The sequence below is a fragment of the Cololabis saira genome, chromosome 15, assembly GCF_033807715.1.
Source record: "Cololabis saira isolate AMF1-May2022 chromosome 15, fColSai1.1, whole genome shotgun sequence".
Classification (NCBI taxonomy): Eukaryota; Metazoa; Chordata; class Actinopteri; order Beloniformes; family Belonidae; genus Cololabis; species Cololabis saira.
Genome location: NC_084601.1, coordinates 32880394 through 32952482, shown reverse-complemented (window position 1 = coordinate 32952482; position 72089 = coordinate 32880394). Strand labels below are relative to the sequence as shown.

The following is a 72089-nucleotide window of genomic DNA, read 5'->3' as shown; positions in this document are numbered from 1 at the left end:
CAAACTCCCCACAGCTGCTGAGACCGCAGAACTCCTGGTGACCCACGTCGTACACCTCCACAGGATTTCCCAGGATATTGTCTCGGACCGTGGCCCCCAGTTCACTGCTAAGGTGTGGCGGACTTTCTGCAGTGGAATAGGGGTCACAGCCAGCCTTTCTTAGGGATATCACCCACAGACCAATGGGCAGACGGAGCGAGCTAACCAGGTTGTGGAAGCGGCCCTACGTTGCGCTACCACCAGCAACCCTGCCTCCTGGAGCAAGTATCTACCTTGGGTGGAGTATGCCATCAACACTCTGGAAAGTTCTGCTACCGGGCTGTCTCCCTTTGAATGCTCCTTAGGTTACCAACCCCCATTGTTCCCAAGCCAGGAGCTAGAGGTGGCGGTCCCTTCCACCCAAGCTCATCTCCATCGTTGCCAGCGCATCTGGAAGACTGCACGGAGGGCCATGCTACGGGCCAACGAGCGGTCTCGGCGGACTGCCGATCGACGGAGGAGGCCAGCACCAAACTACAGGCCGGGTCAACAGGTGTACTTGTTGGCCCAGGACTTGCCACTTCCTGCCACCTCCCGGAAGATGGGACCCCGCCATGTTGTCCCATATATCATTGACCGCATCATCAACCCCATGACGGTACGCCTCCACCTTCCAGCTTCACTCAAGGTTCACCCCGTGTTTCATGTGTCACGTCTTAAACCCGTAGTCTCCAGCGTTCTCTCTGCCCCGGTTCCCCCTCCCCCCCCCCCCCCCCCCACCACGGGTCCTGGAAGGGGGTGACCTGGTCTGGGATGTTAAGGAGCTCCTTGCTGTCTGTCGTCGGGGTCAGGGCTATCAATACCTGGTGGACTGGGTAGGGTACGGCCCTGAGCACCGCACTTGGGTCCCTCGCTCGTACCTGGCGGACCCCACCCTCCTGAAGGACTTCTATCGAGCCCACCCGGATGCCATCGGACGGTCGCCCGGTGTCTCCCGTAGGAGGGGGGGTCCTGTTAGGAGTCCTCCTCCTCTGGCTGGGAGAGCCAGCAGCACAGGTGCTGCTCATCTGCCATCTACTTCAGCTGCCACTAATCGCCAGCCCAGGCTTAAAAGAAGACCTGGACCTTCACTCAGTGCTTGATTGTACTGAACCCATGCGGCTTTTTGTTCCTGTGTCCACGTTGCCTCCCTGGAACCCTCCTCGACACCTCTGGCCCCCTCGCAGCCATTCTCGTGGATCTCTGTGACCCCCCCCCAGCTGCCAACTCACGACTGACCCTGGTCTCCTGGACCCCCAACCATCGCTCCCCCGTTTCCTCTGCCTTCCCCTCCAGATCAACCCCTGAGTCAGTTTTTTCCCCTTCACCTTGATAAACAGCCATCGGGCTCTTTATTTCAATCATCTGGTCTCCTGCCTGTTTGTGGTTGGCTACTCGGGTTCACCTCAGGTTTTGGGGTTGGACCCTACAGCTCCTCCTCCTCTGTCATGCTGCAACCACAGGTAAGAGCCTCATCTCTTAGAGCTCTAATATTTAGTGTGAGAGAAACAATTAATTTATGCTTTGTAATCACCTATAGGTCTTAATGACTTCACAGAGAATTGGGCTTTATAAGTTTAGAAGCGATAAGGTGTTTCAAAAGCCAGGTTTGAGTTATTTGTCATGTAATTCTGCTCCTGGCTGGGATCGGCTGTGAGACCTGTCATCTCTTAGTCTGAGAAAAAACCTGAGTCCCACATTCATAAGATGTTTCTAGTGGTTACGAGAAATTATTTGAGCTATTTGAGCCCTACCTTTATATCTATCTCTACACACACACACACACACACACACACACACACACACACACACACATATATATATATATATATATATATATATATATATATATATATATATATATATATATGAGAGAGAGAGAGAAAGAGATAAATAGTCCAAGTTTACATTACAGCTTTACAGTATTTTCGTTAGACTATCTACAGACATTAGAATTGAAGCATCACGCTGACCCACAAGTGAAACTGATGAGTGCAAATTTCAGTAATACCATCATGAGGTGTGTCGTGTAATAGAAACCTTTTATAATGTTTGGAAACTGAACACATGATGATAGACAAAAGATTCAATATAAAAGTAAATCTGCTGCACTGTAATAGATTTGTGTTGCTTTGTTTTTTGTTTGTTTTTTTACTTTAACGGTCAATTGACTGATAATGTCAAGGAGGAATGCAGACGGTATCAGCAGCTCTTCAAACACAGCACTTACAGTTTCACGCTGCCCTCAAATCAAAGTGAAGGTAATTTATGGACAAAGTATTTAACGCTTTTGTTTTCTTTAAAAGGTTACTTTCACTCTATGAATTTAAAAATAACAGCAATGAAGAAAGATGTTAATTTCTTAGTGTTAACCTACAGTTGAGCTCTCTCTCTTGTCTCTCTCTGTCAGGTGTTCACGTGATCCAGCAGATTATGGGTTGTGAAGTAGATGATGAGACCAAAAAGATTGCTGGTCTCAAACAATACGGTTACAATGGTGAAGACTTTCTTTCATTTGACGTGAAAACAGAGACGTGGATCTCAATGACTCCAGAGGCTGAAATCATCAAACAGGAGTGGGACGAAAATAAAGACGATAACCGGTTTGCAAAGAACTTTCTCCTAACAATTTGTCCTGTATGGCTGAAGATATATCTGACCTATGGTAACAGGTCTTTAAACAGAAAAGGTAACTTTGTGTTTCAAAGGTTTTTTTTACGTACTTGTGGTCAAACACCTCATCTGATCTCACTTAGCAGTCCAAAATGTAAGCTTCTGAACTTCCAGACACATTTTATAGTAGTTTACTCTCCATATTTTATTCTGTATTAGGTGCTCATGTGAAATCCTTGTACATGAGTGTATTTTTTCTTTTCATTTTAAAGATTTTCTTTATCAGTTTATTTGTTTTATTGTTTCAACTTCTTTCTGTGAGAGGTATACAGAGGTATCCATGTATGAAATATGAGACATCCGGCATTATCAGGGTTTACAGTTTTTCACAATTGTTTAAACACATTTCCTGATAGACTACCTCACTTTCTCAAAACTCTAAACACAAATTACAAAACTCACACACAAAATGCAAAATCCTACACTTCTCTTGCAAAAGCACACTCTACCTTCAAAACAGTGTTAACTCTTCACTAAATGGTATTACCTTCTCAAATGCCAAACACATACATCATTTGAGTAGACATTTCTAAGCACCCACTGAACACTGATGTGCAGAATGGAAGACACTACAGTATGAATGGAAAACACTATATGAATGAATGAATGAATGAATGAATGAATGAATGAATGAATGAATGCTCAGTAGAATCATGCATTTGTATGTTCAGTGTTACACCTTCAGCTGTTGGATGTAATATATCACCATATAGTATTCTTATGTGTAGGCTACTCAAATAGAAAACAACACACAATTCTTTACTGTAACAACAAATAATATTTTACAGTATTTGGACTCAAAATGTGCAGTCCACTGGACATCACAGCAGCTGCTCACCTGTCTCTATATTGCCACCATCCATTGATCTCCAAACAAACCAGGAGCTCACCTGTGACCCCTTTATTGCAAATTTGTGATTGCATATTGCACAACAGCCTTTGGAGTTTAGAAATGTGATTGACTGTGTGTTCTGTGTGAACAACAAGAGAGGGAATTCAGGAAGAGTGTGCAGGATATTGGGAATTGTGTGTAGTGTTGTGAGAAATGTGTGGTATGGAATGGGAATTTGAGTCTAGAGCAGTAAATGTGCTTGGAGTTCAGCAGGATTGGTTCAGCCACCTGAAACATGAGTTTCAGGTTGTGCACATTGTGTCTGATGTTCCAATAAATGTGTTTAAACATTTGTGAAAAACTGTAATAGGTTTTATAATGACACATTTAACAATGAGTGTGTGGACTCATTTTTAGATCATGCCTACTTGAGCCCCCACCCCCATAACATGGATTACTGGAATACATTTGAAAATCACTTGGCAAAAGATATTTATAATTAATTTAAGAACAATAAAAGTAAATGACTGAACTACTGAAACCATCTCTCCAGATCTCCCGTCAGTGTCTCTGCTCCAGAGGACTCCCACTGCTCCAGTCAGGTGCCACGCCACAGGTTTCTACCCAGAGAGCGCCCTCATATTCTGGAGGACAGATGGAGGAGAGATTCATGAAGGGGTGGACCACGGAGACATCCTCCCCAACCACGATGGGTCCTTTTCAAATGAGCGTTGACCTGGATGTTTTGTCGATCCCATCTGTAAAGTGGACCAAGTATGAATGTGTCTTTCAGCTGTCTGGTGCCAAACAGGACATAGTCACCAGACTGGACAAAGATGTGATCAAGACCAACTGGAAGGAAACTGAAGGTTATATACAAACTGTTCTGTTCAGTTATATGTGAGCTGGGTGGTAATCAATACTTTTGATTTGATTGAGAATCAATTATTATCCAGTCCAGTCTGAGATAGTTGAGAGATGCATACTTAGGAGATGATCATCAAAAATGAGTAATGATTGTAATTGTGGTTTAGTGTGCTTTACTACACTTGTTGTTTCCTGAACAGGGGGTCTGTCTGAGATAAGCATCGCTGTCATCGTAGTGATGGCTGTTCTTCTCGTCATCATCACTGCTGTGTTGGTGGTCATTACATACAGGAGGAAGAAGAATGGTGAGATACTCAGAGCTGATGTTGTTACATATGAAAACTGAGTCTCAACTGATGGAGACAAGAGAGGAATAAAAACATTATGGTACAGCAGCAAATCAGAAGAAACTGACATGAGGAAGCTTAAAACACAAAAAATCCACCAATAACCAAGCGTTTTTGTACTGCAGACAGTATGAACCCAAGATTATCACACTTTATTTGAAACAGATGATTGTCATAATTTTGGCACATAAGTCATTTAATTAATTTTATTGGGAATAAAAAATGTTTTTTTTTCTCAAATCTGAATTATATTCCCTATCAGCCTGAGACAGAGACAGAGATCATAATAAACCCAGGCAGAAGCAATATTCCCTCCCTACCATGCCTTTCCGCGAAACATTACAGCATCGTGCAATCTGCGGATGTTTTTACGACTACCATATTTTCTGGACTATAAGCCGCACCTGCATATAAGCAGCATCCGCTCTATTTCTAAAAGAATAATAAATAAAAGATATACAAGCCGCACCTGCATACAAGCCGCATCCGCTCTATTTAAAAAAAAAAAAGATATGCAAGCCGCAGATATTTATGTTGTTAGATTAGATATTTACTACATGTACAGAAGGATTTTGAACTGTAAATGAGGTACATGTTTGTACCTAAATAGATCCTTTCCTAACAGTGTCTTTTAACACGGCAGCAACTTTGCTGATTAAAACGGGACAGAACCAAGAGAAAATAACCGGTATTTATTTATCTATTTATCTGTTTGAAATCTGCTTCTACCTACTTCTATCTGCTAAAGAAGAAGTAGTGTATTCTTCTTTGCATTTATTTTGTCTTAGTTTTGATTCTAATTCCAGTTAGAGCGCCCCGAGCGGTGGAAGAAAAATCCACAGAATAGCCGCACCTTTGTATAAGCTGCATGCAAATGTATTAACACTATTAAAATATTTTCACTTTGTTTCCTTCACAGAAAGATCTCCTACACCATGTAAGTGTAACTTTATTTAGTTCCTTTCATTTCTGATAATGATCTAAGGAATATTCTACTAATCATATTTGTTGTGTATTCAGAGCAGGATAAGTGGATTAACGTGTTTTTTTTTCATCCTCACAGCTTCTGACACTATATCTCTTTGAGAAACCAAACAACTAATTCGGACGTGCTGGTGTCCTTCTGGGTGATTGATAATGGAGCAAAAGTCAAGATAATCTTTTTTTATCATCACCTCTTTATATGTGGGTGAGTGATGGGAACTAGTTTAATAATTTTTTTTTGGAACGCTGTTTTTTGTTCTTGCTGTTATTACAATATAATGTATTTTCTTGGTGAGAACTTTGAATAAGCCCATTTAGGGTTTCCTTTCTCACCTGCACATATTTTCATGCTTTTATGTTAATTTCAACTTTTGTACCGTTTTTATATTGTGCAAATAAACAAATCAAAAAAAGAACTAGTTTAATAAGTCACAAACACTTTAGAGGAAATTTGTTTTGATTTCAAGTGAACTTTGAACATGAACCACTAAAATGTGGAGAGGCGTGGGAATATTTACGCAACATCTCAAGACATCAGCCAGGAAACTAGAACTTGGGCGCAAATGGTTCTTCCAAATGGACAATGACCCTAAGCATACAGCTAAAATAGTTAAAAAGTGGCTTGAGGACAACAAAGTCAATGTCTTGGAGTGGCCATCACAAAGCCCTGATCTGAATACCAAAAGACGTGTGCGAGTGAGGCGACCGGTTCTGTCAGGAGGAATGGGCCAGAGTTACAGCAGCGTACCGTTAGAAGCTGGTGGAATGTTACCCAAAACGCTTGACCCATGTCATGCAGTTCAAAGACAATGCTATTAAATACTACAGGAAATGTATGTAGTCCTTTGAGCTTGAAGAAAGTAATATCCAATTCTGAATAAAGAATGAATGAATTAATGGATGGATGAATGGATGAATGAATATAAAATGTTCTCTCTCATTATTGTGGCATTTAGCAAAATAAAATAATATTGGTAATCCTGCCTGACCTGAAACAGGAGAAGTTTAGATTTAACTTCAGACAGTCAGACAAAAATTATATGTGTCTTTTTGCAAAGTGTATGTAAACTTCTGGTTTCAACTGTATACATATATACTGTATATAAAATTGTGTATTATATGAAATTATGTATAAAATTAAAGTATACAGAAAGGTAAATCCACGACTCTTCTAAAGTATTTACAAACTGTTTACTCTGTGAATCCTTAACAGAAAACTTTGTCATGTCTTGTAACAATTCAGGTAAACTCCAGCATCACCCGCCCTCATCCATCAACAGAATAAAGACAAACAGCAAATATTCAATAGGAGCAAAACAGTAAATTATAATACATATAGATAAAGACATAGATATCTAAAAGGTAAAGCCTTGATACAGTATTGCACCTTCTATTTCTTTTTCAATCATGGGAAAAGAAAACAAAAATGTCTCAGGTAACCTTTTTTTATTTATTATGGAACGAACGATGAGTGAAACCGCGGCAAGGGAAAGGAGTAGTAGGAAAACACGCAGCATTAAATATATACTTATACGTATGATGCGGAAAACAATGAAAGACCGTCAGTGGAAAGATGTAAAAACAGATTAAAGCTGCAAGCAGCGATGAACGGGCCCTCGCACTCACGTCCACCGCCCCCAATAAGCATATCAGAAATGACACCACCCACGACTCTCTATGTCAAACCATTCAAAAGTTATAGCAGAAAAAACGAACAACCAATCAGAAGAAGGGGCGGGGCTAATTCAGGCCAATGAAGGTCAAGGACTCCATACAGAGTCTGATGACACCACCCACGACTCTCTATGTCAAACCATTCAAAAGTTATGGCAGAAAACCGGGACAACCAATCAGAAGAAGGGGCGGGGCTAATTCAGGCCAATTATGGTCAAGGACTCAATACCGAGTCCCATGACATCACCCACGACTCTTTATGTCAAACCATTCAAAAGTTATGGCAGAGAAAATAATTCTAGGGGGCGCTGTTGAGCCGTTAGGCAACGCCCATTAATGCAAACCATGAAATATTAAATTTATCACCAGGCCTGGCTTGCATGCAAAATTTGGTGACTTTTGGAGAACTATCAAATATGGACCAATCAGATGAAGGGGACGCGCGCTTTTTCGCGTCTAGCGTCGCCACGGTAACACTTTTGAAAGAGAAAAGTAATGTGCGTCGTCGCAGGACAGAGACGCACATTTTGATGTAAAAAAAACACAAAAATTGCTGACAAAAAATTTCGTCATACAACCAGGCTCGAACTCTCAACTTCTGGCACCAACGACCATAATGCTGTGGCTGAGCTATGTCTCAGCTATACGTTTTGCTTCGACTTACTGGCTTAGGAGAGACCAACATAGCGATAAAATGTCTGGAACTTTTTTTTCCTAATTTTTTAAATATTTGTAAGGTATAAATATTAGTAAAACACTACTATTTTTATTACTTTTTCTGTAACCATTCTACCGAGGTTCTAACCGGGCTGAGCACGGGTCTATTTCTGACGTCACCATATTACAGGCAGCTGATTGGTCGGGGGGCGGGGTCGTCATCACCCTACTCGCCACTGATTGGTCGGGGGGCGGGGCCGTCATCACCCTACTCGCCACTGATTGGTCGGGGGGCGGGGCCGTCATCACCCTACTCGCCACTGATTGGTCGGGGGGCGGGGCCGTCATCACCCTACTCGCCACTGATTGGTGGGGGGGCGGGGCCAGCAGACGTTTGAATCAGGAAGAGGGACTCTCTATGTCAAACCATTCCAAAGTTATAGCAGAAAATCGGGACAACCAATCAGAAGAAGGGGCGGGGCTAATTAAGGCCAACGAAGCTTAAGAACTCATTACAGAGTCCCATGACACCATCCACGACTTCCTATGTCAAACCATTAAAAAGTTATAACAGAATAAAGGGACAACCAATCAGAAGAAGGGGCGGGGCTAATTCAGGCCAATGAAGGTCAAGGACTCCATAAAGAATCTGATGACACCACCCAGGATTCTATGTCAAACCATTCCAATGTTATAGCAGAAAATCGGGACAACCAATCAGAAGAAGGGGCGGGGCTAATTAAGGCCAACAAAGCTTAAGGACTCATTACAGAGTCCCATGACACCACCCACGACTTCCTATGTCAAACCATTCAAAAGTTATGGCAGAGAATAGTATTCTAGGGGGCGCTGTTGAGCCGTTAGGCCACGCCCATTAATGCAAACCATGAAATATCAAATTTATCGCCAAGTCTGGCTTGCATGCATAATTTGGTGACTTTTGGAGAACTATCAAATATGGACCAATCACATGGAGGGGGGGCGCGCCTTTTGGCGTCTAGCGTCGCCACGGTAACACTTTTGAAAGAGAAAAGTAATGCGTGGTGTCGCAGGATGTAGACGCACATTTTGATGTATAACACACCTGGGTGCACGTTACTGTTCGGGCTGAATTAACTGCCGAAGGAATGGCATAAATTTCGCCAAAATGACACAATTTATTCAAAATGGCCGACATCCTGTTCGGTTTCGGCCATGGCTCCAAGAGACTTTTCTTTAAGTTGTGCCATGATACAGGTGTGTAGCGATTTTCGTGCATGTACGTCAAACCGTATTGTGGGGCTTGAGGCACAAAGTTTTCCGGGGGGCGCTGTTGAGCCATTTTGCCACGCCCATTAATGCAAACCATGAAATATCAAATTTATCGCCAGGCCTGGCTTGCATGCCAAATTTGGTGCCTTTTGGGGAACTATCAAATATGGACCAATCAGATGAAGGGGGGGTGCGCTTGTTGGCGTCTAGCGTCGCCACGGTAACACTTTTGAAAGAGAAAAGTAATGCGTGTAGTCGCAGGATGGAGACGCACATTTTGATGTATAACACATCTGGGTTCACGATACGGTTCGGGCTGAATTAACTCTCGAAGGAATGGCATATATTGCTCCAAAATTACGCAATTAATTCAGAATGTTCAAAATGGCCGACTTCCTGTTCGGTTTCGGCCATGGCGCCAAAAGACTTTTCTTTTAGTTGCGACATGATACAGGTGTGTACCAATTTCCGTTCATGTACGTCAAACCGTATTATGGGGCTTGAGGCGCAAAGTTTACTCTGTCTGAACCAACCAGATGAAGGGTGGGCGCGCTTTTTGGCGTCTAGCATCGCCACGGTAACGCTTTTGAAAGAGAAAAGTAATGCGTGGTGTCGCAGGATGGAGACGCACATTTTTATGTATAACACACCTGGGTGCACGTTACGGTTCGGGCTGAATTAACTGCCGAAGGAATGGCATAAATTTCGCTAAAATGACACGATTAATTCAAAATGGCCGACATCCTGTTCGGTTTCGGGCATGACCCCAAGAGACTTTTGTTTAAGTTGTCCCATGATACAGGTGTGTACCGATTTTTGTGCATGTACGTCAAACCGTATCGTGGGGCTTGAGGCACAAAGTTTTCCGGGTGGCGCTGTTGAGCCATTTTGCCACGCCCATTAATGCAAACCATGAAATATCAAATTTATCGCCAGGCCTGGCTTGCATGCCAAATTTGGTGCCTTTTGGGGAACTATCAAATATGGACCAATCAGATGAAGGGGGGGTGCGCTTGTTGGCGTCTAGCGTCGCCACGGTAACACTTTTGAAAGAGAAAAGTAATGCGTGTAGTCGCAGGATGGAGACGCACATTTTGATGTATAACACATCTGGGTTCACGATACGGTTCGGGCTGAATTAACTCTCGAAGGAATGGAATATATTGCTCCAAAATTACGCGATTAATTCAGAATGTTAAAAATGGCCGACTTCCTGTTCGGTTTCGGCCATGGCGCCAAGAGACTTTTCTTTTAGTTGCGACATGATACAGGTGTGTACCAATTTCCGTTCATGTACGTCAAACCGTATTATGGGGCTTGAGGCGCAAAGTTTACTCTGTCTGAACCAACCAGATGAAGGGTGGGCGCGCTTTTTGGCGTCTAGCATCGCCACGGTAACGCTTTTGAAAGAGAAAAGTAATGCGTGGTGTCGCAGGATGGAGACGCACATTTTTATGTATAACACACCTGGGTGCACGTTACGGTTCGGGCTGAATTAACTACCGAAGGAATGGCATAAATTTCGCTAAAATGACACGATTAATTCAAAATGGCCGACATCCTGTTCGGTTTCGGGCATGACCCCAAGAGACTTTTGTTTAAGTTGTCCCATGATACAGGTGTGTACCGATTTTTGTGCATGTACGTCAAACCGTATCGTGGGGCTTGAGGCACAAAGTTTTCCGGGTGGCGCTGTTGAGCCATTTTGCCACGCCCATTAATGCAAACCATGAAATATCAAATTTATCGCCAGGCCTGGCTTGCATGCCAAATTTGGTGCCTTTTGGGGAACTATCAAATATGGACCAATCAGATGAAGGGGGGGTGCGCTTGTTGGCGTCTAGCGTCGCCACGGTAACACTTTTGAAAGAGAAAAGTAATGCGTGTAGTCGCAGGATGGAGACGCACATTTTGATGTATAACACATCTGGGTTCACGATACGGTTCGGGCTGAATTAACTCTCGAAGGAATGGAATATATTGCTCCAAAATTACGCGATTAATTCAGAATGTTAAAAATGGCCGACTTCCTGTTCGGTTTCGGCCATGGCGCCAAGAGACTTTTCTTTTAGTTGCGACATGATACAGGTGTGTACCGATTTTCGTTCATGTACGTCAAACCGTATTATGGGGCTTGAGGCTCAAAGTTTTTTCTGTCTGAACCAATCAGATGAAGGGTGGGCGCGCTTTTTGGCGTCTAGCGTCTCCACGGTAACGCTTTTGAAAGAGAAAAGTAATGCGTGGTGTTGCACCATGGAGACGCACATTTTTATGTATAACACACCTGGGTGCACGTTACGGTTCGAGCTGAATTAACTGCCAAAGGAATGGCATACATTTCGCCAAAATGACACGTTTAATTCAAAATGGCCGACATCCTGTTCGGTTTGGGGCATGACCCCAAGAGACTTTTGTTTAAGTTGCGCCATGATACAGGTGTGTACCGATTTTCGTGCATATACGACAAACCATATTGTAGGGCTTGAGGCACAAAGTTTTCTAGGGGGCGCTGTTGAGCCATTTTGCCACGCCCATTAATGCAAACCATTAAATATCAAATTTTTCGCCAGGCCTGACTTGCGTGCAAAATTTGGTGACTTTTTTGGGACGTTTAGGGGGGCAAAAAGGCCCTCCTTTTGTCAGAAGAAAAAAGAAAGAAAGAAAGAAAGAAAGAAAAAAAAAATTCCTACAGATACAATAGGGCCTTCGCACTGCAAGTGCTCGGGCCCTAATTACAGAGCTTTAGGGGCCAGATTTCGTTCACCTCTCACTTCCTGAAAACAAACACTTCATCAGGGCAGCAAAAACAAACCAAGAGGCCTGAAACCAGTAGAACCTGTTCACTTTTTATTGAGGGAAACAGTATGAAACTATATTTGATGCTTTTATTTTTACTATTATTCATAGTAGTGGTAATAACAGTAGTTGTAGTAGTAGTGGTGCACCAAGGTTGAACCATACTTGTGAAGGTCCACAATGCACCTCAAAACACATGCACGGTCTTCCCTCCAGTCAATGTTTCCTAGCTTATTTCGCCCTAAAACTTTATAATGCAGAATTTCAAAGCTGCAGTCAACTACAGTCAACGTCGACGTCTGAGTATGAAGAAGATAAAAAAAACAAAATCTAATCATTGTGCATTTATAAAAATAGAAAACTCAATATTCCTAACTGATCGAAAAAAAGGAAAAAAAACTTAACTCTAATGTACATTTCTGGTTGTACAGGATGTGTACAACTAACTGTTTTTACCTTTGTGGCCAAATCCCTTCAGCAGTGATTCAAACAAGTCCTGCTCACTTGACTCTACACAAGCAGCAGTTTTCAAAAAAATGATAAACTGTGCAGGGACAAAGAACAAAGGAGTCAGTTGTGATGCAACACTAAACCTCTGACCCGTTCTGGGAGTTACAAGGACTTTGCCCTGAACGATGAAAGGAATATCCCGATCGGATGAGACAACCCTGGGCCTATTAGATGGTCATGGGTGTAAACCTTTGTAAGAACCAACATGATGTGATTGGAAGGATTTGCAGCAAAATGGCAAGGTGTCAAGAGAGCAAAACCAGGGACCCATTTGTCATATCAGTTGTCCAGATAATTTATTCAGACCTGGTTTCAAATTCACACAAGCAGTCAGACCAGATGATTTCCTGCCATAGCTCGCCAGTAGCGACAAACAATCCAATATTATAACAGTTAAAGAAAAAGTCAGATATAAAGATCTGAGTTACTTTTGTGTTGTAAACATAGTTGCTATTATATTTATTAATTCTTCTTCTACAATGGTACATTTATTATTTAGTGATTATTATTGTTCTTTTTTATGTTATTTATTTATTTATTGTTCTGCTGTTTTGTTTTTATTTATTTGTGCTTATGTTCGAAATAAAAGATATCAAATCAAATTTAACTGAGACTCAAGGTGAATTTTACTTACTAGGAGCACTTCTGGGACCGAATGGAGACGCCTTTACAAAAATGACCACAGTTTGTCTGTAGGGTCCCTATCCAAAACTAGTATTTAAAGGGCATTATATATTTGAGTTTGGCCTATAACAGTAATTTATTTATTTTAACATAGATTAATTGGTTTAACAGTGGTGGGCGATTCCTGGTCCTGGAGGGCCGTGTCCTGCACATTTTAGATGTGTCCCTGCTTAAACACAACCCTGATACACATGGCTATGACTTTTGGGGCCCTTGATGAAATATTGATAACAATCTTTGATTGGAATCAAATGTCTTGATGTAGGGGCACAACTAAAACCTGCAGGACACGACCCTCAAGGACCAGGAATTGGCCACCCCTGCTTTAAGTGCTAACAGGTTTAACAAGGTCTTTTTAAACTTATTTTATGTAACTCAAACTTATTGGTATATTTGTCCCAAAAAATCTGCAATTCTGAAACACATTATTGTCTGTATAAAGATCTGTTCAAATATCACTCTTAGAAAATGCTCAGCATCACTGCTGAAGGCTCTCGGGCTTCTTGGAGAATAAATGTTGCTCTGACCTTTCCTGACTATGGTCTCAGTGCTTCGGTCTCATAAATAAATGTGTAGTTTTAGATATTTACAGCCTCTACAGTGTCTACAAAAACCTGCTGGATGAAGATGCTGATACCTGCACACAATCATTGATTCAGCTGCAGCAACAGAATCTCTTTGTCTCTTTTTTTATCTGTTTTTGCAGAGCAGGTTGGTTTTTCTGGTTGTTGTTATGAGTTGCTTTGAGAGTTAGATCAGACATACCAAAAAAGAATGCTTAAACATGCCATTGGTGAGAAATTAACCAGAAATGAAGCTCCGAAGCTTCACCGAAGCCTCGAGCTGCCATCACTAGTTTCAGGCAGTTTATTGGGCCTTTCTTTTCAGGGCTGCAGACACAGCTGTCCCAGTATCTCCTCCTCTCAGTCTCCAGCTGTCACTGATTTCAAATGGAGCTGGTGATTAGAGCGGATGCAGCTGCTCCACAATCACCTGAACCGCTGCTGCACAGCTCCCCCTACAGCTGACCCCAAACCGCACTCCACCACCACAACCCTCAACTCAGTCCGCACTGGTAGACAAGGAGGAGTTCCACTGACTTGACCTCAGTCCCAAGCCCCTCCAGAGCAAATCTCCCTATGACATTCATGATGTGGGGGGTCTGTCTGCCTTGTTTCTATGGAGATGCCTCATCTTTGCCACAGGAACTTTTCTACAGCACAGGGACACTAAAGACCCAAGCTCGTGCTAAAAAATGTTGAAATACTGCACTCAGGTGTGTGATGCACAAGGTTTGATGACGATATTTCTATTAGAAAGTCTTTACATGAATTCACCCAGGAAATCAACACTTAAGCCTTGAAACAGACTTGCTAAAAAAGCACTTTAAGTTACACTGTTAGGTAAGTTTCGGTGTGGTTTCAGTGTCCTGAACTTTTACAGATCGACTGGAAATGAAATAGTTTAACCTCACACTTGCGTGATTTATTTCTTTTTGAATCCAATGCTCTTGATATTTCAGAAGTGGCAGAGTTATTTCAATTAAATCTACCTATCTGTCACATGAGCTCAGTATTTACACATATAAATTTATTTCAGAAAATCAGTAACAATCTTGAGCTGTTTTTACACTTTGAGTTGGTAAATAGGAGGAAATTTACAAAATCAAGGCCCAATAAATGTCGGACTTCTCTCATTATTTTGATTCCGATTGTATTTTTATTTTGGACCACTGGAGGGCGGTATAATTCTGAAGTTTTTCAGCTGTGAACAAAATGAGATGTTAACCTACAAAATATATTATCTATTTTTGTATGTTTCCATACAAAAAAATTGTAAGACAGTTTGTTTTAAATGGAAAATTGATCAATCTCTTATTTAGTTTTATCTGAGTGGTGTATTCTTCTTGATGTACTCACAATCCTAATAAACATACTAGTATCCTATATACTAGTACAAAAAAAAGAACTTAAAAAAAATGAATTAAGTCAGTTACAAATCAGTATTAATGGACGTTAAATTTCCCAACAAATGTAGGTAAAAATGACTTTATCGGGGAATTGATTCACTACAAATTCAAAACCAGTTATAAACATGCAGAAGTGTTGGTAGGAGGGGCAGAGATGTAGCAGAAACCATCAATCACATGATCTACTGGCACCATTAACCTAAAATTGTTTTCTGCTTTGGTTAAATTTTTTTCACCTTAAAATAGTTGCAGGATTTATTTATTCATTTATTTTAGATATGACATGAAAAATTAAAGATCAATAAAAAATATATACAAAATAATCCATGTATGTAAATATTTTGCATATAGTCCTTATCCTATACAGAAATTAAGCCACATACATCTCAGCATCTCTCGTCATAAAGATTACAACATAATTTCATAAACTACCTAAATGGAACAAACAAGGATTGCAAAAAAGCTAATGTAGTTTTAAATGTGATGTGTATTAATGTAGTCATTCTCAATCTTACAGAATAAGTCAAGTTTATTTATATAGCACTTCTAAAACCAAAATGCTTCATAAAACAAAGAAACAACCCAATATATTAAACATGATCATATCAAATTGTGATGTGTCATGTCACAACATCCCTAAAATGAAACATTAAAATGACAAAACTGATAAAACAAAGTCTGTTTTTTTTAGACAGATCTCAGGCAATATTTTCTCCTTTTATATGGAAATCAAGCATGACGTCTGTACAGAACAAACTTTGTGAGGATTTGTTTTACTGATGCTGTTTTTTTTATGTATTGGTTCATCAGACTCAAAGATCATTCAGATTTTTTGTCGACATCTTTTCTTCACCCCCAAAAATACCAGCTGGTTGAATAATTTACACCTCTAGGAAGCATTTTAAACACAACTGAAGCTCTTCTTCATAACACATTTAGTATCTACCACCAATCTTTGAATGAAAACAGTCAAATTTCCTCTTGGTTGTCAGGAGTCGTATTTTATGGTTTCAGTTGATCAGGTAAACACGTTTAAGCTGGCTGATCACTTGTCAGAACCTTTTTTACGCCTCTTCCACATGTATCTGAAGCCTTGCTTCAACCTCCCAATTTGGCCACTGATTTGGTCCTAAAATCAACAGCTTTGCACTATATTGATTTAAGTATATTGAATATAGGGATTTGGCAGTTTATTTATACAAGTTGGATTATTTAGCAACAAATTATTATCGCATTACAAAATGACCTAAGTGATTTTTTTTTTTTGTCGTGGCAGAATTTTACTCTCAAGCAATGCTCTTTCCAAACAACAAAAAGCAATAAATGTTTTTTCTCTTTTATGTTTGGAGAAACGACGTCCTCACAAGAAAGACAGATGTCAGACGTGCTCCCAGACAGACAGACATTTGAATCAATCAATATCCTTGTCATTGAGTAAAGTCTACTTCAAGTTCACACGTTCTCAGGGGCGTCTGCAGCCGGCTGCTCATTTTGTCCGGGGGAACTCCACTGACCCCTGAGCCCCAGCGAGGGATTGTCCTGATGCAAATCAGGAGGGGGAACCAATTCATCGTCGCACAATTCGATTAGACATCTGCATATTGAGCATCTGCACCCCACGAAAATCTGCCAATATCAGCCCTCCATCCCCCCACTGGCCCCCAGTGGGGTAAGCACCCCATGACCCCGAGGGCAGCCCTTGTCCCTGCACCCCACCCATCTCCCTCGTCTCCCGCTCTTATCCCCTCCTGACCCTGTCAGTGCCGGCTACAATACCTGACCCCGCCCCACCGACGACACAAGTGGAGTTCAAGGTAAATGTCCCCTTTCTCCGCATCCGTCCACCCGGCCTGGCCTCCGTCCGGCCCTTGTCCGGTAATCAGATGTACCGCTCTTTTTTTTTTTTCCATACATTTCACAAAAACAGAGAGACAGATGCACTAACTGTTTTTCAACTGCAACCGTTTTTTTAAGAGGACATGTCTTGATGACCTTCCTTGAAAATGAAGGTTTCCTTTCTTTGGAGCTTTGCCATTGTAAACCGCTCTCATTCAGATGTTTTTGCTACTCAGACGACTTCCCTTATATTTGAATGCTTTTCTTTATTAATCGGGGTCTCTTTCAGTGTTTGTAAGCGAGAGAAAACATGTCAAGAAGTTTAAAACAACATTGTGCGCATTATTGAATGCAGCACAGATAAGATGTGCTGTTTATACCAAATAATCTACAAAGGGAATCAGAGAACTTAAAAACCTCTGGTTGTTAAATAAAATATGCAGAAATCATCATAGAACTGGGTTAAAGTAAAAATTTGAAATACAATTAGTTTCATTGGGACATTTTGGGGTGAATCTTTCAGTATCATCATTAAACCAAACGGAGTACTGTGCTGAAGCTGTATATTTGAAATGTATGACTAGTGGCGGAGACTGGAGGTAATAATAGAACAATGCTGGTCTGGATGTGACCGAAAGCACTGGAACCTTTGCATGGAGCTTTGTGCAGTCACTGAAGCAACAGTTGGGATTCATTTATAACCTGCGTGAAATGGTTAAGGCTTTGCAGGTGATTCATTAATCTCCTAGCAACCAGAAAAAAATCTGCTTGTTTACAGGAAAAATGACATTATTTTGGCTCAAAATAATAAGGAGATTTTTTTAGAGGGTTTATTCACTGAGGGCAAAGTGTTTTCATGTTTCTGTGATATACCACATAAACCCCCAATGGGGATTTTCACTGCTAAAAACCCCCGATCCACTCAGCTCACTCTGAGATATCCTCACGTAACTGTTGTTTGCACACATATTAAACATGTAGAAGAATACACGTGAAGTTTTCTCTTCCAGGTTTAAACAGACGAGAGGTGCAGCAAATGTTTATGTAATGAAAGTGTAATGGCACTTTTTTTTTCATTGTGCTGAAATAATGATGTATGGTTTCAGACCCTTTTATTCAGTCCAAGTTTTTCTCATTAATCAACAATTCACCTCAGAAACATGTTTTGAACATATTAATAACTACAACTAAAAGCCACTTGCAACAGTCCACCAATCAGGTCTATATGATTGTCAGCGTTCAGACAGAAACCGGTCTCCACTCAAAGGTAAATGACAGCCTGCTGAAAGTTTATTAAATTACTAACTAACTCTCATAAGCAAAATCCTGTGATCTGATGAAACAAAACTCTGAGTTTTTTTTTAGCCTGTGCAGGAAACAGGTAGCCTTCTTTGAAGCACAACTTCCAGCATCCTTCATTAATCCGAACTTGCAACGTTTATTTATTTCTTTATGGCATTATGTCACACATAAGAAATAAACAAAACTTCTGTAAAGCTTCAGGGGACATCAAGGAGACCCAAAAGAGTAAAAAAGACTTCACCTCCATGCCAGCAAGAGGAGCTGCTGAGATAGACGTGTCAAAACTTCCTTTTATGCTGCTTTAAAACCAGCTCTATACAAAATTCTGTTTCACAACAGGTAACAAACAGATGCACACATTTTTAGATGGATATGAAAAACGTACAGGAAAATTCCACCAAAGTTCTGGAGAGTCCTGCCTGAGTCTGCATCTGAAACCGGTCAAGGAATCATGAAGGATTTGAAAATGGATGTGAAGGCACAATACCCGAGACAACATAAGGCTGCTAAATGGTGCTTTAACCAAGAATTAAATTAATGATCTAATTATTTATAAGTACCTGTATAAGTACCATTTATAAGTACCTGTAGCAACTCAGTACTGATGACCTCTCCATGACGTACCTGACCTCCATCCCAACAACAGCTGCAGGCTCCAGCACCCACATGACCATAAATTAGATGAAGTGGGTATAGAAAATAAAAAGATAATAGTAATGCCGTTTTTTGTTGTTTTTGTTGTTTTTACTTAGTAGGAAATGACAAAACACCCCTATATTCCTTTCTTACTGTACAGATTTCTGAGGAAAACAAAGGATCTAAATCCATTTTTTTTTCAAATCTGAAACAAGATGGCGAAACCACTAAATTTAGTCTTCATGCTCAAATTACCTGAGAAATCATTCAAGGAGCAAAAGATTCTGATATTTAGTTTAGAATGTATTTTTTTTATATGTAAATGATGGAGTAGAAACAGATATGCAACAGGCAACTCTGATGAATTGTGCAGTTCAAATTTATGTTTTTTGAGGATTTTTTTGTCAAACAGAATCTTAAACTAGTGGATTGGGCTGTAGAAGCACTTCAGGATCCCCTCAGGTCCCGGGTACGGCTGTAACTGTTGACACAACAAAACTTCAGCAGTTTCACCAAGACCTGGGATTCACTGTGACAAGTAAATGGCAGAGATGCTCCTATTTTTCTACATTGAATTAGAGCATTTTTGCAGTGACATCATAGTCTGATAGATCAGACATACACTATTTAGAAAGATGTATGGAAAATGATCCAAACAGTTGTTTATCAAAATACCTTTGCAGGTTGGTTAGTTCTACGTCCAATCAAAGTGAACGGGACAGTGTGTTGTGTTGAGGAGTATATTAAACTTTTGCCTGTCAGCAAAATAAGAAGTACATCTACCTTGCAAATAAATGATTTAGTGCCAACTTCTGCTTAATTACCAAAGAAAAGGTCTGAATCTTTAACTGTCAGTGCCAAAGTCAGTCCAAATGGCTGTCAGTCCTCGTGTAAAGCCCACCTAGAGACTCTCCGGACTGGTTTGACTGGCTGGGGTATTGTTACTGAGCTCCAACGGAGGGTAGCTAGACATACCTGCAAAACCAATTTAAACTTGCTAGCGGTAGATTTCTAGATTTCTAGAAAGTGACACGATAAATTTGAAAAAATAACATTTTGTCAGAAAAGTAATTCGGCTGCAGCAGGGAAGGAAAGAGGGTCAAAATGGTAGAAACTGATGGATGTGTAATTTAAATATTTAATGACCGTTTGTTAGATTATAAATCATAGATTATAGTTTATATCAGATCATTAGATTATAGTATAAATGACAAGGAGTTGGATAGAAGAGTAATATACAAAAAAAATAGATTTTTCTTTTTTTTTTTTGAAGGGGAAATCCTGCTGGTGAAAAAAAAAAAAAAGGAAAAGGAAAAAAACCTTGCTGAGGATGAAGTATAAAGACCGACAGACAGGTTAATGCCAACAGAACAGCATTTTTAATTACTCTGATAATATTTCATCCTAGCAAAGTAAAAATCCTTCATGTGGGAGTAGGGGCTGTCAATTCATCCAGTCACATCAGGAAACCCTAAAGGACAATTCCTTTATTCGCAGTGGTAGGATGCTATTAAAAAAAATGTTTTTCTTTTTTTTTATTGATATAAACGTATAATACTTTACATCAAAATGTCCTGTAACGTGTACATTATGTGTTCACATTACCAATTTACAAAGTAAAATTTAACAACTAAACAAAATGAACCAGGGCATACTACATACACATGATGCTGTCAAAAATGTTATTGACAGCGCTTAAGGGTTTCTGGCCAGGATAGCACTAGGTTTTAAAAAAGAAAAGAAAAAAAGGGAATTAACCATTTAGGAGCATAACATTTTTGTGTGTGTTTGTGAAGTAAATGCACTCAGTGGACAGTTTATGTGATGCATGGATGTGTAAGAGCATGTGCATAGGTGCAGAACTGCAGAAAAACTGTTGGCCTAACACTAACAAACATTATTGCGTTAGGCTAATACAAATTATCTAGTTATATATACTGTAACTAGACTGGACCTGTGCAGTTAACGAAAAGACAAGACCTTGTTCAGATGTCTCCACAATTTAAGTTATAAGATCAACTGCCTGATGAAATGAAACCTGTTTCAGCTTCATGAAGAAGAGACAGAGAGGAGCTCAGGATTTGACCAGGTTATATTCACAGAGTAAGTTACCAGTGGAGTATAAGTTATCTTTTTCTGAAACATGCTTTACTTAACCCCTTTTCTCTGGGTTTATTTGCATCTATATCTGAAATGGAAAGTACCTAATTTACCCTTGCCTTGGTGCACTTGTGTGTTAGCTACAGGGTTCGAATTGGACCATGGGTCCTGGGGGAGCCAACATTTTTGAGGGGTTGGACGGGGGGGTTGGACGGGGAGGGGGTACTGCCCAAAGAAATTTTCACTTTGAAGCAAATTAATTGACGCAATTTGGCAACATAACGGGTCTCAATATAAATAAACAAATGTATCATTTGCTCCTCTTTTAGAACGGTGCTTGCTGGGTTAAAGACCATGTGAAAAACATTCTAATAGCCGTATTGCATGACCGAACTCATTTATTAATAAGAATAAAGAAAAGCAGCAAGGGGACACACAGGCAACGTTTTTTCTGCTCAAAACACCCCTTCAAGAATCCTGTATAATGGTCTTACTAGGGATGGGAATTGATAAGATTTTTTCGATTCCGATTCCATTTTCGATTCTGCTTAACGATTCGATTCTTTATCGATTCTCTTATCGATTCTCATTTGGAAAAAAGGAAAAGAAACACATTTAGTATCAACTTTGTTCTAATAAAACAAAGTTGATACTAAAATTGTTTATTTGTTTCAATTTCTTTGTTTCTCTGATCTTTTTTGTTCAAAGATATAAAACTTTTATATCTTTGAACAAAAAAATATAAGTGAGGTCTTAAGATGCCCCCAGCCTTGGGCTCCTCGATGGTGCCAGGGGGTCCCCACAAAATGATTTGTAATATACAGTAAAATATGTATTTAATATAAAATAATAATAATAAAATAAATATTCTTCTGTAGAAATTAACTAAAAACAACAAATTATTTTGTAGCAATTGCACAAGAATGTCCAGTGACATGTTCAACACCACAAACTTAGTCACTGATAACATTCATCTATTCTGGCCTGATTCTCTTCCCTGCCTTGATGAAAGGAGAATCTAGCGGTAGATGCTCTTTAACTTCTCCATAGATGAGCTGACGAGACGAGCTGCAGCTGTGTCAGGAGCTCCGCTGTCCACCGGAGTGCACGGCACGTCCGCGTGGCCGAGAGCGCAGCTCTGCTAAAGCATGAATTATGGTTCCGCGTTAAATCGACGCAGAGCCCTCGGCGTAGGGTAAGCGGCGACGCACACCGTACTGCGACCCTACGCCGCCGATTTAACGCAGTACCATAATTCAGGCGAAGCTGCAGTCTGTCTGCGCTGATCACTGACACACCGGGTCGGAGCGGATTTGGTCATACAGAAAATCGAACTCTATAACCTGTCTGAAAAAGAAACAGCCAATATTTTAGAGCTCCCCCTAAATTTCAAAAAGCAGTCTTTCAGGGGAGCCAATGTCCTTCTTAGGGGAGCTCAGCTCCCCTTAGCTCCCCCCCAATTCGAACACTGGTTAGCTACATCCAGAAGTCTGTTCATTCTTACAATACAAGCTTTTGTAATCGCTGATGTTGTTGCGAGACTCAGGCTCCTACCAGTGTTTTTCAGAGTGCTATTTGCATCATGTATGTTGAAAAATTTTAATTTGTGCTGTTGATTTGGGAGAATGTATATATACTGTGCAAGCATCCAATGCTAATGAGCCAGGTATTGATCAGCTACCATAGCAACCACCTGAGATTGACAGGTGGTAGGCGCAACCATAGCAACCAGTTAAAATTGACATGACGTCACAACAAGGCCTTCCGGGTCACAGGAACAAAAAATAAATAAAAAAAATAAAACATATATTAGGCTCCAACAGTTACCATCATTAGCATTTATTTGGACTGGTGGAGGGAAAGTGGAAATGATGGGAGAAACATCCAGAATTCATGGCTGCCCTCATAAGTGAGAATTCCTTCGTGTTCAACATCAAGTACAGTAAGTGAACGTCAAACCAAGCGTCTCTGTATTTATTAAACTAACTTGGTTGAGTATCAAGGTTCTGTATTCAGGTTATGTATTAAAAGGAAATGCAGAATAAATCTTTCCCCACATCAGCTTGTGCAGACGTTGAGGAAGAGCACACTTACTGAGAGAACGACAAAATGGAGTTATACCATTAAGTCTAACAGTATGGATTTGTTCTACCCTAACTCTTAAATCACAGATGCAGCGTTTGCATGTGTTCCTCCTTGCTTCTTTTTCTGATATGTGTGCCCCTGCTGACTTTGAACTTCGTCTTTCTTATTCTTGGCAGGAAGTGAGTGTCAGCAGCTCTCGGTCATAAAACTGCTTTTGGTCGCGCTCCCAGAGTACGCTGGTCGAGGAAAGGACAGAGAATCTCTGTGCCACCTCGCGATGGCACGGGATGTGAGGAGATCACTGAGAATGTCAATAATTGCTTTAAGCGGGGACGAGCTGCTTCCTACTCCCAGTGCGGTAGGACGAGCCACATAGCATCACAGGAAAAATCAAAGTTCTTTTTTTTTCTCATTAAAAATACATAAAGATTATTCTTCTCATTTTGACTTAACAAGAAGAGAGAAGAGCTCTACTTCAAAATGCTGCCAAATTTAACTCACGTCACTTTAAAATACTGAAAAACAGCAGGAAGAGAGATTTTAAAACTAAGAACTGCTAGTTTGGGATTCTTGGAGTTATTGAGTCAGCCATGAACTCCTATTCATGGGTGAAATTTGAGGTAATCTGTCTGACAACTAAAGTTCAACCGAATCTAAGTCTAGCATCAGGACTACAATCCCATATAGCAAATGTACAACAGAATGACAAGGAAAAGTTTGCAATGACTTCACTTGATATGCTGAAGCGTTGTCCACAAACAAATGCCTGCATAACTCAATGAACTGAAGTGGTGGAGAGAAGAGTGCACAGAAATGACTCCACAAAGATGTGAGGGACTGATAGCGTAGGGCAGATAAAGTCTTCTTGTGGTGTTCCTACATTTTTACTGTCCAGTTGCCATGTGGTCGTGGAGGAGACAGACTTATGGACACTGGTGTCTGGCCTTCCCTCCCGGCACCCTCTGACCTTGATGCGGCTTCTGTTTTGGGGGTGACAGAAGGGACTACAGATTAGTCTTGTTATGGAAATTTATCAGATGAACATTAAGATTCATGGGATTTCATGAATCTTCACGCCCCTTGAGGAGTATCATACATATCACCAATTTGTCACCACTTTTAACAAAAAGGCAGTGAGTTTTACTTTCCATGGAATCATAATCTCAGAAATCCCAAATCGGATCCCATCACCTCCAGCTTAGCTTGCCAGCACGGCCGGTGTCGAACTTGCCGCACTGATTTCAACCCAAGTTCTTATTTGATGTCTTAATGAAAACTGAGGATTATTTTTGCCGTGGTTTTAGTTTTAGTCAGCCTTATAAATAAACAATATGTTGTCATTTCAGTCAATTATTAATTAAAGTCAGTCTCTCTTTTTTTTTCAGTCAAATAATTTATCTCTCAATGCTCGTTTTAGTTACTTTGTTTTACAAACCTCATCATCCACAGCCGCTCCCACTCCCACACAAGCCCTTTATTTTACAGACCCCAAGCATCTGTTTAAAACTGTTACAATCCGGATGGTAAATATACTGTTTTTGTAAAACTTCCTGTTAAAGAAGTACCTTAAGCATTTAGTATGATACCTACTGTAAGACGATGTTTTACATTTATAAAACTCCAGCAACTCCACCTGGTAAAAAAGACAACTAGATTGATGTTACAGGATTGTAACATCTCAGACATCAGTGTCTGTGTTTTGCAGGAATCATTATTGATAAACTAAATTAAATTCTTATGAGAACCATTTTAATAAATAGGAAATAATATATAGATGCAGAATATTCCATAAAAACATTAATTTATATATGAAGTCTCAAACATTGGATACATGGATTTGAAATAACTTTATTGTCACATAGCCTATATAATGAAAAATGTCAAGGAGACAAAATATAAGGGAATATAATATTTTAAAAATTGATCGGTCAGACTTTCATTTCATAAACAAGCTTTTTTGATTTATTTCAATTTAAATGTTAAACTAAACATCCTATTTTAGCGAAGGTTTAGTATTACTGTTTAAAATACAACATTTGCAAGGAGAGAGACAGATTTCCTCTGGTCCGTGTAGAAAAACTGATTGAGTTGTCAAAATCGCTGTCGGCTCTTTTTATCTGCTGTGGAAGTTGAAGCTCAGCGTTCCACCATCGGGATATATTTGTAGCTACAACACAATGTTCAAAAGCCTTTGTCCCTCATCCTATTGCCGTGAGCTGTTGCTCAGGGCTTGTGGACAAAAGGTGTCAAACGGAGCGTTGGACTTGCCCTGCCATGTTGTCCTGAGGCTGCTCCTAATCCTATTAATATGAGACCCTGCAATCCCTTCATCCCTGCAACTATTAAAGTCCGAGGGGGACCAGTGTGTTTAATATGTGCATGTGTGCGTGTCAGTGATTGTGTGTGTTCTTGTGGATGTAATTGCATTTAAGCGCCTTTTTATCGAGGTTGTCATAAAATGTTATCCACTGATGCGGCTCGAGGTTTGCCGTCTCTTCATTTCGTTATGGGGCAGGTGGACATTTCAATCTGCAGCCATTCACTGGTGCAAGAGTCCAATACGACTTTATACATTTTATCTTTCTGTTAAAGTCCAATCTTTCGTCCGAAACGTTTTTAATAGAAAATTACCTAAAGTTTTCGTTCACAGTTTGAATGGAACAGATTTCTAATCTTAAAGTAAGAGTACGGTGTTGGAATGAAATACATTTTTAAGGCTTTGAACACCAGTTCACCTTCTCATCAATCCAAGCACATCTGTGAAAAACTTTAAACACACCCACCGCAAAACCATTGATCAACACATCCTATGCCTTCTTATGTTGTTGTTTTTTTTGTTTTTTTTTCATTGACACAGGTTCTACTTCATTTTTCATTTTGATTTTTTAAATGTTAATTCATAAAGTGCACGAGTAAATAGATCTGCCAGTGGACACTAAAATGATTCCACTGGAAATCCATGAATACCAGTTCATGTTGACACTTACTACCAAAGCAAGCATTCTTAAATGTGTTTGATATTCCTAAATATACTGTATTTTCCGCACTATAAGGCGCACCTAAAAGCCTTTAATTTTTTCTCAAAAATCGTAAGTGCGCCTTATAATGCAGTGCGCCTTATATGTGATCATTACAGGAATTTCTGTTACTGTAGTCAGGGGGATTGTAGCTACTGTAGTCGGTGTCGCCAATGTAATGGCGCTAAAAACGTCAGGAATCGCCACAGACGTTCAAGACAACAGCAGCGCCGCTGACTCGCATAATGGCGACTTTGACGAGACGGAGCAAAGCTGGTTTTTATTTTGTTAATAAAGTTTGACATACGGTACTTTTCTTCTTGTTTTTTTTTTTTGCATTTGCTGTAGGATTTTGTAGCATTTCCTGTAGCGCAGCTCCATCAGGTAGATACGTAACTCAACCCCAGCCACTATAGTATGGTATTTTACCATATATTCAGTGCGCCTTATAGTGCGGAAAATACGGTACACACAAACACATATAAAAAGTCACTGGCCTTTTATTAGGCACACCTTGCTAGTACCGGGTTGGACCCCCCTTTGCCTTCAGAACTGCCTTAATCCTTCCTGGCATAGATTCAACAAGGTACAGGAGAGTTTGGTCCATATTGACATGACAGCATCACGCAGTTGCTGCAGATTTGTCAGCTGCACATCCATGATGAGAATGTCCCGTTCCACCACATCCCAAAGGTTCTGTTGGGAGATCTGGTGAGTGTGGAGCCATTTGAGTAGCAACTCATTGTCATGTTCAAGAGTCTGAGACCAGTCTGAGATGATTCTTTATGACATGGTGCGTTATCCTGCTGGAAGTAGCATCAGGAGATGGTCCACTGTGGTCATACAGGGATGGACATGGTCAGCAACAACACTCAGGTAGGCTGTGGCTTTGACACGATGCTCAGCTGGTAATGAATGGTCCAAAGTGTGACAGGTAAATATCCCCCACTATTACACCACCACCACCACCAGCCTGAACCGTTGATACAAGGCAGGATGGATCCATGCTTTCATGTTCTTGACGCCAGATTCTGACCCGACCATCCGAATCCGCAGAAATCGAGACTCATCAGACCGGCAACGTTTTTCCAATCTTCTGTTTTACGCGTTCAGAGATTCTCTTCTGCATACCTCGGTTGTAATGAGTGGTTATTTGAGTTGCTGTTGCCGGTGAGTGTGTATATATATATATATATATATATATATATATATATATATATATATATATATATATATATATATATACAGTATATACACATTTTGGCTGTTGGCTGTGAATCAATTGCTTGTCATAAGTAGATTTTTCAGTAGGCACGTCGTCAACGTAAATAGGAGCTTCAAAACAGCACAAGGGAGTTATTCATGTAAAAATGTCAGATTAAAGTTAATTTAAAGGCATATTTCCTACATTTTTGAAAATGTTGTTTTGCTGTAGCAGTCTTCTATCCTTGCTATCAATAAAAAACAACAAAAGTAAGTTCCCGGTGGGACAATAAAGCTAACTCACAGAGCTACAGTGGACATCATGGCGAGGACAACTAAGAATCAAGAAAGTAGTTACAGGATAAAATAAATGAGGAAAGGACCAAACATTTGTAAACCGGACACAGTGTTGTAAAAGCAACTTACCTAAAAACTAAGAACTGCAAAAATGTCTTTGTGCCACTTTAATGTGATACTGATCAACTGATTTATTCGTCAATATGTTAGAGTTATTGTTAGTTGCATTCAGGTCGGGAATTCAAACTTTATTACACAACCGTATCCAACTGCAAAATTAACAATAACAGGTGACGAAATCCAAAGTCACAGTGTTTACAGGTGGCGAGAGATGAAAAAAGATGTGTGGTATATCAACTCAGCCTCAAAGCCAAGTCTCCTGGATCACAAGCATGTGTGTAACTTCACAAACAACCCACTCTAACCTCCAAATAATGACTTTTGCCTGTTTAAGCTGCTTTGTGCATGTGCGCTCCTAGAAAGAGAAATTTGTGCCACATGACACAAAGAAGTAGGACAAGTTTTGTGAGTTTCACAAATTTCACTTGTGTGGGATTTGTGCATGTGCATCTTTTAAAAAAAATTATGAGTAATCTTTTTTTCCCACGCCAGGGCAAATTTTGATTCATTACCCACTCCAGTTACTCTCATTGTCTCTGTGACGTTTTGAGCTCAAAATGACCGGAATGAAATGTTGTCAAATGGCCTTTTGTTTCCAGCGAGTATCGTTTATAAGGCTAAAGTGGACACTGTGGCCACACAGACAGACACACACAGCCGTCCACATCCTGTCAATGGTCACATTTGCGTGTACGTTGACCAGAGTCAATTGCCTGTCAAAATATGCATGATTACACATCAGTAAGGTATAAGGTCTAATGCAGCCTCCAAAAAGCCTGGACATTATGGGGGCCCCGCTCTTTGAATCCCGTGCCTCTTCTCACTCCCTTTACCCTCTACAACCCCCCTGGTTTTTCATCTACCCACCCCAGTTCAATGTTAATGTCCAGTGGTGTCCACTCATGGGACGTCTCCCTCCAGAGCAGAAAACCCCCGGAGAAGAAAGGGCCGAAAAGAGAAAGAAATTCAAACTTTCCCTCCTTCTTTTCTCACCATGGCCTCCTCTTGTGTGCTGTCCAGCTGGCTGTGACCCCTGACCCCCTGACCCTCACTCCTGACCCCTGGACCCGTTCCCACGCCACGCCTTTTTGTGTCCACCTTGCCATGGCAACACCTTGGCCACCACTGCTGCCACGGTAACAGATGGACAGAGGCCTGGAAATAACTTCATTCAGAGGAGGGGAGAGAACTATGGACAATCTGCCCTACACCCCCTCCACTCCACACGTTCAAACACATACACATATTCCCCAAACCCAACTCTGACACCTCCTGTGCCACAGTCCAACACCCCAATCCCTGTGGATCCATTCCCTCAGCAGGGGCCTCGGGATTTTGGGGCCTGATAGAGTCATAAACACAGAGATCCCAGAGTCACACTGACATTTACACGGGGCATACATGGAAATAAGAACGAGTCGCACTTGCTGGCAAAGAAAAGCACGTTAAGACACCCCATGTCCTATTTTACACTGCCGCTGTGTACGGTTTAGGGCATAGGCTAACTTATTTGGCATGCTGCAATTATCTTTCTGCTCCTTTTATTAGCCCTATTGTTTTGCCACATCCTCAGATGTGAAGAGAGGCTTGGGGCAGAGTTGTAAAGACACAGAGCTGAGCAGCAGGGGATCTGTTTGCCAACTCTGAGACAAACGACGAACTTAATAGAATGGCGGAGGAGCTCAATAAGGTGCAGCAGGAAAATGAACTGCAACAGTTTTGTGCTAATCAGTAACTAACCTCTAAACAAGGTTGTGAGTGTCTTGTCTTCCTTTGGAGGGAACATCTCTCAAGCAGAGACAGTGAATAGATTAAAGGAGAATAGTTTACTCAATAGTGCTGGGCAGGGAGGGTTTATGGTGTTGAAACACATGCGTCTTTGTGAAGAAGGATCTGATTGTTTGGGTGTCATCTCGCTCTCCCAGCAGAGAGAAAACAAACAAGAAACAAGAAAACAAACAATATGGTAATTGATGTTCCCCAACTGTCTTGCAGTTTCGTTATAAATAAATGGCGGATTGTAAATTTAATTCTAATGAAAATCTGATTTTTGTCAAGGATATTATTTTGACGTTTCATTAAAATCTTAGAAATGCCTCAAATGAGAGCATGCCTAATTAGTAAGACCAACTGGTCGGACTATCGAGCATGGGGGGGTGGGGAGCGGAGGACCACAAGCTCCTATCAAAAGACTGACCACTGAAGCGAAATCACACAAGCGAAGCCACTTATTCAATTTTTTCGTATCCCCCCCCTTCCATCCCTGCATGCATCTGCATCCCACTATCTTTCCCTCTACTTTCACCGCACCCCACCTCCCTTCCTGTGTCCAACAACACCCCCCCCCCACTCCACCTTCATTCTACTCTGTCCCCACTTTTTCTCCCACCCCTTCCCCTCTGCCTCTCGCCCAGTTCATTGTACCAAACGAGATTTTCTCCATTGAGGCCCAGTCTCTTAGGTAACCCCAGCACTGCATGAAATGAGGATAGGGAGAGAGCAAGAGACAAGGAATGAGAAAAAGGAGAGAGAGAGAGAGAGAGAGAGAGAGAGAGAGAGAGAGAGAGAGAGAGAGAGAGAGAGAGAGAGAGAGAGAGAGAGAGAGAGAGAGAGAGAGAGCTGGGGGGGCGGGGAAATTGAGAGGACGAAGGAAATGTAAAGGCGGAGGGTGGGCACGGTGGAAAGGGTTGAAGAAGGAGAGGGACAAGGATGCAGGATCAGAGGAGGCAGAGGCACAGAGAGTGAAAGATGGAGAAGTAGGACAAGCGCGGTCAGACGGCGACAGCGATGCAGCTAAAATTCGACCTGGAACGGAGGGAAGGCGCTTGGGAAGCGAGGATGCCTCACATGTAAGGATCAATGCTCTCTGCTTGAGAGGGACTTTTTTTTCTGCTTTTTGCAATCATTCTTCTTCCAGATTTTAAGGCCTCAAAGGGTCTTGATATTTGGCTCTACTGCACTATTCCCTGTCTTTTTTTTATAATTTTCTTTTTTTTGTTAAGGCATTATATATTCTCTTTTACTTTAACTCCAGGATAACTCCAGCATCACTCAGTGGTTTTACTATCAGTAAGCATAAAGCAAGAAAAGTTTAGGCTTTGAGGCCTCTTTTAACTGCAGGCTGATCAGAGTTTGTCATGGACTTGAATCTTATCTGCTTAGAGATTTTATCTTGGAAAGTAAACCATATATTTATTTGTGTAATTTATTTCTATAGCAACTACTTAGTGCTGGTGAACTCCACTAAAAAGCGACTATTAAAGAAAAAAGTTTAAAGCATTAAGTTAAATTGGCTTTCATAACGGACTCTATTTCTTTCCGTCTTCTTTTTTTTCAAGGTTACAAAAATTTTAGTCGAAAGAATCATCTGTGAATTACAAGAGTTTAGATGAATATTTAATGGTTGTTTTATTTACCCTTTTTTAAGCTTTGTAGTGGGTTTTACAGGCTTTACAATTGAACTCCAAACTCCAAGCTGCAGAGAACAGACTTTCTGAAACGCTGCTGTCCTTTGTGACCGCGCTACTCTGCACCTCAATGGTGGGCACACAGCACATGGGGATCCCATGAATAGGCCGGGCCTCAGCAAAGACCACATCATTTGGATAAAAACCGGATCCCACAGAAAGAGAGAATGCCTCACACAGGCCAACGAGATAAAGGGAAAACACTGAGTTTGGCAAATCAGATTAAAGTGAATCACAGCTTTACTTTTTGATTTTCCCAGACCAGCCCTTCCCTTACTCCACCCTCCCGCCTCTAACTAAGTGAAATTTACAACCACTGTTGCATATGTGTGTGATAATAATGCGCTCCACTGCTGTGCTAAGTTATCATCTCGGCCTTTTGTCCTCTTTGATCTGTGTGACCGTTGGAGGACCCACTTCTTCTTTTGTACAAGGTCACAGCGCCTGCTCCTTTAGGACGGCCCTGCCCCCGGGTGGTGACCCCTTCGTTTATCATGGTGACACCAGCACAGAAGACATGCATGAGTTAGAGCTTTTCCCCTCTCTCGCCTTTTCTTCTTCCTTGCTCCCGCTTATATGTCTCTGTTTAAGTTTGGCCGTCATTTCCATTATTGACCAGAGACGTGCAGTCAGACTGTCTTCTGAAACTTCGCCTCAGCAAGTTTGAATGGAATCAACACATTCACTCTTGGTGGTTTAAGTCCTGAGCAGCCTCGCATAACGTTTCAGGTATCGGAGGAAAGCACCCGATCACCCTCAGCCCCACCGACGTGAATAATGGGTGTCCGGAGCTGATTGTCCAAACGCAATTCTTGCGTCTGCCTGTATGAAACCAGGAGTTGTGGATGGACATCACGCCCCTGACCTCTGAAAACCAGCGAGGGACAGACCACCATAGACGCGGATCAAACCTGGTGGCTCTGTGGGTGGATGGGCAAGACACACAGAAAGGCAAACATAGGGAGATTGAATGAGAGTGTGTGTGTATTTATGTAAATGTAAAGCCTCTCAGAATCTCCCTTGACATTTTCGGTAATTAGCTCAACTTTTTTTTTCTCTCCAAATAAGACCACAGCACTTTTTTTGGAACATTGTAAATGTTTTCCATATTAAGTTGGGTTTTTTTTTTTTTTTTCATCTTACAGACTGATACGGTTTAAAATTAAATATTCCGATCTGTCCTGGTGATTCGTTAAAAGCAAACAGAGTTTAACAATCAACTGATCTATGTAAAACTAAATTAGCTCTTTCAGCTTCTGGTGAATTTCAGTGTTGTTTTTTTTTTCATTTTTTTTTTTTTTTTTTACTTCAGTGATACAGGTGCAAAGTTTAAGTGCTCGTGCAAGTCTGTCTTTGCAGTTCAGGACTTTCCAGTTTTGGAAGAATGGTTACAGTATGTCTGTGGTGCAGAAAGAGCTGAAAAGTTGAATGTGTCCGGTTCACACTCCATCAGCGGAGTCTAGAGAGGGTCCTGCTAAACTCGTATTGAAAGGGGAAAGAGTGACAGATAAAAAGAATGAATGAGGGGTGGGAGTGTGCGTGTGTGTGTGTGTGTGTGTGTGTGTGTGTGTGTGTGTGTGTGTGTGTGTGTGTGTGTGTGTGTGTGTGTGTGTGTGTGTGTGTGTGTGTGTGTGTTCACCCTCTCTGTGTTTCCCCCTGTGAATTTGTGATTTTTTTTTTTCCTGTGTATGACAAAGTTCAGGGGGCCAGACTTAAAGAAAGAAAAGAGAAAATGAAAGCAAGTGAAGGATTTGAATGAGCTGGAAGGAGAGGGAGAGAGACGGCGAGCAGGTTGAAAGGGAAGGCGACGATCTGACGGAGAGAATGAGGAGGCAGGACATGAGGATTTTCTTTTTTTTTTTTTGAGAGAGGGAAAAGATGATGAGGCACCTTGAAGTTTGTGTGGCCAAATTGTCTGCTGCTTCACAGCACGAGTGGCGTAAATTGGAGAGATTTATAGATCGAAGCTGCAGGAAGCGAAAACCAGGTCCGGGAGATATGTGTGGAGAAAGAGAAAGAGTGAGAGCGGGAGAGTAAGAGGGCAAGAGGGAGATCAAGAGGAAGGCTGCATTAATATGCTAATGTCCTGAGTGAATACACAACAGGCCCACTGACCAGGCTAATCACTAGTGGACACACACTGGGGATAATCCCTCACACAGCACTAACACACACATATGCAGAAACACGCATGCAGATCCTGCACAGGTTGAAATATTTGGACAGACACATGTTTTGCATTGATTATTCATCAGCACAGGTTTGAAATGCAACTCTGTGCATTAGATCTTCAGGCTTAATTTTAATTACTTATTATCATATTTAGATTATCATGTTCTAACATAGACATTAATAATTATGGCAGCTGGATGTTTCCAAACAAATGGCAGAATGGTATGAATGACCTGCATCAGTCAATAACTTATGTATCTATCATATATATATATATATATATATATATATATATATATATATATATATATATATATATATATATATATATATATATGTATGTATGTATATATGTATATATATATATATATATATATATATATATATATATATATATATATATATATATATATATATATATATATATATATATACAAAGTGTACAAAAACAGATTTGGCCCTTGAAATAAATCTGATCTAATGCTTTCTTTCTTTGTCATTGTACAAGTACGACTTCAGTGTTCCCAGATGTTGTTTCTGTATGTCTCTCAATCTTCTCATGTCATGTCAGGAAACTATATCCAAAATATCCAAAATACAAATAATAAAAACAATACACCCAAACTGTTGTGGTGTTTTGCTGTGTTTATTCAGTTGGAGGTATTTTCAGGAAACACTCGAATCTAAAGGCTGTTTTCTGAGATTAAGAAAAAATACTTTTTACCCTTGAACGGTTTTGAAAGCAAAATGTGTCCTTAATTATGAAAATCTAATTCTTAATTAAACATAAATTGTCGAAGATACAAAACAAGATAAATTGGTTCAGATTAATAAATTATTCCTGATAATTTGTTTGAAATTTTTGACCTCCTTCCCAGTGACTTAGTCTGTAAACTGTTTAAACTCCACAAAATTTGGGAGATTAATAAAATTGAAAATGAATTATAATTCATTAAAAAAGATTCATAGAAAAATATTTCATTTTGACCAACATAAATTGAACAAGATTCATTATCTTAATCAGTTCCAATGGAAAAAAAATAAATGCGTAAAGGGTAACCTCGCAAAGCAATTTTAGATGAAATGAGCAATTTATAACAAAACAAAGAAAAGTCAATATCGCTTTAAATCTTCTGCTTAAGCTTTTTTTATGTAATGCCATCTTATTCCCCTTGAGGGTGATAAAGCATCACAAACATAGTTGGGGAAAAAAGTTAATGAAAGAACCACAAAGTGAAAACTACTTAATAATGAAAAAATATTGATGTTAAAGACTTTTTAAAACAGGACAGACGAGCAAAGTTTATATGCACCATGTGACCAAAAGAGGGCGGGATTTATGTGCTGATTGTGAAACAATAACGTAGGGTCAAACTATTGTAAGAGATTCTTAAAATATATTTTCATGATAAGAAGATGTACTTTTCTTCTACTTTTAAAAGCTACTCAATTGATTTCTTTTTATTAAATTACTTTTAATATGTTTTATCTTTCTATCTAAAGGTGTTCCCTAATTTCCAAGACAGCTGGGATGGAGGGATGGATTTTTTATCCTCAATAAAAATTCAGACTCTCACCTTTGCACTTTGCACTGAGTTCAAAGTGATCCGCTTCAAAATGTCTCCCAGACAACAGAAAGACTGCAGCCCTGTCAAAAAACAATGAAAACATTGAAAAACATCAAATAATTTTTAAAACAAAGGTAAAGAAGATTCTGGCATGGCAATAAATCTATTTTATTGATTTATCCAGACATATAGTTTATGGCAATGATTGAAAAGTGAAACTGATCTTTACTATAATTTCAGTGATAATAGTATGATACCGCCACTGCTTCCACAAGTTTCCGTAGCTCTGTCACGTCTCCCACACGAAAGATCTCTTCAGATGCTAACTAATGCAGGTGCACATGATGTTAAATGTGCACAAAGAAACAGTCTTGTCAATTGCCTTGAGGTGTTTCCTGTTTGCAGCATCTGATGTGCAAACTGTTGTCCTCTGAAAACTTTGTCTACAGTTGTATTTAGTCTGTGGCAGCTAATTGTGGTGGCACAAATAGTTTTTTTCTGCAATGAGTTGGACAATTGTATTGCATCAACTGTGATCTGCACAAGATACCAGAACCCTTAAAACACCCAGGAAACACCAACAGCACCAGTATCCAATATGATACGAAGATCAGGTGGAAAGTATGTTACAAATGAGGTGCTGTTATAATAAATCAAATGTTATTATTTTTTATTTATTATTATTCATACATGTTTATTCATGTAATAATTATTTTATTTTTAAATTAATTCAATCTTGAGGGTGAAGCTACATTTTATTTTTTCTAATATTTAAAGTCATCTTTAGTTAATCGTTTTGTACATATACAAATAAGTATTATTTTCATAGCAATACATTTACAAAAAAAAATTGGGTGTGGCATTGAAACAAATAATGATCTGAGATTTAATTTCTAGTTAGTTATTACCACTCCAGTACAGACCAAACCCTAGATCTGGTTCTGTGATGTCACACTTTCCTGTGAATCAAAACCATTCTGCTAATGAGCATGATTCAGTTGTTGACCCTCAGAAACAAAGTGACATGGTTCTGTGTAATCTGAATTTTTTTGGTAGTTGTGATTTCAAATACCCAAATAAATGTTTTTGTGTAAAAAAAAAAGATTATGTTTTCATTATATGTTTTTTTTTTTCAAAACCAGGATCATCCACCTGATTGAACTTTGACTATCTTTTGCAAATAATCTTATGTAACTAGTGAACAATGTACCTTTCAGGTTTACTTTAGAAGTGTTGTTTGCAAGTTAACAAAGTCTTTTTTTAAAGTTTAATAACAATAATAAAATAGTTGAGATTAGATCACTTTAAAAGTCATTTGAGAATCAATGATACTGAGTGTGTGATACATTTAAAAGATTCTGACTTTTTCTTTTAACATAAGTAGAACACATGTTAAATCAAAATGTAGGTAAAGCCTATGTGAATACAAACCAGTTTGACTGAATGTATTGATTACTTACCCAAACAAAAGCCACAAAGGAGATATAATACGGTCTCACAGCATCACAGCAGCAGAGAGGAAGAGACTGGACAAAGTGGTGAGGAAAGCCGGCTCTGTCCTGGGCTGTAGTAGTAGTAATAGCTCCGTCCTGGGCTGCAGTCTCCATCCTGTGGAGGTGTTGGGGGAGAGGAGGATGGAGGCTAAACTGTCATCCATCATGGACCAATGTCTCCCACCCCCTTCATGAGACTGTCAGAGCCTGGAGAGCTCCATCAGTGACCGGCTTCATCACCCGCGATGCATCACTGAGAGGCATCGCAGGTCCTTCCTCCCCGCTAACATCAGACTGCACAACCAGGCCTGCTACAGTAGTTAACGGACAGCAACAACAAGATGTGCAATATCTGTCTACCTCATAAACATCCTACCTGCTTCTTTTTGCACTGTTCTTCTTTATTTCTCGTACTGCACTACTTTTATTTTTACTCCAATGTATATACTGTTTATATTTTGTAATTTTATTTTATTTTTTTACTTTTTTTACCCTTTCACTGCATGTGTGTTGTGTGTACTGCTGCTGCACAAAGCGATTTTCCCCACTGAGGGAGGAATAAAGGACAATCTAATAATCTAATCTCTAATAAACCACATGCTGACTCAGCAAGAACTTGGACAGAAAATGCATAACTGTTCTAAAACTCAGGAGACTGCTCAACTTCCTCAGTTCAAATTAAACTTACCTCATCAACCTATCAATGTCCACCAATAACCTTTTCAGCCAGTGGCATTTTAAACTGAACTTGTCTTGACCTGTGACCTCTTGCACTGGACCTGTCTCCCTCTCAATCAGACATGAGAGCCTTAACATGACACCAGACTGCTGCACGTTGCAGAGACTTCCCTGGGTCCGTTTTCAACTGTAAAAATGTTCATATTACACCGGTCATGAAATCGCTACACTGGCTTCCAGTGAGCCAATGGATAGAGTTTAAAATCTTACTGCTGGTCTACAAAGCACTGAATGGTCTTGGACCAAAATACAAGCTTGATCTGTTAGTTCCCTATGAAGCTCCCAGACCCCTGAGGTTCATCTGGATCTGGTTTGTTGTGTGTCCCAAGAACCAGAACCAAGCAAGGTGAGGCAGCGTTCAGTTATTCTGCTCCTCACCGGTGGAACAAACTTCCTGTAGACCTGAGGTCTGCTCCAACTGTAGATCCTTTAAATCAGGGCTAAAAACATTACCGTACTGTTTACTGAAGCAAACCTTACCTAGGGGACCTATTATGAAAAACACGTTTTTTCTTGTTTTAACATATAAAGTGGTCTCCCCTCAGCCTGCCAACTCAGAAAAGGAGGAAAGCAACCAAATTCTGCAGTGTCTGTACAGCCGCCCGGATGAGCCGTCTAGTGGCCATTTTCCACTAGTCCCGCCTCAGCTCGGTTCTACCCGCCACGGCCCCGTCTTGCGCTTTTGCATTAGGGGCTGAGACGGGTAGAGCCGCTCCAAGCTGATACATTTTTCTGTAACCATTCTGGCGAGGTTCTATCCGGGCTGAGCCAGGACTATTTCTGACGTCACTACCCTCCGTGCCACTGATTGGTCGGGGGGCGGGGCCGTCAGACGTTTGAATCAGGAAGCGGGAGTCAGTGCGAGCGCGACTCGCGACTCGTGGCTAGCGGCGATTTTATTATAAAGCGCAAAACGTCTGTTTGGTGATCCAACTCTGAGGTGCAGATGTTCATAAACCTGGTGGCTGAGGAGAGAATTAAAAAAAGGGATGTAGACGGGCTGTTTTACTCTCAGCCGCTTGAGGCTCCAGCTGATTTCTGAACAGCGCCGACATGAACAAAGCGGTTGCGCAATCGAGTACGTTACAGCAGCTTCACCCCAACCTGCACACTTCTCACCTGGCAGTGGAAAAACAAACAGGGACAAAACGGGTGGAGGCGTGACGAGCCAAGTCGGGCCGAGTGGGACTAGTGCAAAAGGGCCACTAGTCTGATGTGGCTTCTACGAGCCGTTCAGATTCTGCTCCCGTCGTTCCGTAACGATGGGCGCGATTTACATCGGTTGGCCTCCGATGCGGGAAACCACGCCCACAACTAACTCCGCCGGCCGGAGCTTCTGCCATTTTTCCGTAGCGGTGTATCACGTCATTCAGGCAGCCAATCAGCACAGTGCCTCATTATCATAGCCCCGCCCACTCAGAATCCCACATACTGTAGACTAGAGAAGGAGGTTAGAGAATGGGATGATAAAGACATGGTTTAGAGAGGCTGAATTTCTAATTTATTTAGCAAAAACAATGAAAAGCTTGTTTTTAAGACATTCGAGGCCTGTTTAAAATAGGTATTAGATGCCATAATAGGTCCCCTTTAAATTAAACCCTTACCTGCTGTACTCTACTGACCTTACTTTCTAACAACGTGTCCTTTTTATCATTTTACCTCTTTTCTTATCATTTTATTTAATTGTATTTGTTATTTACTGTTTAATTGTGTCTTGCTGCTTTTAATGTTGATAAATAGGTTAGGGTTAGGGTTAGGGTTGATAAAGCACTTTGAATTACCTTGTGTTGAATTGCAGAGGTGTCAAGTAACGAAGTACAAATACTTCGTTACCTTACTTAAGTAGAAATTTTGGTTATCTATACTTCACTGGAGTAATTATTTTTCAGACAACTTTTTACTTTTACTCCTTACATTTTCACGCAATTATCTGTACTTTTTACTCCTTACATTTTAAAAACAGCCTCGTTACTCTATTTCATTTCGGCCTTTAAAAAAAAAACTATCCAGTTAAATTGCTCCATCCGGATAGAGTGAATTTGGTTGTGGTTGTGGCACAGATGTTCTTGTCCAGTTTTGTTCTTACATCCGTTGCCCTCAGATTCCTGCAACTAAACTTGGATGTACATTCCAATAAAGGTTAGGAGGTTCCAATGTAAGGTTCCCCCTTACATTACTTTTACTTTTATACTTTAAGTAGTTTTGAAACCAGTACTTTTATACTTTTACTTGAGTTGATACTTCAACTTCTACAGGAGTATTTTTAAACTCTAATATCTATACTTCTACCTGAGTAATGAATGTGAATACTTTGACACCTCTGTTGAATTGTGTTATACCAGGGGTCGGCAACCCAAAATGTTGAAAAAGCCATATTGGACCAAAAACACAAAAAACTAATATGTCTGGAGCCACAAAAAATGAAAAGTCTTGTATCAGCCTAAGAATGAAGGCAACACATGCTGCATGTATCAATATTAGTTATAACTGGGGGATTTTTTTTTGTTTCATTATGCACTTCGAGAAAAAAGTCGAAATGTCGAGAAAAAAGTTGAAATGTTAAGAAAAACGTCGAAATTTTGAGAAAAAAGTCCAAATGTCGAAATTAATGTTGAAGTACAATCTCGAGAAAAAAGTCGAAATGCCGAGAAAAAAGTTGAAATGTCGAGAAAAAAGTCGAAATGTTGAGAAAAAAAGTCGAAATGTCAAGATTAAAAAGGAAAGGAAAAAGGAAGAAAAAAAGGGAAAAAAGGAAAAAAGGAGAAAAAAAGAAAGAAAAAAAACAAGAAAAAAAGAGAAAAAAAGGAAAAAAATAAAAAAGAAGAAAAAAAGGAAAACAAAAGAGAAAAAAGAAGAAAAAAAGAAAAAACGGAAAAAAGAAGAAAAAAAGGAAAAAAAAGGTCAAACGGGTTGCTGATAATCCCTGTGCTATACAATACAAATAAACTTGCCTTGCCTAAAAAAGCATCATCATCATCATCATCATCATCATCATCATCATCATCATCACATTTTCATCCTCGCTCTGGGAGAGAGAGAGAGACAGACAGAGAGAGGGAGAGACGGCTGATTTATGGTTCCGCGTTACACCAACGCAGAGCTTACGGCGTAGGGTACGCGGAACGCGCACCGTACCCTGCGCGTCGCCGCTGGGCTTGCCACCCGTCCCTTGAAATACGGAATTGTTACGTAATTGGGAATTAAAAGTTGCGTTCCGTATTGAACCAATACAGACACATATTATGCTCTTATTTATTGATGTCATAGTATACAGGTGAAGGTCGGAACGTTTGAATATATTGCAAAACTTAATTCGTAGTAAATTCAACTGAAGGTGAAACAGATATATTATTTCCCACTACATTCAAAGTGAGATATTTCAAGCCTTTATTTGTTGATAATTTTGGTGATTATGGCTTATGAAAACCCTAAATAAAAAAATCTCTATATTATGAAATCAATAAACAATTCAATCATCAAAATAACAAATAAAGGTTTAACACATCTTGCTTTTTATTGAAATAAATTCACTTTTACACCATATTCTTCACCTGTATCTATATTCTACATCTTGGCTGATGTGGACAATCATAGCATAGGAGGCTATTTCTATGGAAGCATATGAGGGACTATATTCAAATTAAAATGCATTTGCGGAAATGCTTTTTCATTTTAAGAATGTGCCCGCATTATTTGAGTCAAAAATGAAATTGATAATATATAATCCGATTTGCATTTTAATTTTCGTATTCAACACTGCTTATTCTTGTACTTAATTCAAATTAAAAAGAAAAAGACGTTTGAGATTTAATTTTCAAATCATGCCTCAGCAAATAGTTCACAATATTCAATTTTAAATCTAAAATTTGAAAATTAAAATGCATTTGCAGAAATGCTTTTTCATTTTAAGAATGTAGCTGCATTATTTGAGTCAAAAATAAAATTGATAATATATAATCCGAATTGCATTTTAATTTTCGTATTCAACACTGCTCATTCTTGTACTTAATTCAAATTAAAAAGAAAAAGACGTTTGAGATTTAATTTTCAAATCATGCCTCAGCAAATAGTTCACAATATTCAATTTTAAATCTAAAATTTGAAAATTAAAATGCATTTGCAGAAATGCTTTTTCATTTTAAGAATGTAGCTGCATTATTTGAGTCAAAACTAAAATTGATAATATATAATCCGAATTGCATTTTAATTTTCGTATTCAACACTGCTCATTCTTGTACTTAATTCAAATTAAAAAGAAAAAGACGTTTGAGATTTAATTTTCAAATCATGCCTCAGCAAATAGTTCACAATATTCAGTTTTAAATCTAAAATTTGAAAATTAAAATGCATTTGCAGAAATGCTTTTTCATTTTAAGAATGTAGCTGCATTATTTGAGTCAAAAATAAAATTGATAATATATAATCCGAATTGCATTTTAATTTTATTCTTTACGCTGCACATTTTATGTCATAATCAAAAAGAAAACAAAGAAGACATTGCTTTTTCTTTTTCATGCTCTGCCCGCAAAAAAGTGTACAATATTCAAAATGAATTCGCAATCCCAGCGGCGCAGGAGAGTGACGTCACGGCTTCTCCTGTTCTCCAACTGCAGCCCAGAAACCCTGGAAAATGCTCACGTTTTTTAAGGTGACATCGTATTTTGCCGATTTCCCAAAGTCTGTTAGAAAAGGTCTGATTTCCTACAACTCTAACAGAGTTCTAGATGTCAACATGAGACACAGACAGCAGCGTTTCTCTACACGGAGCGCTGGTGCCGGGCTGACTCCTCCTATTCAGACACGTGTGTTTGTTTACAACCTATGGAGCACGAAATGCAAAGAGGAGCAACGTCGACCGACAAGGTACAGTAATATTACCGGATTTTGCCACAAAAATGACTTTACTAGCATTTTTGCTTGTTTTTAGCATAATGTTTGCATGTTGAGCATGTTATTTATTTATTCCAGCTTTGTACATAGACGAGTTGCATCAAGTCCAGGCAAGGGACACGCAGAAATTCTACCCCTGTCGTTGTCCAGCGTGACAGTCTGACCGTCAACGGTATTTTTTCATACAGTAAAGTTGTCACTTCTCAAAAGTACACTTCATTGCATGGTCAGATGTGATTATTATTGTTTTCTGAATTTGGAGAGCAGAGTTTGGCATACAGGCATACCACTGACTGAGGAGCCAGAAAATGTTTTAGAGTCCAGGTACATTTTTATGGCTAAATATTTACTCTAATCTAAATTGTATGTTTTGGTCCTGGTTATAGCATGCATTTCCTGAAAATGACTGCTGAGGAGCAGCATGAGTCTCCAGATGAGGAGGAGATCAATTATTTGAGAAAAACAATGTAAGTGAATGTTTGTGAGTCTTTTTGTCTTGTTTTGTTTTACTCGTGTGTAATTGGCAAAGTATTCAAGGCACTTGCAATGTCAATGTCAATGTCAATGTCAATTTTATTTATAAAGCACATTTAAAAACGACTGAGGTCGACCAAAGTGCTGTACAGCATACAAGAAAATAAAACAATACCAAAAGAAAAACACAGTACACAGTGTAGAAACAATAAAATCACTAACATACTAAAATGATCAATAAAATAGTAATAAAAAACATAACAGTACACATACAGTGCACAATCACTTCACACAGATGTGGGGAACTAAGTTGTCACACACTAAAAGCCAAAGAAAATAAATAAGTTTTCAAAGAAGACTTAAAAACCACTAGGGTCTGGGCAGATCTAACATTTAGTGGCAAACTATCCCACAGCTTAGGGCCGGCCACCGCAAAAGCTCGGTCACCTCTAGTTTTGAGCCTAGATTTCAGGTACGCTTCATTTTGTGGTTGATTCAAAATTAAATGTACCTGCGAATGCCTTGAATTGTTTGCCAGAAACACACTGAAGAAGGGGGATACGAAAACGTGTGACGATAAATATATATATATATATATATATATATATATATATATATATATATATATATATATATTTATTTTTTTATTTTTTTATTGTATTTTTATATTTTCAGCCACAAAAAGAGGGGTATACCTTAAATACATAGAACACAAACCCCCACAACTCAATTTCCAAAAAAAAAAAAGTCAAAGTCCATACATACCAAAACATATTTCATAGTGCTATAATCATGCCAAATATACTAACCAAAAATTCTACTCAATGCACTAATTGAGAATACCAGATAGTACTCCCCTATCTGTTCTATCAATGACTCTGAAATAATAATTAAATAGTTAAATAATATTCCTACCTACTTCTTGATGAAGGGGACTTACAAAAAAAAAAAAAAAGTAGGAAACACTTAATGGCCGGGTTTCCCAGATCAGTTAAGTAGTTCTTAACAGCGAAAGACTTCTTTCAAACCTTCTTAAGGAGCCTGTGAAAGAAAATCGCGTTTCCCAGAGTTGCTCTTAGCTTAAGTATCTCTTTCATTAAGAAGGAAATGAAAGATGCTGCTGACCCAGTCTTTCCAACCATCTTAGTGAACAAAGACTCACAGATCCAGCGCGTCAGGCAAATCAATATCACACCAAGCAATGAGATATTAAAACAATGCACCCCGCACAAATTTTGATTTATTTTATACTTTAGATTTATATTGTTTAGCATTTATTGGTGACAGCAAAGGGGGAAAAAAAGAAAAATAAGGAATAACAAGTGTGTTCCTGTATATCCTTTATGCGCACAAATAAAACGATCATCATGAATATCATTTATTTGATAATTTGGCTGCTATACAGCATGTTCTCGCTGCAAATCAACCGCGTCACCGTGCGCGAAGCAGAACTGTTTATATGAACGCATTCGTGCGTCAGCACTTCAGTCCCCTGGACGTGCTGTCGGACTGGGCTGTCAGGCAGCCGGGACACCTGCGCCGTGCCCGAGCCCGAGCCCCTATGTGATGACAGGGAAGCAGCAGCTGAAGAACGAGATCCTTTGATGAATCGTTCATACAGTCTCAAATATAATCAATGGTGTCGGTTTATATTAAAGAATCTTTTTGCCCAGAAGAAAAAAGAGCGAAGACAACGACCCATAACTATTTTCTTCTCTTGAAAAAACCCACCTGCCGACTCGCGCTGTATACAGCTGTATACAGCGCGAGTCGGGATGCAGCATCATTCAGAAGAGCAGGAATACGTGCGAGGCGGGGATGATCTCTGCAATCTGAAGCCCTCTATAATTGTAAAAAGAATTTCACTTATCACGGGTTCTTTTTGGAACATAACCCCTGCGAAAAACCAGGGTTTGCTGTAATTCCACGTTGCGATTTGCGAAACTCGCCTTCTCTTGGCTCATGTTTTTGAACGCACACACACGCCCGCCCCGTTTACTCCCGGTCTCCGTGTGTGGGGAAAAAAAGCCTCACTGTAGCCAGAAATAACGGAGTAACACACCGTTTGGATGAAAAAGGGTCATTGAATTATATTTATCATCTTAATGTTTTATTATAACGCACAGGCAGCAGTGAATTAGTGCGTTAGGCAGCAGTGCTGCGTGTGAAAATGCGCCGATAGTGATCGGTGATCGATTTGCCTGGCATCGATTCATTTGGTTTCAGAACCGTACAGCTGCTCCAAAGAGCGTCTGAAAGAGCGAAACTAAAGGACGGTGTTAAGAAGTCATCTGGGAAACACCCGTATCTTAGGATTCTCTCTTAGTTCAAACCTTCTTTGAACCTCTCTTAAATCCTTAAGAGAGGTTGGATCTGGGAAACCCGGCCAATGTCATTACTTTCTTATCCTAAGTTGGGGCTGGTCCGTTAAAGAACCAAAATGATATCCAAATATATACCCTCAAAACACAACGAAAACAAAACCAAAAAAACCTAACAAAACAAAACAGACATAAACGGTGGGAAAACCCCACTTAAAACAAACACGACAACAAAACAATACAAACCATTACACTCAGGTCTTATCATTGTCACTATGCCTTACAATTACCTACGGATTTCTTAAAATCAAATTCTGTATGAGATTGCCATATTTTTAAAAAGTCTGAGGATTTGCCTTTACTCTTGTAGTAAATATCATCAAGTGTAAGGAGCGTGAGAGTTCGTTCCACCAATGGGCTAATACTGGGGGTTTAGATTCTTTCCAATTTAAGGTTATACATTTCCTGGCTGCCAACATAGCAAGATAAATATATTTTTACACTTGGAATTGCTGTTCCTTTTATCCTTTTGAGCTATACTTTATTAGGAATTCAGCACACAGTTGAGTGCATTGTCTCCTATTTATTTTACTGGTATGTAATTCCATTCTTATGTGTTTATGTATGCTCATCGATGATCCTGGTCAGAGGTTCAGGAAAAGGAGACGGCTCTGATGAGGAATATATTCCTTACCTTTGTTTATGGTATGCTTTACTTATTGGTTGTATATCAAGTATTTAGAAAATGTATAAAAGTACATATGTATTATGATATATACATATCATATACATATACTGTAATATGTATAGTACAGATTTTATTTGAAATGATAAAGTACTATTAACACTATATGATATAAAAGTGAGTAATGTGACAGTAACAGAGCTGTTGTTTTTTTCTCAACTAACAGGACAACTTCAGACTTCGAGAACTTCCAAAATCACATCCTGATGTTTGCAGGAAAGCATTTTGGCTTTAGCCCACCCGTATACACAGCTCAGACATTGCTTGTAACACTTGGTTACAACCACCGCCTCCCTGCACGAAACCATGATGGGACACAAGATGTAAGTTGTTGGGGTTTTTTATATCATAGTTGTCTGACACCCCAATAGATTCTTAGCACTGTTACCATATCTCGTTGTGAAATTGTTTTAAATTATGTTGTTGTTTTTTCCCAAGTTACCGATGGTTCTACAATAAAAACATGAAGAGCTGAAGTGTGTATACCCTGAAAGAGAAAAAGGACTATGGCTACTGTACATCCCTGAACTACAGAAGGCCACTCTTTCAAAGAGGCTTCAGAGTGGAAAGGGCCTTCCCAGGAGACAGAGTCTGAGGCCTGGAGATCCAAGGCCCCTGGGTCTGCTGCCACATCACAACCACAACCACACATGGACTGGTAAAAACTAAGGTGTCACGTGGAGATGCAGGTCCTCGTGATGACAGCTAAAACTTTGATTGCCTGTTGTTATATCTGTCTCAATACTCGGGAGCAAAGCTCCAGGATTTCAGGACAGAGTAAAATAATTCACTGACATAATTTCTTGTTCATGTCTTGTCACAATCCCTAAATAAATGTAGCTGTAATTGCAAATGATCTGATTATCATAACCTATTTTCTCATAACTTCTCACTTGAATCAAAATCTCTGGGAGATTCTCTGCATTTGGTGTTTTTCACAATGAATATAATTCGGAATCGGAAAGATATATATATTTTTTATTCTGTAAACAAGGACAGAACTCAACATTTCTGACTTGTACATAATAAAATGTATAAAAATAAAAACTATTTACATTGAAAGTGTAACCCAGCTAAACACTGTTATTCACACCAGCCAGTGCAAAAGAAATCCGGTGTACTGGTTGTTTGGAAGATTACAGATAGGTTTCCTGACCCAAACTACACAGCTTGGGATGACAACCTGATTTCCTTCCGCATGCCGCAACTCTCAGCTCCACTCCAGGCTTCTGGTGGTCATCGTGGTGAAGATGTTGTTCCAGGCAGCCCGGGCCGGCCACAAAACCCCATCTTCTAATATAAAATACTGCATGTGTGCCATATGATTACTTATGCAGAGCTTCTCCAGGTCTGTGGGCATGTCCCTGCACCAGTGCAGCTGGGGTTCATCTGGACCACCTGGACTTGGACGCTCAAGTAACGCCATCACATCAAACACCAGGCCTGGCAGCCTGGTCACGACCTGCCCCAGAAAGGTTTTCATCTGTGGTGGAGTCAGGGCTGTGAGGTTATCCTACACATAAAGCATTTATTTGATATTTTATGTTATTGTACGAGATTGCATTACGAGATTTCCTGGATGACATGAGTTATCTAACCCAGCTAACAAATAAATAAATGTTACGCCAGAGAGTTGCCTTTGTAATTGTCTTTCCACAGCCAAACCTTATTTTTTGACCCTTAGAAACACGTCTACCTGCAAGTAATAAATTACCCTCTCGATTGTAAATGCAGTGATGTAAGTTAGATGTGATCTGCACACATCAAGCCAACATTTCTTTATAAAATAACATGCTCAACATGCAAACATTATGCTAAAAACAAGCGAAAATGCTAGTAAAGTCATTTTTGTGGCAAAATCCGGTAATATTACTGTACCTTGTCGGTCGACGTTGCTCCTCTTTGCATTTCGTGCTCCATAGGTTGTAAACAAACACACGTGTCTGAATAGGAGGAGTCAGCCCGGCACCAGCGCTCCGTGTAGAGAAACGCTGCTGTCTGTGTCTCATGTTGACATCTAGAACTCTGTTAGAGTTGTAGGAAATCAGACCTTTTCTAACAGACTTTGGGAAATCGGCAAAATACGATGTCACCTTAAAAAACGTGAGCATTTTCCAGGGTTTCTGGGCTGCAGTTGGAGAACAGGAGAAGCCGTGACGTCACTCTCCTGCGCCGCTGGGATTGCGAATTCATTTTGAATATTGTACACTTTTTTGCGGGCAGAGCATGAAAAAGAAAAAGCAATGTCTTCTTTGTTTTCTTTTTGATTATGACATAAAATGTGCAGCGTAAAGAATAAAATTAAAATGCAATTCGGATTATATATTATCAATTTTATTTTTGACTCAAATAATGCAGCTACATTCTTAAAATGAAAAAGCATTTCTGCAAATGCATTTTAATTTTCAAATTTTAGATTTAAAATTGAATATTGTGAACTATTTGCTGAGGCATGATTTGAAAATTAAATCTCAAACGTCTTTTTCTTTTTAATTTGAATTAAGTACAAGAATGAGCAGTGTTGAATACGAAAATTAAAATGCAATTCGGATTATATATTATCAATTTTAGTTTTGACTCAAATAATGCAGCTACATTCTTAAAATGAAAAAGCATTTCTGCAAATGCATTTTAATTTTCAAATTTTAGATTTAAAATTGAATATTGTGAACTATTTGCTGAGGCATGATTTGAAAATTAAATCTCAAACGTCTTTTTCTTTTTAATTTGAATTAAGTACAAGAATGAGCAGTGTTGAATACGAAAATTAAAATGCAATTCGGATTATATATTATCAATTTTATTTTTGACTCAAATAATGCAGCTACATTCTTAAAATGAAAAAGCATTTCTGCAAATGCATTTTAATTTTCAAATTTTAGATTTAAAATTGAATATTGTGAACTATTTGCTGAGGCATGATTTGAAAATTAAATCTCAAACGTCTTTTTCTTTTTAATTTGAATTAAGTACAAGAATAAGCAGTGTTGAATACGAAAATTAAAATGCAAATCGGATTATATATTATCAATTTCATTTTTGACTCAAATAATGCGGGCACATTCTTAAAATGAAAAAGCATTTCCGCAAATGCATTTTAATTTGAATATAGTCCCTCATATGCTTCCATATATTTCAGTTGCTAGTATGGTTGTCTGTCTGTACAGTCATGCAAGTTCAATGCTATTAAGGCACTTTAAACTTTAAATCAAAGCATTTTGTTTTTTTATATAAAATAGATACATTTTTATGCAGTTTAGAAGTTTTGGGGTTGGGGTGTCCCTTTTTTTGGCACCTGCACTGCTGAAATCAGGCGTCCGTTATTTCTATTTCTGAAAGGTGGCAACCCTAGTCGCCGCGTAGGCTACGCCGTACCCTACGCCGTACCCTCGCCGTAGGCTCTGCGTCGATGTAACGCAGGACCATGAATCCCGCTAGAGAGGGAGGGCTGACTAAGAGCGGGGACTCTCAGACTCACAGGTCGACACATCTTTTCATGCGGAGAAGCGGCGCCGTTAAACCGTCAGTAATTCCCCTTTCTCTCCTCCAAATATGTAACTGAACTCATCAGAGCGGGTAGCTGGTCTGTAACCGGTCTGTTCTGGACTTTAACCGGTCTGTTCTGGACTCTCCGGCATTTGCAGATGCTAACTGGGTTAGGTGGCTAAGTGTTATTAGCTTGGTTAGCTAACTAGCACTAGCACTGTGATGCTAACGTAGCTGTCATTGCTGCTGCACAAGCTTTATTCTTAAACACTAAACGCACTGATTTGTTGCTTTTTTTATCAATAAGCTGCTTGTTTGTCGATAATTTTCTAAAAAAAACTAAAAACAAACGTAGTTTCATCAGCTGAGCAACTGGCTGCTTTACAAAGTAGTACAGTAACGTTACATAAAATGGAAATAAATGCATCAAAAACACTCATAAATGTTATATACCTCTTGTAAAACTGTGGCATGCGTGTTTTATTTTGAAAGGCATTGGGACTAAATGGATACTTGTGATCTTCCTCGTGATTTTTTATGATCTTGTGCTGGAATTTCAGACCAGTTTTTGGTTTCCCAAACCGACTCCGGCCCGGGCCTCCAGTCCGCGGTCTCGAGTTTGACAACGGCCGGTAGAGACGGACGCCCGTCGGCTCAACGCTGCCAGCCAAGCCCCTGTGCCCCACCAGCATCATGGGAGACAGCAGAGGTGAGCAAAAAAAAAAAAAAAAAGTACAGATTCATTTACCAGCAAAGCACAAGTATGATTGTTTTCAATGCATACTATTTGCTACAGCTTTGGGAATAGTTTTTTTTATTCCTTATGTGTTACTTTTGTAAAATTAGGGCTACCAAAAAAGGTTGTGATGAAACACATGAAAAGATTACACTCAGACACACACACAGATATAAATATATTAAGGCCCTCAGGGTTAGTTGTCAACATTGTCATTACAAATTTCCTCCAAACGAAAGTGAATGATGTAACTTATCATTGAAAGGTAATAATTAACAACGGAAAGTTATTCGTCTGATGTCTGTGTGCCAGTAAATGATACATGAGGTGTCTTGGGGCCTGGAAAATGGTGCAAAATGGTGCTTCACGAAGACTCAGGCTATTCCCCGTTATAAATGAGATCTTCAATCCTTCAGTTTTGTATTTTAGATAGTTTCATCATTGTAACAATATTATTTGTGACTGTAAATTATATATATTTTTGAAGATGTTTACCGGTATATACTAACAAGGAGACAAACGCCACTCTAACATATCAGAATAAAAGTGCTTGAACCAGGAATGTAATGACAAACTGTGCCAGATCTAGTGCAATATTTAACTTTATTAAGATCACTTTGTAAGAAAATGGATGACACTTGTGATTAAGGAGCACATTTTGACTTGATTCATATATAGGTGGCGCTTGCTGTGCTATAGTAGATGATTTGTCATGACCACAATCTGTATCTTATCTTTTTTTCCTTAAACATTTTGAAAAATAAATGAAAAAACGAGAATAAAGTTTGAAGAAGCAAGAATGCCACTCGGCACAAAACTGTCATCTTTTCAGAGGGATGAGTTCACTCTATAAACATATTGTTGTTAGTTAATGTTTCAATAAATCTGACTTCAAAATGGAGCAGAAATATACTATACTTCCATGAAATACTCCAAAAAGGCTTATTAATTTAAGACTTAATCTCTTTTCTAAGTTAGACATCAGTCAGACAGAAAACTGAGCATTTAATGTAATCTATGTGCAGTGTAAAAATGACAAATATTAAGGAATGTAGAAAAATCTCATCTTTTTTTCTTTTTTTTTTTAAGTGTAGTCCCATTTGACACCAAACTCAATGTCAAAATCATGCTTTAAAATACAAGTTACCATTAAAGCATATAACAATCATGGTATTGCAAATTTCCCCTCTGTGGGACTATTAAAGGATTATCTTATCTTATCTTATTGTAAGGCATTTTTAGTTACAGCATCTGGTGGCAACTACAGCTTTCAAGGAATCGGGTCACAACACATATTTGCATGGTGCTGTTTCGGTATTGTTACTCTCATCATCTCTTGTCAGATTCTCGGAGTCCAGACAGTTCGTCTGTTTCGTCCCCTCCTTCGGGCCAACGCTCACCAGCGCTGGTGCCCTCCGCTGCAGCTTCCATGACCTCGCTGCCACCTATCACCTCTGCTGGGGTCAACAGCCCTGTCAGTAGCATTGGCTCCCCCTTTTCTGTGATAAGCTCATCTCTGGGCTCACCCTGCCTACCTGGTACCCCGTCAGTGGGTTATGGCCCAATAAGCAGCCCTCAGGTAAGGAAGGGTTGACATCACACAAGTCTTCTTTACGGTCTACTTTGTAGTACAGCAGGAAGTGATAGCTACCGTGTTTGACTTACACTGGGGAAAACTGCCTTCTTTTTTTATTTGTTATTGTTTGAAGTTTAAGAACCTTTTAAAAGTCCCGAACACCAACAAATCCTATACAAACATCTGCAGGAAAATCATCTCAAAGATCATTTTTTATTCGATTGTCATTTTTCAGATCAATTCAACAGTGTCCATGTCAGGGCTCCATGCAGTGAGCAGCTCTGACGATGTGAAACCTCCACTGGGTTTGAAGTCGCTGTCACCCCACAGTCCAGGTCCGATGCTTTCCCAGAAACGTCTTTGTTCCATCTGCGGAGACAGATCCTCTGGTGAGTAGACACCTTTACCACAGCTGTATTACTATTGATTTGGGGCTGTACTTAAGAAAAACGTAGTCAAGAGTACATGAGATACTTGCCTCTCTCTCTCTCTCTCTCTTTAAAAAAAAAATATATATATGTTTTACATTTCTTCCTTAAACTTTTTGCAGGTAAGCACTATGGTGTCTATAGCTGTGAGGGCTGCAAAGGCTTCTTCAAGAGAACTGTGCGGAAAGACCTGACTTACACCTGTCGGGACAATAAAGACTGTACAGTGGATAAAAGACAGAGGAACCGCTGCCAATACTGCCGCTATCAAAAGTGCCTGGCCATGGGCATGAAGAGAGAAGGTGAGAAAGCTGGAAATGAACCCTGTAGATTTCTTGCTCCTAACTTCTGTTTTTACCTAACCACAAAAATTATACCTCAATTTTTGGGGGGTTATTTTGCACAAAGTATATAACATTTCTACGTAGATAAGTACTCTGTTTTGGCTTAAAATGATGTATCAATTGGGAGATGAGATTTAAGGCTAGCTGAATAGTTCTTGCAACTTCATCCTTACAAGCAAACTTTCTCATAAAAGGTCAGGGGGCTGCTGGATGCAGACTCGGTACAGTTCATCAGATATCTTTTCGAAGGGCGTTGTCATATAAATCATAACAGTAAGCCTTGAAGTGTTTTGTGGCAGTTTTTGTCTAGTAACAAAACAATTGCTACCCCCCTTGGTCTTGTTGACAACTAAATAACAGCAATACTGTTGAATCGATATATATCCCATTTAGTCTCCGTCGGTAAGAACAAATCACATTGTTTAGGTGCCTTCTTTTTGCTAAGTCCTGCCAAGAAACAGTTCAGATTCAATTGCAAGATTTAGTTTGACTAAAATAATGCTGAATTAGTTCAAATGATGTGTGGTCACAATGATCACTGCAGTGATGCATATTTAAAACATGAAAGAGACCTTCACTATAGCTGTTTTGTGTGGCATTTACCTCCTGGATAACCTGACAAATTTCAACTCGTAAATCTTGAACCCTAACTTTTACATTCTGTATATGACTTTAAATAATATGGTATAGTCAGTCTATTAATCAAAAATAGTAATGACTTTAAAATAGATACACTTTGGGCATTCAAATATTTCCAAGAAGTTTGTAACAGTTGAAAGGGAGATCTGGGTATCTTTCGATATGTATGTGTCTAAATTATGAAAAGGATCAGAAAATTAGAAATTAATCCGATATAGAATACTAATTTGTGCATATTTACATCTAAAACGAGTAAGATTTCACTGTTTGTCTTTTTAGAGCTGAGATTTCTGCAACATTTTCAACACACAAATGTTTAAATGAATGCCATTTTCTTGGAAAACATAGATTATTATGTTAGATTTTTTGTCCGTATATAAACAATACATTTTTCCTGCCACTCATTCCGTAAAAGCTCAGCAATCACAGCAAGGAGTTTCAATGAAAAAAAAAAAATTGATTGGTCTGGCACAGATATATTAGAGATCTGCTCTTTTTTCTTTAAGATTATGAAGTAATCTCGCAGCCCTTGTTTATTATTTAACTTTATGCAGCTTCTAGTTTTGTGTATTCCGTGGCAAAAAATGGCTTGAAAGAGTCTTCAATCAGCTTATCAGAACATTCTTGTTTTATATATATATTTCATATCTGAAAGGGACTTACTATGTGTACAATAGAGGATAGGAAGAACGAGTAAAAAAAGTGGTAGAGAGGGAGACTGGGGTGGGTAAATCTTGTAAACACTAACCCCTTGCCCCTCTCTTCCTCTTTTTTGTTTCCTCTCGTTCTCTCTCCCCCTCCCTCCTTCTGTAGTGGCCAAGATCAACGACAGATGTAAGGAGAAGAGGGAGGCAGGGGTGTGAGACTGTCTGTATGAGCGATCTTGATGTAGACAGACATTACATTTCCTGTCACTTAGAATAGTTGATTTCAAATGTTTTTTTCCATAACGTCTTACAAGTGCTCAGATGTGGACCAGGGCAAGCCTTGCATTACGTCTATCTGTGTTTTTTCACCTTATTATTTATTTATTTTATTAATTTTTACCCTATATGAAAATGCAGAAAATGTGCTGAATATACACAATTCTTTTATTTTTTCATAACATCTCCTTACCTATGAAGTTATATATTGTTATTTATTTAATTCTGTCTGGGTGCTGCCCAGTTAGGTCCCATTCAGTACCACAGAACCGGTTCTGTTCTGTTCAGAGGTTTAAAATATTTTGATAATCTTTGTGCAGGAAGCATAGTTGCTCACTGAATTTCCTGCATACTTTAAGCCATTTCTAACATTTCAATCCCACTTTTTAAAAGCTCTGGCCTCTTGATTCCATGACGTTTTGCACTGCATTCTACCATAAACTGAAATGAATGAATGAATAACAATAATCCCGTTTTTAAAGAGAAGCCTTGTTCCAACCAAACAGTTTTGGAAAAATTCATCCTCTGAGAATCTAATCTGTTGTCAAACATTCATTTTAAGGCACTTTAAACTGCATATGGGTACAAAATGCACAATAATATAAATAAACATGCCTTGCCTTTAAATAGTGTGTCAGTTATAGTATATATATTTTTAATTTATTTTCCGTTTTTAACTTAAAATTTGGCCTGCAAAAAGTGTAAAAGATAGTATGATACATTTGATTTCTAACATAAACTTGACTGTGTGTCTTTTGCTATTTTGCCTGCCCTCACATTAATTTCTCTTACATTTTCCTGATTCTCTGTTTTTGTATGCAAACCTCTTCCTTCACTGATCTTGCGCTTTTACATTTCCTGTTTCATTGTTCATGCTTTCTGGGGTTATCCTCAATTTTCCTTCTGTATCTTGCTCTGTCCTGCTGTTGGCGCATCCATCCCATTCATCCTTCTCTTTTCTTTTGCCTGCTTCATTTTTCATATCCATCACATTTGCTGCTTCTATTCCGTGCTTTCACATTCATGTCTGACCTATCCATCTGCATTATTTTTCTCTCTGCTCTTCTGACTCTTTCTCTTATGTATCTCTTTCTTCTTCTTTTTGTTTCTCCTGTGGTCCTCTCTTCCCTCTATAATCTCCCGTTCTGCAGCTGTTCAAGAGGAGAGGCAAAGGAACAAGGAACGAGAAGGCGAGGTGGAGTCCACCAGTGCTGTGAATGAGGAAATGCCAGTTGAGAAAATTTTGGAAGCGGAAATGGCTGTAGAACAAAAGACAGAGCTTCATGCAGATGGGAGCTCAGGTGGCAGCTCTGTAAGCAGTCTAGAATTTGTACATCAATGACAAACTGCTGTCTTTTGTGTAACATTGTCACTAAATAAAGTTTCAAATGGATTTTAAACAAAGATTGCTATTGGTTTGGACTAGTATGTTACATTTGTTCTGAGATTGCATGTTTTTCGTCAACATTCATCTTTTTGTTTCCATGAATGGATAAAGTGTGATGAGCTTATTTTCATTAATACTTCACTTCTGTTAATTTCAGCCCAACGATCCTGTCACCAACATCTGCCAGGCAGCAGACAAGCAGCTTTTTACCCTGGTGGAGTGGGCCAAGAGAATCCCTCACTTCTCTGAGCTACCCCTGGATGATCAGGTCATCCTACTGCGTGCAGGTAAACACATCTGATTCAATCACTTATTTTGACCTTGTGCCGGAAATTCAGCATTAAGATCCAAACATGCATATGATTTAGATGTGTAGAAAATTGGTTTGATGTAAACAGGGGATCTTGTATTACTTCCTCTTGGTGACATCCCGGGTTGTTGCTTGCCCTTGTAGACCATAATAATAAAGGTAAGAAATTGTGCATCCTGAAACGTAAAACCTCAAAAGTGACAGTTGAAAGTAACTTTGAATTAGTTTTTTCCAGACTATGAAGTATGTCAGTGTAAAATCAGTGTGTATTAACACTTATATTTTGACCTTTTAGGATTTCTGCTGACTCATAAATATTTATTGTGACAAAACAGATCTCCCTTCTGGGCAAAGTGCAAAAAAACAAGTAAAGTTCAATGATTTAATTAAGAAGTCTTTCACTAGTAGGGAGGTGCTGATTTAACTTTTTCAGTCTCAATATGTTGTTGTCTTTTATATTATAGGTTGTTGTCTTTTATATTGTGTATTTTATATGTATAATGTTTTTTAATGGTACTATGGACCTCTTCTTAAGATGTGTCTTTAATAAAGTATGAATTGAATTGAATACTCACTAGAGGCATCTGGCTGGAGTTTTGCATATCCTTTCACACTAAAATAATGTCCTAACAGAATAACACAGTTATAAATTGGCTCATGGATCAGTTTCCTTTTCTGAAAACCCATTCACATATGTTGTCGCGCTCAGGACCGATATCCAATCATAATATCTGATTGGTGTATCTCTACTCGTAACCTGCTATTGTGTGACATGGTTTATGTCATCTTTCAGGACATTTTGGTTTAGTTTGGAAGAAAATCTTGAACTCAAGCCTGATGCCTTTAGTACTTTACAAATGGTGAGGTGTACATTTCATTAAGTCAACAATAATGTATTTAAAAAAAAAAAAAAAATGTATAGGAAATTTTGAAATGTAGTGCTCATAATGTGTTGATGTATTGAGATTAGCTATGCCCACCTGCAAGCCTCTCAGTATCCAAACATTTTCATTTTAATACTGAGACACCACCTTTTTAACAGGCTGGAATGAACTCCTGATTGCATCATTCTCCCATCGGTCCATCTCGGTGAAAGACGGGATTTTGCTGGCCACTGGCCTGCATGTCCACAGGAACAGTGCCCACAGTGCAGGTGTTGGAGCTATCTTTGACAGGTGATATACACACACTCACACAAAAGCAATATCCCCCAGAACGTTTTTTTGTTGTTTTTTGTTCACCATTATTTGTTATGTACAGAATATCAGGATCATCTAATGTTAACTTAAAACAACTGTTACCCAAAAAGGCATAACATTTCTAATCCTCTCTTGAATTCACTCACTAATTGAATATAAGCCATGATACCTGTTCTGATTGGGGGGAAATCAGACTCTGTTGGTCTCTAACAGTTTAAACCTCTCTGTATTTTCATTAAGTTATTCAAAATTATTTATGTTGGAATGGATTGATATGTAGGCTAAGAATTTAGGATAGGATCCTTCATCTTTGGTTGGCTGCAACTGCTGTCTTCTACACTGGCTGTTGTTGGCTGAGACTCTTTGCTTCTGTAGTTCTACCTTTTAAAATGTTGACACATGCCAAGGAGGCTGGGGATTAACGCTTACCTTCAACATGCATGCACACCCACGCACGGCCAAAGCACCCGTCAATAATGGCTCATGAATGTACAATAGTAATGCACAGTAGTAATATTTGAGTACATTATAGGAATCTACCTTAAAGCATTAAATTGTTTAAGTATACACCCAATTATTGTGAATGATGTGGAGGCCTTGCTTAGATTTCAGAGCAAATAAGTCATTTTATCTTACAATTAACTGCAATTTAGCTGTTTTTACCCAACTGTCAAGAAAATCGTGAACCAGATGTGGCTCCTTGATGACTGTTTTGATATCAAAACCATGTTTTTAAATGTACCAGCAATTAATGAACCCAAAATATAGTTCAGCTGTGGAGAACATCAGTTCTCACCAGCACATTTACTGTAAATGCTCCCAAAGTTTAGCTACTGCATTCACAAAATATTTTGCGCTGCAAGAAGTTTGGAGTAAATGCTGCTGATACTGGCGTTTTCACATCCTGGATAAAGCTGGAAAATTATAGGTGTTCAGTGCCTTTGTTGAAACAACTTTTGAACGCTGGTGAAAGATATGCTGTCAGTCCAAACCCACATACAGTTTTGTCACAATGAATATGTGATGAAGTTTGAAGATTAAGTTTTTTTCTAATTCGTCTGGAAATCAATGTTAAATGAGGTTAATTGGCTTTTTCCATTCCTTTTACCTTCTAAACTTAAATTAAAAAGGTTTGTCAAAATCAACTCTAGGAATACCCTTCAGCAAAATTTCCTACAAACATATATGTTTTGTGTCTGTTATGTTTTCACTTTTTTGATTTAATCAAATACTGCAGATATTTAATCCCATTTAAAACCCATTCATATCACAATGTGTTAATTCACTGTTAATTACACAGTAATTACATTGTTATCCAGCATTGGGTTTACACAAAATATGTTCAGATCAAGCTAACGGGGCTAACAACTGGTGGCTGAATTATCTTCCTTTGATATATTCTTCATAGCTCTGCTCTCCCTTTGCAGCAGGCTGCTGTTTCAGCTTGGTGTTTATTTGAGTCTATTCAACCATACTTTTTCAAAGAGGATGTAAAGAATAAAATACCTTAGTGATATTTCTTTCTGTGACTTTGCTTGATGCAGACTTACTTGATGGTTGGTCTTGAAGTGCCAAACACAATAAACCTTTACTTTTTTCACAAAATTTCAGAATACTAAACACCACTTTTCAAACTAAAAATGGTAGGTACCTACTTATCTTGTCATTCTAAACTGGAGAAGGTGGTGGTGTATGTTTGTCTGAAGGAATTGTGTTAACTATAGGCTAAATAATGTCATTTTTTAGTGTCTGGACTGCTGATTTTGTAACCTCAAGGTGATCATTTTTTTCTTCCTCATCTGATATTTTATATTTTTTGGACCCACCACTGAGAGCTGCTCTGGTTAGAAATAGAAATGCACCTGTTGTCAATATTATGTTTTGTTTTGGATTATGTTTTGGGGGAAGAACTTTAATTATCAAATTTTTTAAATACTCAAAATTCAACGTTAAAAAAAAAGAAAAATCTTTTTTTTTGCATAATGCTTTTTGTTATTTAGCATATATTATACTTAAGTAATTTGTTATTGTACAGTTGTCAATAAAAATTGTATTTATTAGGGGTGTAACGGTACACAAAAATCACGGTTCGGTACATACCTCGGTTTTGAAGTCATAGTTCAGTTCATTTTTGATACAGTAAGGGAAAAAAACATTAAATTGAATTTGATTTAATTTTAAACTTTTGCAAACAACAGTTTAAACATTACCTTATGAAAATGAAACATTAAAAAATAACATGATATATAAAAGGAATAAAAAAATAGAATACTACTTAAAAATTACTACTTAAGTCTAAAATGGACTGGAAGGTAATCAATAGAAAAGCGAAGGTGATCTGATGGTCACTAGTCAGGCAGGTCGAGCTGAAAATCGACAAATTGCAGTCCTTGACCAGTCAATTGGTGCATCTTTAGTTAGAAACATCATCCTGATAACATCATAAAATTTAATCAAATATACATTTTATAAAAATACTGGGCTTTGAAACTTTTGCATTTCATTTATGAAGTTGAGTATTTGAAAATAGACTTGTCAGATTTACTTGCTTCAGGTGAGTCCCGAGTGACGATTTAAGAAAATGACAATTTTGGCACATTAGAGATGACAGAGTTTTTTTTGGTTACCACTTGTTGTAAAACTGAAGGTGCACTGAGAGAAAAACCAAGTGTGTCTCAGCCTTTTTTAATTACAAGAATGACAAAGGTAGTGGGCACCTGTATTTTCAGTTTTGTGTTTTCTGAAATGTTGTATGTTTTGTATCTTTGCATTGTGAAATTATTTCCTCAAAGTTTAGACTTTGCACTTGAGTCATGCGGTACTGTAGCTGCAGCTCAGTAAGATTTCTCTTGTGTACATTTCATACATAATACGATAACATATAGGAGGGAAAGCTCAGGCAAAGTTGACGATGACACCACGTAGAAATGGACTTGTATGGTCTAAATGGAATTCTGCTCTTATGCATTTGGGTCGTAAGATTTATCATATCCTCTTCTCTGTTGATGTCAGATTGTTTATAGGTGGCTTAAAAGAAGTGAAAGAATGTTTACATTGGATGGTATGTGATCTTAAATTATGGTGCAGATGGAACGTAGTGACAAAATAAAGCCCAGGTTTTAAAATGTGAACAGTTTATAATGTATTTAAAGCCCACTATAGTTTCAGTCGTTATAAAAGTCATATATAAACATACAGAGAGGCTCTGTACACAGACAGAAATCTGTAATGGCAATGCAACTGTGTAATGACACATTGTAATAACACACTGTGATTGAATACGCAGGGCGAACAATGCTGAGGTTGGGGCCATATTTGACAGGTAATTACGCCACTACACAAACAACACTTCTTGAACCCCTCCTCTTTGAGACGACATAAAAATAAACAGAACAAAGGTGATGGCTTGACGTTTTAGGGCTTTCCTGGAGCTGAGTGAGAGTTTGCTGTTTCTTTTCTACAAAATGTGTATTTTAAGAGCAACCTCTGAAACTTTTTTGACTTCAATTTTTTAACATACAAACATGTTGTCTTTTGACACTTGATATATTTATTTGTTTGTGGCCACGACTGCTTAAAACAATTGCCAGCTGAATTTTATGCCTGTTGACAAAGTCTTACAAATTCCTATTGAATTTGACCAAATTATAAAGAGCAGAGGCGTATATTTGCTTTAAGATAGCTTTCCTAGTTAATTAATTATGATAAAAAAGAATAAAATAAGAGGTTATGTGACCGTTTTTAGATCAAATCATATTTCCAGCAGGGGGTGGTCTTAACTTTTTCTTAACTAGCACATTTAACCTCTTCCTAATGATCAACCCATTTCATTTACCAGGGGTTGATAATACAGGGCAATTTACAAGATTGATATACAGTATAAACGTGCAGCATATCAAACGAAAGGAAAATAGCTCATTTTAAGCCGATAGAGACAATTTATACTTATAAATATAATTATTTATAAGAATAAAACACAATTCCACCACTAAGTTACGAGGTGAACACTTGAACGCAATGTGGTAAGACATGAAAACCAGCTGTGGTGACCAGCTGCTACATTTCATAAATAAAAGGCTCCTTTCAGCTGAGAGCTAGGATTTCACAGATTTCATCAATATCAGCGTCACCACTTCTGATAAAAATTAACTTGTTTAGTGACTGAAGAGCAACAACAACAAAAACTTTATTTTTTAGAGCCTTTGAGTCTTAATTCAGCCTTCCCTTCTGTGTTTTCCCATAATAAATCATATTACAGAGCAAAACATTTCTCGATTTAGGTAAACCTCTTTGTGCCAAATGGGAATCATTTTTTCTGTGTGATTATTTCTGTCACTGGTAGAAGTATTAAAAAAGAAAGATTACTGATGACTAGAAGAATTGTACAATCTGTTCTTTATTGTGACTGGATAATGTCTGAAGTGACGTGGAGTAATAAAAGGGAGTAATGCAGTTTTCTTTTCTTCGTTTGCTTCATAGTCATCTTTCTTTATTTATTTATTCTTGTATAAATCAATAACTGGAAAACGTAAGCCACAGCAGAGAACGGCTCCACACACATCGAATTCCTGGAACTGCAGGAATATGCTTTAAATATTGCAATAGTTGCATATATAAGCTCAATACATTCAGGGATTTTATTTTATTTTTATTAAGTTTAAAGCCTAAAATCGGTAGATAAAATAATAAGTCGTGTAGTTGTATCCCTATATTGTATGAGCAAAACAATGGCCTTAAATAGGATGTTTAAGGCCATTGTTACATTTATTAAATTTAACATTAAAATGTAGACATTTCCTCAGTATACTTACATGGCGGATTAAATATAATTTCAGTCTACCGGTACATAAAAATGATTAAGGGCAACATACTGTAGCAAATGCTGGTAAGGATGCTCAAATAGTCAATTTTTGCATGAGACGAGCAGTGTGACTTTGAAATTGCCTGAATAATTAACTTCATGTGCACACAAGATGGACAGGAATCACTCGCATGAGGACAAGCAAGAGTCCATTCACAAACTTTCTGTCATTTACAAAGCAAGAAAGAATATTGGGCAAAATATTTGCTTGATTACATTGTTTTTGTGATTGTGTGAGCCAAAATTGAAATCATTTTTAAAAGCTGATTTGCACAGCCATAGTTAATCCCTGAACCCTGAGTGCCATATACATTCACGCCCCGAGAATCATCATTTGTGGGTACCAGAGTTTTAAAGCATTAACTAAACAGAAAACAATAACACTTTTCTTCCCAGCTATGAACCACTTCAATATTTGGCAGGTTTTAAAATTTTGCCCGATATTTAACCCTCTGGAGTTGATAAATATAACAAAGACAAGCAAGCACGAAAGCCCAGAACTGCCATGAAACAGCAGCGCCTTGTCAATGAGACTGGTCTCAAAGAAGCCACTCTGGAGGAGTTTAGCAGTGTCCCAGAAGCAACCGTCCGCTCTGCTTCACTAAAGTTAAGCATCCAGTGTGTCTCAACGCTGGGCCGCAGGTCAATTCACACATAGCAGATCAAAGACAAGAAGGTCAGACATGAGGCTGGTGTGGAGAATCCAGGGATTTTTCTAAATAAAACACCATGAGGGTGTTTTGTTCTGTACATTGGCTTTTGGTAAACCTGTAGATGCCATTTATAACCAGTTCAGAGGGTTATTGAAGAGATTTAAAATGACATACAAGAAGAGGTTGTGTTTAGAAGTCAAACAGCACATTATATTTGACAGCACTTATCCCTTTTTACGTATAATACTAAAAAGAAGATATTGTAAGATGTACGTCTTTGAACAAGCAGACTATTGCGCAACTCACATCATCTTGGAGCCTTCGGGTAAACGGGTAATCTCAGCCAAGGAGACAGCGCTTGGACAGGCTAAACATTTGAAATGCTCCGGGTCAGACCCAAGTACGCAGCAGTATTGCTGCAAAACTGCTGCACAAGCAGACCACAGCAGTTTCACACCCTGTGGGACTCGAGCTTAAGAGTTCTGCAGAAAAAAGGAACTCAGCCTGAGTTACAACCCTCAAGTTGCGACCCAGTTCAGCTTTGACTTGATTCCTCCTGCAGAAACAGCAGTTCAGCCATGCCATTTACTATTGCTAGTTAGACAACTAAGTAACACTGAAAAGTAACAATCAGTAACGTGTTGTCTCTTTTGCCTAACTCTGATTTTCCCTCTCTTTTTTTCTCTCTCTTTTTTGTTTTTATTCTAATTGATTTTCAACTTTTACAAACCTTACCCCAATGTCATTTGTGATGCTTCTTCTCTCTGATAATCTGGTGCTATCCTGCTGTCTTGACATGGGACTCTATTCGAGCTTCTTCTGTTTTCTCTTCAGGGTTTTGACAGAGCTTGTAAGCAAAATGAGAGACATGCAAATGGACAAGACAGAGCTGGGCTGTCTTCGAGCAATCATCCTCTTCAACCCAGGTACACTTTTAGGTGGAATCTGGAAAAACGTGTGTAAATGTCATTAGGTGCATAAAGCCAAAATTGGCAAATAAACCTCTTGAAAACTGGAAGAATGTAAAGAAAAGCATTAAAAAATATTTCTTTCCCACTGAACGGTAATTTAAATGTCTTGTGTTTTTGCTTGAAGATGCCAAGGGTTTGTCAAACCCCAGTGAGGTGGAGCTTCTGAGAGAGAGGGTATATGCATCTCTTGAGGCTTACTGCAAACAGAAATACCCTGATCAGCAGGGCAGGTATGCTATAATGCACAGAATAACAAACTAACAACAGGAAGTGAGATCACCGATTGTGATGGTTGCTGTTGTGTGGTTATATCTGCAGTTTTTACCAAGGTATTAACCACATGTCTATGCCAGTAGACCACAGGAATGCAACAGAAAAACACTAATTTCAATCATATCTTTCACTTCTGCTCAAAGTTAGTAGTTGAAATCTGTGTTGCAGCTTTGTTTTACCGTACGTACTTCTGAGGTACAGCAATTTTAACCTGTTTAAAAATAAAGATGGCATCTGGCTCTGTGGATGAGAGATTACATTAATTTTAAATTAAGTAGCTGTTATTACTTCATCGTTCCCATCTGTGCATAAAAAAAAACATAATTACAGACAGAAAGTTTGCCGTTTCTGGTCACCACTCCACCAGTTTCCATGTAGTTGGAGAACATAAACACCAGGATTAAAACCCTGCTAAATGAATCGCCCTAACAGCAGAAGGAAATGCCGCCACAAAATGCTGACTAATCAGTAGTTAATGCTTTCTAATGTTTACAGAAAAAAGGGCAATTCTTCAGACCAGATTCATGCATTAAGAACAGAACCGTACATCCTTTCTCAAATGACAGCTTTTAAAACTATCAAAGCAGATGTAAGACGGTACGATAGTCATAATCGTTCTGTGATCGCTCTGTCCCAGGTTTCCAAAATCTGCAAATTTTATGTTTTCTTTGATGCATTGCCTAGATTGTCTTCCTGCAGTAACTGCAGAAGTATAATTTCAGATCTGTTGTCTCAATTTCTTATCTTTGTTCATTTTTCTCACATCTTTCCTTCTCACCAATCTCTCCATCGTTCAGGTTTGCAAAGCTGCTCCTGCGACTCCCAGCACTTCGCTCCATCGGCCTGAAGTGCTTGGAGCATTTGTTCTTCTTCAAACTGATTGGTGACACACCTATTGACACCTTCCTGATGGAGATGCTGGAGGCGCCTCACCAGCTGACTTAAGGGAGCTGCATCCAGTCTGGTCAGGATCCCATGAGCACCAGGACTATCAACACAGCGGCCTGTGTTTGGTCGTTGGCTCCTCTTGTTGGGGCTCGCTCAACCTGCTGGTGTTGTTGTACCAGCTTTCACACACAATAACACATGTCCCTTGTGTCCATGGAGAACCATCTTCTCACATACACACACACACACACACACACACACACACACACACACACACATCGGTCACTGAAATTCCCTACAAAATTTGACATGCAAATGAAATACAATAATACACAGATAAAATGGCTTGAAATGAACTATATTAACTCTCACACACAGAAATACACACATGCATGCATTTTCACTATCTTTTCCCGTTCTTGGTGTCCCCAAACAAGGGTGATGACTCAAGGAATATACAGTATCTCCTTTTCATCCCAGATTTACAGTAAATGTCTTAATTTTAAGTTAGGCTTCAGCTTTTACATTTTCATCTCACAGTGGGTTTGTGCTTCTGTGTAACTGGTATTTTTCTCTTGTTTTTACTTGGGTTACTTGCAGTTATTGCTAATCACACCTCTATATTATATTCATCACTAGCTAGTTAGTTATTGTGTATGATTTTTGGCTTAAAATCCAGTGCAAAGCATATAAAATCAACTGTCCTCCATCAAACAAATTGACTTCTTATTGTCAAGATTTGTCCTATGAAGGACATGCGGCTACAGCTTCCCAGTTAATTCTTTTACCTGGTGAAAATTGAAATATTTTATGTTCTTTTTTTATGCTGAAACTTATTTGAGTTTCTATTTTCGAAGTACTGTACTCATGAAATGAGAGCTTTTTCTAAGGCATTGAAATCCAGGAAAAGGGTCTGGGAGTGCTTTGTTAAACAGACAAATGTAGTCCCTCCCACCCCGATGCGCACAGCGGGATTTGTAAGACAAGAAGAATGACTTGAATCTTTTTTTTTATTTTTATTTTTTTCCCTAAGTTTAGATTTGATACTTTTTAATGCTTTGGCAGATGTATGGTATTTTTAACAGCTTGAGGCTCACAGGAAGTAAAGCATCATGCAAGGAAGGGTTTTGTTTTAGTTTTCCCAAAAATCCTCCCTTTTCTGGTGGTCATTAATGCACTTTTGTGAGGTGTAACTGTAAAAGTTCATCTCTCCCAGAAATGACCATCTTTTTCTTTTTTTAGACACATAAGGTGAACTTGACGGTACTAAGTGTAGGGTTTTATCTTTATTGCACGGGGTTTTAATCTTATTACTTTTTGTTGAGGTTGGTAAATAATTGGAAGCTTCCTGTGCAGGTGATAACCAGGCTGGATTTTAATACTACGTATGTGGCCTGGCAACAGCTTGTTGGTTTGTTGTAACATCAAGGAGAGGGTTATTGACCGTGCAACAAAATAAGAAATGGTTCTCTGTTCTCTCTGAACAACCCTGACCATAACTGGACAGGTTGAGTCATGTGGCCTACTGCTTAATGAGTCCTTTGAGTGAATAAAGTCTGTTGAGGACTTTTCTTTTTTCTTTTTTAACAGTAGTGATTGAGGTGTCCATGGACTATAAGCTTGAGATGTTTGAGGGGCACTGTTCCACACCACTCTGCCCTCTCTATACAGTTTTGTTTTTTCTTTTTTGTGTAGCACAAAAAAGAGCAACAGAGTTGGAAAACTAATGTTACAGTGGTGGAAACAAAACATTCAATCTGGCCTGAATCGAATATGAAAGCCCTCCTTTAGAAGAAGGTTGGCTGTGGATGTTGATTGGTCAACGGTGTGCTCACATATGAATTGCAAAGATAATATTGTTTGTCTTGATGCTGTAATGGAATAATGGAATCCATTAATGTTATAGGGTATGATAAAAATCCTACACCTACTACCTGCAGCTTTGTAAACTTTATTGAGTGTGTGTTGGCCTGATGCTTGAGACTTTTCTTTTACATTTAAATAATACCAAAAACAAGCAAGGACATGAGTCTCAGAAACAAAGAGCTGCACACACATAAGAGAGTGATGCATTTGGCTTGTGTAAGCAGATTTTTTTTTTAAAGTCGTCTCCCAGCTAATGAACTCAACATCACACTGTTCTTGAGCCCAGAGCCATATCGCACCTCATTGTTGCTTTTGCCAGTGCTTTCTGTTGTTCTTGGTAACTGGTTGGCCGGATTTTGTTGACAATGGCACTTGACATTCACTGTGATTGAAACATGGGCAACTGAAACTCAGCGTTGCATTGAAAAGTCAACATGCAGCTAACACATGACACGGACAATAACAAACTAGGAGTTACAGCATCTGCACATGCTCTAAGGTGAGCAATGCAGTGGCACACAGAGATTTAATTCTACGTTTCTTTGTAAATTATTTAAAAGTGTTGACATTCTGAAGTATATTTAGCCTCCTTCATAGACGCCACAGTCAGCGAACATTAGAAGAAAATATTCTGCAGTATCGTATTACAGGGAAGAGGAGTGACGGACCTCTACCAGGTGCTAAATCATTGATGTGGTCTTTTAGTTGAAGATTTGCACATTGACATCAATGCAAACAGTATGCAAATACATAGTCAAATTAGACAGGAATTCTTCACACTTAATTACAGTGTAGCGTTCTTTTATTAAATTTGTCTCATTGTTTGATGATCCCCATTACCACATTCATCTGTATGGTGGTTAAGACCTTGCACTCTATCCCCACACCGCAGATTTGGTAGTTTTCTCTTTTTTTTTTTTTTAAATTCAGTTATCCAAAAGAGCAACGGGCATCCTGCTCAGCAGAAAGTCCAAACACTTCTCGCAGAGAATCCTTGGCCCTCCCCCATGTGATGTGGATGCAGAGGCTGGCAGTTGACCTGTGAGACAGGTGTGTTTTTGTAAACGTGAAAAAGTTGATAAAGCCTTACAGTTTTGCATGCATACGTGTGGCCAATTCACCAGCAAAGGTTCCTGGTGTCTGTTATATGTAGATGGACGTCGGCCCCACGTGCATTGCTGCTGACTCATGATTTTTTGTTTTTTTGCTAAAAGATAAGCAGACTGGTGGCCAGCTTATGATGGGGCTGAGAAACACCAACATCTGTAGGCAGCCTTCGGCTGTAAGGACTTTTAGAAAGTGCTGTAATGACTTGGGTTGGTTCAGATGAGCTAAGTGTTTCTGTGGCCACTGGGCTTTTATATCTGTGATGTAGATTAGACTTCTGACATCCTGAAACAGTCAGGCTGAAGTAATACAGTAAGTCTTTGAGTGAAACCCAAAATTAGCTTTTTCCCCCACGTGTGTGTGCTTGCGTGAATAATCTCCTCTGGTTAGTTGGTATCGCAGAAACTTTCTTTGCAGGATTCTAGTTCTGGATCTTCTTCTGGTGAATGTTTGAGCCTGCTGCAACTGTGCCCTGTTTATAACTCAGGATGAGAGTTAGTGCAGCTGGACACAGACGAGCAAATAAAGGATACTTCACGCGGAGCGGACTGAGCAGATAACTGCTTTTGGTTATGACTCATCAGAAATGTTTAAATATGCAGCTTGTGTTTTCTAATGGTAACTTGGTCAGACAATTATTTTGGAGAATATGTGCTATGTCTCTGGCATTTCTCTTTATTTTATCTCAGTTTGTTACACAGTATTGATTAGCAGAGAAATCAGCAGAGAAATTGCAGCTCTTACACCTCCATATAAGTTTTCCTACAGCATTTCTGTTAGTTTTTTTGTTTTTTCATTTTATAATAAGCTTAGCATTAAATGATTATAAACATACATTAAGCGAGCTCATTAGTTAGCGCAGAAAATTCTATGTTTAAAGCCACTTCTTGCTTGCTGAGCAGGGTGACTTTTTTTATCAAAAGCTGGAGATTAGGTATTAAAGTTTATTTTAGCCTTTCGTTTGTCTGGCCATGTGTAGGTTTTGATTCACATGTGCATGGCATTTCAGCAGCTATGCCTTTTTAAGGGGCAGAAACTAACTGGCTGTGACATGCTGAGCATTATTGAATTAGTATGTTGAGTAAAATAACAGAAGGGCCAAGGAGGAGCAATCACATGGTATGTTGAACTGACGTGTCCGTAACACAACCTGGCCTTCCTTCCATTGTTTTGCCCCTTCTCCACTGCTTTACTGAAAACCTAAGATCTTATTAACTGGTCCACGAGGGCTCACACATACTGGGCTTTGCATTGGAATTGGACTAGTGGAATACACCTATGATTCTTGGACTGTTTGAGTATGTGAAATTTTTATATGGGACAAGTGTTTGAAAGCTATAGAGAAGGGACTTGCTGCCACGTGTCCCTCTTTGCTAATTTTACTTGACGGCAGAGCTGTGACGATCCGCCGTCTCCACGGGAGACGGCTGAATTGCGCCGCACTGCCCACAAATATTTGTTGTTGCAACAGTGTGCACTCGAGGCAGACGCATGCTGTGACCTTTTGACTGTGGAGCAGTATTGTTGTCGCCATCTTTGTTACATTTGGAAATTTCTTGGATTTTGAATTTCTTTTGAATTTTTTTTAATTTTTTTTTTAAAGATCACATGCTATGACTGAAGACTTGATCATCGTGTTTTATCCCGACATGAGAGCGGTGTTGTTGCGCATCCCCAGGATCCAAGGCCCATCCTGTCATAATCATTGTGTTTACATGGACATTAATACTCAAACATCATATTAAGGCAATATGCTGAATAATCCCCTTGCAGGCTGTGGCTCAGTGGCTGGAGTCGGTTACTTTCCAACCAGGGTCTCCTGATGCAAGGGTTGTATCAGTAATGGCAATCTACGTCAAAACCTGTGCCAAATCAATACCGCCTTGGTGAAACAGGGAAAAGCCCAAAGAAATTACTTTAAAATATGTAACATGCTACATGGAGTATGCCAATCATAGTCGTATCATTGAAGACATCTAATCACTTAACATCAAAATATAATCTCCTGTGGACATCAATGGCCCCCTCACATGACAGTTGCAAAACGTTTGAGTGTAAAAGATGGGTAAATCTCATTAAAAATTAAAAAAAAATATTGAATTGAAGCTTTTCCTTAATAAAGAAGGAAAAAAAGACTCAACGTGGTATCATTATGGCAACAAATTCATGTTTGTTGCATGAACTTCTTGAGGAAAGGTTGAGCTCCCGGTTTGTGCACAACTGTAATGAGATCTGGCTAACATTCAGACTAACAAATGTCCATTTGTTTTTGTTGCAATATGAAATCGGTTTTCTAAAAGCAATTCACGAAAACCCTTTAATTGTAACAATGCAGTATTTAAATGGTGATTTTTGTCCATGTAAACATAACGACTGAGAACTATTGTGTACTATGCAGCCTCGACACCGCCACTCTCGTTGTTGCCGTTTGTTTTTTTTTAGTTTTGTTTTTTTTAATCACTGCCAAGCTGTTTGCAGCCATCTTAAATGCAGGGACTCGCGTTCCAAGTGTTTTTCTGTTATTAAATGTTGTGATAATTGTGCAGCACATGAAAGACGGCGTTCTAACCTTGGCCTGCGTAAAGCATTTGAAACTGGGGCCCTAATAGGATCGGGCTGACGGCTCGTGTGGAGAGGGCAAGCCTGGTGTCTGGAGAGAAGTACCAGTACACCAGTGGACCAGAGCGGGGACCCCTCTGGTGCTCAAGCTTTGTATTGGGGCTTTTTATAGGGTCCCACAACCGGATGACAAACGAACATGAGTGAAACTGAAACAGGAATGATTCAACAGGGCTTTTTTAAGTCTTGTGTTGTACCGGATCTCCTTCAGTCGCTTTTGGTTGACTATTTTTGCAACCAGATGTCAACTATAGTCGAGGCCTTGCGCGACTGTGGCTGAAGAAAATCTTCAGATCTTTTAGCTCACGTGGAGAGAAGTCAGTTCTAACAGTAGTGACAAAGCCTCTACACTTAACGGCAACGGTGTGTCTGGAAGAGTCTGGAGGCAAAAAAAAATAACCGAATAGGAGGAATTAACTGATACACCTGCTTTTGTCTTTTTTAAGAAGGTGGAGTGCTGGTGTTTATTGTAAGAGGGGCAAGTCAGAAGGGGCAAAAGGTAATTAAATAAAGAGGGCAGAGGCCTAAATGACTTGGATCACATCTTAAGTTGTTGATTTGAGAGGAAAAAAAACAGTCAAATCTATTTTTCTGTAGTTCTAAGATCTTCCTAAATTGTTTACTCTTCACTTGAAAAGCTTTCACACACCGTTTCTTTGTCTTGTTTCCTGTTGTCCTCTTTTCCAACTATGCTATTCACCTTTTCTTTATTACAAAGTATTAAACAAATGCAAGAACTGAAAAAATAAGAATGGAATCTGTCACTTTTGCGTTTAATTTGTCTCTTTCTCTTGTGTCTGTACTTTGTCCTGTTTGTATTCGACTCCATCGTACACTTGGAGCTGATTGACTATTGTGTGCTTTGGGGATTGAAAGAAGAAAAAAAATATGAATTATTTTCAGTCATTAATTTGAATCTTGTTTCTGTTTGTTGTATCATGTCTAAGTAAACGTTTTAATACTGTATTGGAAGTGTTTTTCATTTATTTATATGTAGTATTCCATTTATTATGAATCAGAATAACTACGGTAGAAACACATGCACACACAAAACCCTCTGGAGTTTACTCATATCACCCACACATGGTCCACACTGAATAGGAGTGGTTAGCAGCGTCCCAGCTTGGTTTCCACCGTGTCCTGGAGAAACCATGTCCTGTCCAGTCCAGCAGGACCCCAGGGCCCCAGCTGACCGCTGCCACTGCAGTCCCTTCTTCTCACCTCTAGAGGGAGCACTGACCTTTTGTCCTGTCAAAGTTTGTCCTGCCATGCTCCCCTGAGTTCGCTCCAGCTCGTCTCACCCCTTCCCTCAGTTGGTGATGCTGTGCTCAGTTTGACATCTATTTTATGCACCTTACAAAATAACAATGCAGCGGCAGCAAGATTGGAGCATTCTTTCTAGTCGCCCCACAGTGTTGGCCCTCTGCGCTCGGCCACAGGTTTAAATGCAGAAGGAAATGTTGGTGAGAGACCTCTTTTTAGCCATGTAGTTAAGATATGTTCTTTCAATTTCTCCATTTTTGTCCCCACATCTCCGTCTCCTCCCTCACAGCTGACAGCATATCCAGGAAAGTTCTTCCTCATGTTAAATATCAAGCCACCTCACAACCTATGCTTTTCATTTTTGCTTCATGTGGTTGTCTTATAAATCCCACCAAACCTTATCAGGGTTTTATCCAGAAGGCATCATCATCCACTAAATTTAACAATGTTCTCGCAAAGCTGTGGTATAAGAATTAATGGGCCTCGCATCTCATCGTTGCCAAGGCTTAAACAAGTAGACTAAGGAAACTCAAGGAAGGCTAAGCATCACTGTCCTTGTTGCAGATGTTTGAGCCAGGTGTGCTGCTGTGGAAGCTGCTCCTCCAGTACCAGCAGCGGCCAGCAGAGGGAGCAGTCACAATGAGCTCTCTGTGGAGGACCACAAGGCACAGAAGCCAAGTCAGCAATTAGAGAGCACCCTACAATCTCTTATCTTAGTAAGTCACCCATTTTGTTCAAGGAAATTAGTTGCTTGAAATTTTGGCATTCCAAAATAAGCTTTTAAAATGGAAAGGTATATATTAAACACCATGTTTTAGTATAGATCGATTATCA

The 72089-nt window shown here is 39.1% G+C and overlaps 1 protein-coding gene and 1 long non-coding RNA gene across 5 annotated transcripts; both read left to right on the top strand.

The window, feature by feature from the left end:
- Nucleotides 1–41917: 41917 nt before the first annotated feature.
- LOC133460692 (uncharacterized) lies at nucleotides 41918–42734 on the top strand. Its single transcript, XR_009784147.1, has 3 exons — nucleotides 41918–42159; nucleotides 42265–42358; nucleotides 42573–42734. It is a non-coding gene; the product is annotated as an uncharacterized LOC133460692 (long non-coding RNA).
- Nucleotides 42735–49149: 6415 nt separating this feature from the next.
- Nucleotides 49150–70958, top strand: rxrba (retinoid x receptor, beta a). 4 transcript variants are annotated; one of them, XM_061741416.1, is made up of 13 exons: nucleotides 49150–49248; nucleotides 49773–49921; nucleotides 51292–51527; nucleotides 51760–51913; nucleotides 52075–52254; nucleotides 53749–53769; nucleotides 55010–55170; nucleotides 55403–55532; nucleotides 56598–56730; nucleotides 60041–60076; nucleotides 63103–63194; nucleotides 63364–63469; nucleotides 64310–70958. In XM_061741416.1, exons 2-13 carry the CDS (start codon nucleotides 49906–49908, stop codon nucleotides 64455–64457), a joined length of 1413 nt encoding a protein of 470 aa, XP_061597400.1. In that variant the 5' UTR covers nucleotides 49150–49248; nucleotides 49773–49905; the 3' UTR covers nucleotides 64458–70958. The 4 variants fall into 4 exon arrangements, with proteins under 4 accessions (XP_061597400.1, XP_061597401.1, XP_061597402.1 ...); XM_061741417.1 differs by lacking the exon at nucleotides 53749–53769; XM_061741418.1 differs by lacking the exon at nucleotides 60041–60076.
- Nucleotides 70959–72089: the final 1131 nt, after the last annotated feature.

Bases quoted from the DNA above. Each gene is read 5' to 3' on its own strand.
- rxrba (XM_061741416.1), top strand. The intron at 55,533-56,597 runs GTAAACACATCT...CCTTTTTAACAG, and splicing joins GGTCATCCTACTGCGTGCAG to GCTGGAATGAACTCCTGATT. The intron at 56,731-60,040 runs GTGATATACACA...TTGAATACGCAG, and splicing joins GTTGGAGCTATCTTTGACAG to GGCGAACAATGCTGAGGTTG.